Below are 63,900 nucleotides of genomic sequence, written 5' to 3' on the forward strand. Positions count from 1 at the left end.
TGTAATAAAGTACACTGAAAGTCTGGTAAAGCCCAGAGAGGTACAGTAACGCATATTCAAGAAAAAAAAAACCACTAGATTATAAATGCATAGTATACCATGGAGGGGAAAGAGATTTACTATGCAAATGTAATGTGGTAGGACTTGGGTAAGGGCTCTCACTGTGCAAGGCGGTTTGCTTTGTGTATGTCTTTCAATATCAAGTCTATTATCAGTGTTTATTGAGTTTATAGGCGGTGATGTTACACTCTGACGCTGTTAAGGTCAAATGAACAGTATCGCCTGTATGTTCCATTTTGAATCCGCGTTAAAGGTCTTCAGCCAGGCTTCTTCAATAGCGTTATACTTCACCGTGGCTTCTGTTTGCTTCCTCCACGTTGCTGCGCATAATAAACGACTTGTAGAAGTGAGAATTTATTACAAGCTGCTATTAAGCCTGACATCACAGATTGACTCACAAAAACCCAATCAAATAAAAAAAAAAAAAAACAGGAGAAAAGTGATTTAAATGTAAAACAAAAAAAAAACGGCTGATAAAAAAAAACAAAAACGTTTTGCTTTAAGGCTGAAATGACCTATACCTGTCAGCATAGTTTAATAATAAATAAAAATTAATGATAATATAAAAGCAACAAATGAAGTCTGACGTGCAGTCTCTGCTACACTGTGCATGCATTTTTATTCAAGCCATAAACCAAAGGCTTCTTTCTGCGTGACGCTGACGTGATGACGCTGTTTGTGAAAGGTATTATCAATCGCTCTGTTTTATTGATTGGATATTAGCGACAGGGTGCTCTAGTTTTTTATTTATAGGCAGTTTTGTGTGCGGCTCCGAAACCTTTCCGCTCTCTCGGTTTATGGCTTCCTACCTTTCCTTGAAAACGACCACAGAGTCATTACCTATCATTTTTTGTTGTTTTGGCTTCTTTGACTGTTCATGTAAAGGGGTAAACTTTAAAAAAAACGATTTATATGCAGGGATGGAAAACAAGACTCCCATTGCATAAGCGGTTCAATCCGTTCCTGGTTTTACTCTGAGTTTAATCAGACACACCTGAGCGTGTTACCTTTACACTGGGGCTAATCAAGCCCGCCTGAAAACCTGGAACGGACGACACTGCTATGCAATAAGAGTCTCATTTCCATCCTAAAAAAACTAAAAAAAATTAACTGTTGAGCATGTTAGAGAGACCTTTATCATTTTGCTGCATTCTATTCGTTTCCCAGCTGTTCTGCTCTGTACTGTACAGTGGGATGTTTCTGAATAAAAAGCGCTATATAAATGCAATAAATAAATAAATAAATACATTCGCTCGGTCAGGACTCCAAGACGGAGTGTGAGAAGTTTTGCGGCTGGTTCTGCATGAATGGGAAGTTTGTCCTTGCTGGGCTGCCATCCAAGCCCCAGCTGGCTCGCTCTTGTTCCAGGGCTGGGCGCTGGAGGCTGCAGCCGGAGCTGCACACAGAAGCAAAGTCAGGACTGGAGATCGGAGCTGGGAGTGCAATCACACAGCTCAGGGAAATAAATACGGGATCGCGCATCCTGAAAGCTTGGGAAAAGCAGAAGAAAAGAAAACAAAGAGAAGGTAGAGTTTATAAATAATACAGCCGTCTGCGCATTCATTTGGTAAATATGTATTTGTTAATACAGCATTTTTATTTCATGAAAATAAATAGTGTGTGCAACTGTTTCAATAAACGGATGTTATTTGTCGGTATATTTTGATTGCTTTTTTAATTTGAAACTACTTTGTTACGGCAAAAAAAAACCAAAACAAAAAAAAAAACCAAAAACAAACTTTTGTATAGTTTGGAATGTACGGTTGATTTAAACAAACAAACAAAACAAAAACATTAGAAAAGTGAAAAATCGGTTGTGCTTAAATTTGTGTTTTGTCCTGATTCGAAATTGTTGCTCAAAACAAAACAAAAACTAAACAAAAACAAAACAAAGGGAGAATGTCTCATGGGATGCGGGTTACAGTAAAGACCCGCACGTTGTGTTATTAGTGTAATTCACTGAACTGTACCCAGCATGTAGCGTGTGGCTTTATCAGCACGATATCACAGGCAGGGTTCACTCCGCTTCAACCAGAAGGATGTGTTCATCAATGCAGTGAAAGCAACACCGGCAGTACTGCGCGGTTAGTTACGCACACGTTTGAGAACAGCCTAACAAAGGTATGTGTGTATATATATATATATGGAGGTTGTGTGGTCCAGTGGTTAAAGAAAAGGGCTTGTAACCAGGAGGTCCCCGGTTCAAATCCCGGCTCAGCCACTGACTCATTGTGTGACAAGTCACTTAACCTCCTTGTGCTCCGTCTTTCTGGTGAGACGTTGTTGGAAGTGACTCTGCAGCTGATGCATAGTTCACACACCCTAGTCTCTGTAAGTCGCCTTGGATAAAGGCGTCTGCTAAATAAACAAATAATAATAATAAATAATACAGTATATTCAATGCATTTATAAATTGTGTACAGTTTAGTAATGCACAAAGTCTGTCTGTCTGTCTATCCATCTATATCTATGTGTCCTGTCTGTCTGTCTACAGTGTCTGTCTGTCTACAGAATCGAAGGTTGCCATTTGTATTTGGTTGTCGTACTGTCTAAAGAGATGAGGATAGAGACAGGTTGAGGGGTTCAGGTCTGGGTTGGATTGCTAACTGATCTAAGCAAATGAGATATATAATATATGTGTGTGTGTGTGTTGGTTGATTCAGGTTCCTCTCCGCTGGTTGATATGATGCTGAGACGGGTCCTGTGAGGTTCAGAGCCATGACTGAGCTGGAGATCGACCAGTCACACCTGCCCCGGGTCCAAGAGGGTAAGAGACAGGGAGAGAGGCAGGGTGCATCCCAACACACACACAGAGAGAGAGAGAGAGAGAGAGAGAGAGGCAGGGTGCATTCCCACACACAGAGAGAGAGATAGAGGCAGGGGGAGGCAGCGGATTACAGTAGCTCAGCGGTTAGAGAAAGAAAGCGCTGGGCTGCAGCGTGGACGGCAGTGGGTTTGAGTAACTGCACCCTGATCAGTTTTAGTTTTAACCGTTCGATTTGAGCGTGGAGTCTTGAGGATTTGAGGATCTCAGTAAAATCCAAAGGAATGGGCTTGCAGCCATTCTATCGAGTGCAATGTGTGCTTTGCAGTGATAACAGTAGCAGGTTATTTCGTCTGTCGGGGAGCGGTGTACTTGATCTATTTATAACGGAGTGTCTGGTATCGCTGTGACATTAAGGACTGCGCTGGGAAGACAGGCAAGCTGGTCAGAGTCTGGAGCCACTGCCTCCCCCTAGCCTACATCTGCAGAGCAAAGCTCCAGCCGATAATGCTGCTTTTCCTGCTGGCTCTGCTTCGAATGGGTTACTGAGTCAAAGAGCACCAGACCCCACTGTAATCCGTCTGGATCAGCCAAAGGTGTGGCGAGCTGCCTGAATTTCATTTGGATTTGTCATGGGTAGGCATTTGTCAATAGGTAGGAGTTTGCTACCTGCCCAGGTAACACCCATGAAAATAAGACTCTTACTGCATAGCAGTTTCACCCATTCCAGGTTTTAATCTAGCCGCAGCGGACCGGTAACAAGCTTATGTGTGTCTTATTAAGCTCGTAGTGAAACCTGGAATGGATCAGCCCGCTATGCAGTGGGAGTCTAATTGCCATCCCTGCAATTGAAGCATCTTGCGTACTTTAAATGGAAAAAGAAAAGCGCTCCCAGGGATAAGGGATTCAAACTAGGCTTCAATCTGGGGCAGTTTCTATTTTTTAACTTGGGGGTTAAGCTGTGACTTCAGCTTTGCTGCAGCTTCAAGGAAACCTCGGAGAAGCCTAGCTGTCTGAAGAGCACGGCAGCACAAAGCTGGACTGTGTGCGGACATGATCTGAACTCTCCCCTCGACAGAGAGTGGAGCCGCGCAGACTTCCTCTCTCTCCTCTTATCTTTTGTCCTGGTCTGCATTCCTCAGTAAGTCCCTGGAAACAGCTGAGCTCACTCCAGCCCTCGAGCACACTCTGGGGGAGGGGCAGGGAGCGGGGAGATTCTGGGGGAGGGGCAGGGAGCCGGGAGATTCTGGACTCTCTTTACTGGCTTGTTGTCCAGATTTAGCTCCGTATCTGACCCCTTGCTGAAGGGTATTTATATCTCTGTAATGAAGGGGGGAGAATAATCCTTAAAGCCAATTTCAATCTGGAGGGGGGGGGGAGCAACATTTTTGGATTCTTTTAAAGGAAAACTGTGTGCGTGTGTCTCTGTGTTTGTATCTGTGTGTGTGTGTGTGTGTTTGTGTCTGTGTGTGTCTCTCTGTGTGTGTCTCTGCGCATGCGTGTGTGTGTCTGGGTGTGTAAGTCGCTTCTCAGAAGTAATTCCTGTTTTGATCCAGTCGGTTTTGATCAGATTTGACAGTTTGTGTTGTAGTAACTGGACACCCAGTCCCCCGGGCATCCTGGCTGGGAATATTCAAGGGCAGAAGCCTGGGAACCTGTCTATTTTTGGGAAAACTCTTCAAACATTCCAGGATTGTAACCTCCGCCCCTCCCCCTCCTTTCCCAACCCAGTAATCAGGGGTTTGAATCAATTACAAGATTAATCTGTTAATCTCATGAACGTGCTTCAAGTGCCAGAATGGTTTTTGTTCCTCAAACTGAAACCAAACCGGGATGTCTGATTCCCTTTTGTAGGATTCAACACGTTTAAACTTCACTGTAGCGTGGAATATTTGTAAGCCAACCAAAAAGCCGTCACGGGAAGCCGTCCATTACAGAGCCACGGGCATGACTTAAAAAGAAAGATTTTATTGCTCTGCACAGGAGAGGAGTGAAACGCTTATTACAGCAGAGGGGATGGAGTTCATGTCCCCTCCCTCCCTCCCTCCTCTTTCTTTTCTTTTGAAGGGTTTTCAATTAGAAACAGCTTTGCTTCATTGGTTTCCCCTGGCTGCCCTGTGGTTAGCCCCGAGAGAGAGAGAGAGACGCTGGTGGTTTTTTTTGTGTTGGGATTGATTCCCTCTGTGAAGCAATGCATGCTCAGCAGACACCTTTCAGAGTGCCGGATTGACAAGAGAAAATCGCCCAGCCTGCTGTGGGGGAGAGTGGAAGGAAGGAAGGGTGCTCTGGAGCTGGGGTGTGTAAAAGTCCCAAGAGGAGAGGCTGGCTTGTTCAAAGAGCCCCCCTCCGAGTTGGGCTGCAGCCTCCACCGTTCGTCAGAGCATCTGGGAACCGCTGCCTCTGAACACCAGCCCCCCTCTGCCTGCCTGCCTGCCTGCCTCCGCTGGGACTCGTTCAGGAAAGCAGTGTTACTGCCCCTAACTGCAAAAAGAGACCTGATCTAGCCTTCCAGAACACCTGTCCGAGAAGCCGGAGGGAGGGGGCTAGTCTGATAGTCTAACACTGCAGGGATGGAAGAAAGACTCCAATTGCATTGCATTGTCCCCCGTTCCAGGTTTTACTGCCAGCTTGATTAGCTCCACACAGCGTATAGGTAACAAGCTCAGACAGGCGTGTCTTATTAAAATCCTAGTAAAACCAGGAATGGATCAGACTGCTATGCAACTGGAGTTATTTCCATCCCTGCACTTTTAACTAGGGAATTCGCATTCTAAACATCCTGTTTTCTATTGTTTGGGATTGCTGTCCTCTGCTTATTAAGAGTGTGTTTTATAGTAAAGCTTTGTGAGTGTCATTATTTGCGTCAGACAGATGTTTTAGACAGTGGGTTTGATTCATTCTGTCCCGATGAGCATTACGAGAGACAGGCATGTTAAGTGCAGATGAGCCTGGGGGTTTAATCCTCTTTGTGTTCACGCTAAAAGAAGCTTGGCAAAACTCTTCGGTGTTTCAGTTTCTCTCGCTGTCTTGCGTTTCTTGTAATAGTATGTCAGTTTTCTGCCAGAATAAATAAATAAATAAATCATGTTTTATAAAACCTATGATCTCTTTCCAACAGATCTAAAAAGAAAAGCTCTCTCCGAGACGAGTGAAAAAAATAAAGTGTGATAATTAAACTTTGAAACTGAACACAGTTATTGCAATTTCAGTAAGCAAACAAACACAAATGCAACGGACTGTTCATATACAAAGCCAGCTTGTAGAAGAATCCCCAGGCCTGGACTCTCTGTGTAAATCATTCCTGGTTTGCTGGAGTGCTGGTCAGGAGGTGACTGCAGAGCATGGAAAAGCTCCCAGATGGCAGCTGCTGTTGGTTTTAGTGTTTATAGGCTGTGGGGTTTGGGGAGCTTATATTTACAAAACCGCTCAACAATTAGAGCTGTGGGTGGTAGATGAACCAGCGGGGCCAGACCGACCCAGCACAGCGCCTCTCTGCACTGCAGCCAGCCCTGCACACTGAGAGAGGAATCAGCGGGGCCAGACCGACCCAGCACAGCGCCTCTCTGCACTGCAGCCAGCCCTGCACACTGAGAGAGGAATCAGCGGGGCCAGACCGACCCAGCGCAGCGCCTCTCTGCACTGCAGCCAGCCCTGCACACTGAGAGAGGAATCAGCAGGGCCAGACCGACCCAGCGCAGCGCCTCTCTGCACTGCAGCCAGCCCTGCACACTGAGAGAGGAATCAGTGGGGCCAGACCGACCCAGCACAGCGCCTCTCTGCACTGCAGCCAGCCCTGCACACTGAGAGAGGAATCAGCAGGGCCAGACCGACCCAGCACAGCGCCTCTCTGCACTGCAGCCAGCCCTGCACACTGATAGAGGAATCAGCGGGGCCAGACCGACCCAGCACAGCACCTCTCTGCACTGCCCTGCACACTGAGAGAGGAATCAGCAGGGCCAGACCGACCCAGCACAGCGCCTCTCTGCACTGCAGCCAGCCCTGCACACTGAGAGAGGAACCAGCGGGGCCAGACCGACCCAGCACAGCGCCTCTCTGCACTGCAGCCAGCCCTGCACACTGAGAGAGGAACCAGCGGGGCCAGACAGACCCAACGCAGCGCCTCTCTGCACTGCCCTGCACACTGACACACAGTAGCCAGGCTTGGAGTCCCTCTGAGAGGGCAGCTTAAAGACAAAAAGGACCACATGTTATTGTTTTTTTTCCCCTCGAAACTTAACAGAAAATCTGAACATCTTATATAGAAAGAAAAGTGAAATGAAAAAAAAATGTCGGTTTAAATGATTAAATTATTTCAGGACATTTGGGATAAAAACCCTTCTTCAACTGTGGAGAAAACTTGTTATTTTTGGCCTGGGTTTACTTTTACACAGCTGAAGACCCCCCCCCCCCCCCCCCCCCCCCAACGTCCTGAAATATAAATTATTTGTAATCATTTAAACCACTTTACATGTACACTGCAGTTATAACTCCTTTCAAATATATGAATATATATCTATTCCACTGCTCTCGGTTTCCGAGCCGGTGTTTCAGAGTATGGCCAGCCTGTCCCGGGACGGTGTTCACTCTGGCCACTCTTTGAGGCAGAGTCCCATTGGAATTTCCAGCAGGGTCCTCTCTGCCCTAGTTGGCAGAGATGTATGTGTGTGTCTCTGTGTGTGTCCCCATCAGATACAGTAATCTAGAATAAAATGCAATCCCAGTTGACACTTAAATTTGAACTACAGTGACCCCGACTCCCCTCCCCAGCGCAATGCAAACTGTGCTGTACAGAAACAGCTTGGCTTGCAACACCATGGAGTTGGTGTTCCCTGTGTTTGCTGACGCGTAGACGGGTACAGCACTTCAAAGATTGTGTGGAGAGTTGTTTTTTCGGGGGGTGCTAAAGGCACAATGTGTTTGAGTGCTGAGGAGTTTTTCTGCTTTTTGTTCAGATTGTTAAAAGCAGAAATGTTTGAAGTTAAAAGCCTGGATCAAGGTCTTCAGCGTGAGTTTCATCTTAATGAGCTCAGCATGTAGGTTTGATGACTAACGACCTCGTATAAAATGACAAGCTTTGACGCTCCTTTTCACCAGGCGCTGTGTACGGGGTGAGAGAACTGGGCCAGTGAGTTTCTTCTAGACTGTTTTTAAAAACATTTGATGAGCTTGCCATTTTTTTTGATCTTGTGCGTGTTCTGATCTGTCGTGAGCTTGTGATGTTGTTTTATTGTACAGTTCGAGGTGTCGCCTTCCTAACCTCGATCTCGCTGGTATTTCACTCTCACACACACACTGACACACACACACAGTTTCACCCATTCCAGGTTTTACTACCAGCTTGATTAGCCACGGTGTGTATAGGTTATACAAGCACAGGTGTGTTTTATTAAACTCCTAGTAAAACCAGGAATGGATCAATCTGCTCTGCAACGGGAGTCTTATTTCCATCCCTGTCGTGTTTATTGAAAATACCTCAAAGGGGAGGAAAACCACAGTGGTGATGAAGCGGCTAGCCTGGACTGCGTATCCCAGCCTGTCCAAGTTCATTCTACAGTGCAGAATCAGGGTGCCTCTTCCCGGGATGTCTACTGAAGGACCCCTCTGTGAGGGACTGGCCCTCTGCCTCCGATCCTGGCTGCTTGCTGTTTTGGTTGCGGAGGGCGGGGGGCGGGGGTGTTCTAATGCCCCCCCAGCTCTTCAGTAACCCGGAGTGGCTGCCAGTCGAAACACAGCCAGTGTTTCCGTGCCTGCTGCCCGGGATGGCTGTGGCTGGCGTGGCGAGGAGGGCAGGTCAGGAAGAGGTTCTGATTCACAGGAAGGCTGTCTGGGGATGAGGTGAGCAGCCTGTGCCCTGTCCTGGAGCCAGGCTGCAGGGGTGGAGGTTGTAAATCATTCAGAATATGCAGACAGCTGTACATTTATTTGATCCATAACTGTAAAACACTCGATGGGGGTGGACTTACAGATAAACTAACAGAGCCTTGGCACAGTGCATTCAATCGCACTTTCATTTGAAGACGTTGAGAAAGAACGAGGAGCTAAAATAAGAGGTTGAAGGGGGGGGGGGGTTTGCCTAGAAAACATACAAGAACTAGAGGGAGAGGGAGGACTTTGAAGACTTGATAGAATCTTAAAAGGTGTTGACAAAGGGGTAGGGGTAGCATTAGGGTAGGGGTAGCATTAGGGTAGGGGTTTGGGTTAGGGTAGGGGGTTGGGGTTAGGGTAGGGGTTTGGGGTTTGGGAAATCCGGTGGAGACAGACTTGGGACACAGGGTAACAGACACTTCTTTTACACAGAGAGTGGTGAGGGTATGGAATGGGTTGCCTAGTCGTGCTGTTGATGCTGAATCACTGGGATCCTCTAAGACCCGACTTGAGAGTCTCATCCACCTAACAGGATTATCAGTCGAGCCTGATTCGGCTCCTCTCATCTGTAGATTTTGTGTTGCGTGCCAGTGACAGCCGCACTGACTCCTGCGTCTCCTGTGTTTTGCAGTGTGCCAGGGCTTCGCGGTGCTGGAGGACGGGGCGTTGGCTCACAACCTGCAGGAACAAGAAAGTAAGTACCGGTGCATTGAAAACCCCGTCCTCTTCCTCGAGCGAACGAGCCGGGATCGCTGCTTTCTGATTTTCGGGTTCATCTGCAGCGTGCCCCCCCCCCCCCCCCCCTCGTTCAGAAGCACAGAGCCGATGAGGCGTGGGAAGTGTTTCCGTGCGGGGAGGGATATTCCCGGATGATCCTGAGCACAGTTTACTGAACAGGGAACAGCAGCATCCAGAACGCTGATCCAGTAATAGAAAGAGCAGCAGCACAGGAAGTCTTTGCTGACTGGTCTGAGCTCTGCTGCATATTGCTGTATTGTATAATATCACTGAGATCTCTCTCTCTGTTTTCCAGCTGATTCAGTTTGTTTTAAACAGACCGCGTCTGCCCCCTCGCTGCAGCGCTGTCTTGCTGTGTGTCACCAGTGATAGTCTGTGTGTGTGTCTGTGCCCCGCAGTTGAACAGTATTACGCCTCTAACGTCCAGAAGAACCAGCTGGTGCAGAGAGACGTCCGCATTGCCAAGAGACTGCAGGACGAAGAGGACCAGCGGCGACGGCTAACCGACTGCAGGAGACAGATGTAAGAGAGGCGCGGACCAGGCTGTGTCGCAGCTGTGTCGTCTACTGTATAGCAAACGCACAGCTGGACCCAGTTCATCAGAGCAGGCTGTGTCGCAGCTGTGTCGTCTACTGTATAGCAAACGCACAGCTGGACCCAGTTCATCAGAGCAGGCTGTGTCGGAGCTGTGTCTTCTACTGTATAGCAAACGCACAGCTGGACCCAGTTCATCAGATCAGGCTGTGTCGGAGCTGTGTCGTCTACTGTATAGCAAACGCACAGCTGGACCCAGTTTATCAGGGTCTGTGTGCCAAAGAACAATAAAAAAAAAACCTTTGGAAAAGAAGCTAGCGCCAAGAAGCAGCTTGGAAATGCTGACAGTCATTTAGGGGTCAGAAGTGTCTCCATTGTTTGTATTGTTTTATCGTTTAATTAATTTCCACAGTATGATGCAAGGAATACTGTACGCCCAAATGTGCAGACAGTAATGAGGCTGTAATTGTATTGAGGGTTTCTGGTGACCTATAAAACCATCACAATCCTACTGGTAGTCTTTCACTCCCCCAGCCTTTGTGCTGCTTTGCTTAGCTTGTGGTTTTTAATAGAGATCCTGGTTTAACAGGAACATCTCTTCCCGCGCCTCTCGTTGCAGTGAGGAGCAGGACTCGGAGTACGCGCAGACGATTCAGGAAGACATTCGGAGGCGCGCAGAGGAGGCTCGGAGGAGGGAGGAGCAGGACGAGGTAGGAGCTGCGGCATTTAGCAGCATATTAACCTGCTGTCTGCTGGAGTGGGTTTGCCATTAACAGAAACTCAGGAGAGGTTTAACAGACTTGAGCAGAGGTGGAAATAAGACTCCTATTGCATAGCAGTGCCACTCATTCCAGGTTTTACTACGAGCTGCCTTAGCCACAGTGTGCAGGTAACCAGCAGAGGTGTGTTTTATTAAACTCCTAGTAAAACCAGGAATGGATCAAGCTGCTGTGCAACGGGAGTCTTATTTTCCATCCCTGATGTGAATAAATAAATAAATGCAATTCTTAACAAAAACCACCCTGACACATCACCACACTCACCAAATAGTTAATGACGCGACTTAAAAAAAAACAAGCAAAGGCCGTTTGTCGTGTGTGTGTGTGTGTGTGTGTGTGTGTGTGGGTTACCACTCCGTGCCTGAGCCAAACCACCGGCTGGCACTGTGATGCAGACGGAGAGGCAGCTGCTGCTGGGATTGAAGCAGATTAACACATCAGCCTCTCTGTCCGCCCCCAGTCTGTCCAGGACAGCCCCTGCAATCCCCCCCGTCACACAGAGTACTGATCCGAGTTCCCTCCCAGCGCTCCTGCAGGTTGGCAAGCGCGTCCGTCTCCATGAGCGCCGTCTCTGGGCTCCTGAGCTCCAGCGTGCATCAGAGATCTCTTGTGAAAAAGCAATGGCTGTCTGACTTGGTTTCCTATAGTTTTACCTTTTCAATGTGTGTTGTTTTAAAATAAAAGGTTAGTGTTCTTTTTTTTTCCTTCATGCATCTGTCAGTATAAATAATTATTGTGATTCTGAACTGTAGATTTCAAGATATTTTCTTCAATACAGTCAAACAGGGGTATTCCGTTTCTCCTAAGCACAGGTCATAACTGAATCAATAAGTCAGTGGTGTAGTTAATATTGACTTAACCTTATGACTTTTTTTCCTTTAACCCAATCAATTGTACAAATCTCTTCTCAGCCCTTTTAAAGTGTCTGTCTCTGTCCAGATCCCCCTAAAGGGGCTAGCTTTTATGAGCCCCTCATAAACCAGCTGTATTTGCTAAGCAAAGCCTGTTTATATCTAGTGTACTATTTGGGAAGATGTTTATCAATAGGTTTGTAGCCCTGATATAAAACAGTGGTCTCCCCAAAAGGCAAACATCTTTCATGTTAGGGCTGGACATCAAAGGACTTGTTTTTACAACACTGTCCGGTTGGTCAGTCTTTTGCTCACAAAAGCCAGGATACAACCAGCTTCCCAGGGTCTAACCAGAATCCAGGAGACTAAAAGAGGTTAATCAGATCCCCAGTCTCATTAGAAGTTTAACCAGCACCTGTGCTCAATTTGTGAGTTGTATTCTAAGACCTAACAATTAATAAAATGTTCAAACAGTGTGATTTTAGTGTTTTGAAGTCACAGATGAAAGCATGAGTTGTATTGAGATCTGGCTGCCTGCGTGTGTGTGTGTGTGTGTGTGTGTGTGTGTGTGTGTGTGTGTGTCCGTGTGTCGGTGTGGGGTTGTGACCTGATTCTCTCAATACTCCCACCTCCCGCTCCCTCTGTTTGTGTTCCTCAAGCTGGTCTGTGTCTCTCTCCCCATGAACTTTGTGTATATATCAGTCTTAGCTGGACTGAAGCAGCTGGAAAGCTAGAGACAGCCTTCTAGGTGTGCCAGTCTAGTCTAGTGATTTAATGACTACAGTAATTGTCTGCAGTTTCTAGCTGGGAGAGCACAGCTGATCAGCCTCACCCTAACCTGGCACTCTGTAATTGAATCATTGCGTTGTTTAAATACCTCCCACCTGGATATTAAGATACCTTTGAGACGTGTCACAAGGGCGGATCTCTGCTGTAAAACTCTCTCTCTCGCGCTCTCGCTCTTTTAAAATGTGTCCTGTTGTCAAGACACTACTTCAGCTGAAAGAAGTATAAAACTCTGCAAAAACCCTCTTGCACTCTTTGTATGACAGGCCTGACACAACACAGACTGTGTGAGAAATTCCCCTCTCAGCAGACCCAGGACACTCAGAAACATACTGAAAAAGCAGGAATGAGATGACCTATCATTGTGGAAAGGTGGTATTGAATGATAGCTGAAGCTCGATCGAGCACCTTGTCATTTCTACAATGCTAACATCCTTCTGCACGAGGTCATTGCTGCTAAAGAACAGGGTCTCTAATCTGCATCTGTGTGTGTGTGGGGGGGGGATATCATTGCTTTAAAACCACGGGGGTTCAGTCACGCTGTCGCTGCCAGTCCCCTTTGTGCTGATGTCTGACGGCGGCTGTTGTAGGAGGTGGGAGAGGTGTTGTTTGCTGCAGAGAGAAGGCAGCGTGGGCTGGTTCTAGGTCAATCTGTCCTCAAACCAGGGGCTTTCCAAGGCTGACGTAAACACGGCGTTTTCTGTTCAAATCAGCTCGCAGCTCCCTCCTTTATGCACAAAAAACGGGTTTATGTTAAAAATGCAAGAATGTCTTTTTTTTTTTTATTTTCTGTTAGTGCTTCGGTCTGCACTTCAGTCTAACCCCAGACTCCCTGTAGGAATTGGAGGAATTACCCTTCTGAGCAGCTGCAACACCTTGGCAGACGTGTCTCATTGCAGCAGTCCCTGGCTCTGTACCCCTGTTGACCTGCGTTGCGGCACGCGCTGCACGCTGAACCAGAAAACCGCCTTCAATTCTCTCCTCTAAACCGTTTAACACCGTCAACCCCCCCCCCCAGCCTCCTACGCACCTTTCAGCTTGCATTTGGTTCCGATCCGATAAACTGCCGATGCTAACTGAAGAAATATGAACACGACTCGGAGGTCACGCTGTGTGCATGGGGCTGCTCTCCAGCTCCTGTTAAAAGATTTCTCAGTCAGCTCCAAAACCTGCTGCGCGCTGCTCTTTTAAACGAGCCAGCCAGCCTCTTCTGTTGTGAGTAATGAGCAGCTCTGAAACTCGAAGGGGGAAGCAGGTCACCAGCCAGCTTGGAGGGCAGCAGTGTGGATCGCTGGCTGACGTCCCGGGTACTCAAGGTCTGCTCCGACAGCGCTGGGAACTTTCCAAGCAGCCGCTGACTTGTATAACTTTGTAAAGATTATTTACGCCAGCACGGTTTTAGCAGCTCCCCACCTCTCTCCCTATATTGTGGCTGTTCTAGCCTGCGGCAGGGCACAGGAAAAAGGACCATTTGCTGTACGTTACAGTATATGCTCTTACGAGGACAAATAATTAGGAACACCTGGCATGTGTTGCACACACTTATCCTGGACTGACGGTTTGTTGTGTAAATGGCGTCCCTGTCTGCGATCTATATAGAAGCTGCATCTCCCTGCTGAAAGTCGCTTGCAGTTGCAATGAGACTGCAAGTCTGCTCGAGGGCTGCGAGGGTAGGGGCTGTGTCTGTTTAGTTATTTTGCTGGTCGGTTTGTTTTGTAAAAGCTTTGGTTAGCAGTCCTTTTAAAGGGGGCAGTGATGGTGTTGCTCCTGCTAACAGGAGGTGCTGAAATTTCATGATTAAAACTCTGTGGTCAGCAAACTTTTAAAAGGTTTGAAACTTTGGCTCGCACTCTTTTTAAAGGGGGGTGGTCAGCGATTTCATGTTTTTGGTGCCAATTAGAGGTAAGAGAGTCGTTTGTTAAACGCTGGCTCCACCCAGCCCAGTCTCGGGGCGTGCTCGTTTTACAAGGTGTCTGAGAAATCAAAGCATGCTGTCCTGGATCAGCAACTGGAGGAGAGGGATGACGGGACCCTGAGGCACCTGGCTGCCAACACCTCCCTTTCAATTTGAAAATGTTCCGTTTTAAGACTCTCGTCTCCACCGGCGCAGCAGGTTCCAGTCCTGGAGGAAGCTGTCTCTCTGTCTGGGTTTTTTTGAAGCTGGTCTGGGTTGACCCTGATACCTGTGTCTAATCCAAACCTTTTTATTTATTTTTTGGGGTTTTATTTTTTGTAATCGTAAAACCAGGAGTGGATCAAGCTGCTGTGCAATGGGAGTCTGATTTCCTTCCCAGAACAGAAGAAAAAAAATGATGCTATATTCACACTTTCTGTACTCTTGATTCATATTTTCCCTTTGCTGTTTAAATTTTTAAAAAATGTACCCCACTGATACCGGCACTGTGATGTTTTCATTTAAATGAAAGGGCCAAGTCATGGCTCCCCATCTGCACTGACCTCTAGTGGTGTTGATGTGTAAATGGAAGAGGATCATTTTTTGTCAGTTTAAAATAATAATAATAATAATAATAATAATTTAAAAGAACGCAGTACATGGTTAATGCTGTTATGCAGATATTCAGAATTTAGTGGAATGTTCTGAAATCTGCCTTTGGAACTCAGGAAGATTTCTAGCCAAAATGTTTGTTGTTTAATTTTGACTCCTGGCTCTCTTTAGACGCAGTGCAGCCCCCCCCCGTGTGTGTGTGTGTGTGTGTGTGTGTTATTGACTCCTGGCTCTCTTTAGACACAGTGCAGCCCCTGTGTGTGTGTTATTGACTCCTGGCTCTCTTTAGACACAGTGCAGCCCCTGTGTGTATGTGTGTGTGTGTGTTATTGACTCCTGGCTCTCTTTAGACACAGTGCAGCCCCCCGTGTGTGTGTGTGTGTTATTGACTCCTGGCTCTCTTTAGACACAGTGCAGCCCCTGTGTGTGTGTTATTGACTCCTGGCTCTCTTTAGACATGGTGCAGCCCCCGTGTGTGTGTGTGTGTGTTATTGACTCCTGGCTCTCTTTAGACACAGTGCAGCCCCTGTGTGTGTGTGTGTGTGTGTGTGTGTGTTATTGACTCCTGGCTCTCTTTAGACACAGTGCAGCCCCCGTGTGTGTGTGTGTGTGTTATTGACTCCTGGCTCTCTTTAGACACAGTGCAGCCCCTGTGTGTGTGTGTGTTATTGACTCCTGGCTCTCTTTAGACACAGTGCAGCCCCCGTGTGTGTGTGTGTGTTATTGACTCCTGGCTCTCTTTAGACACAGTGCAGCCCCTGTGTGTGTGTGTTATTGACTCCTGGCTCTCTTTAGACACAGTGCAGCCCCCGTGTGTGTTATTGACTCCTGGCTGTCTTGAAGGGGCTTTTTGTCATACGTCTTCTCACATGCGCTGACCCCCCCCCCCCACGTCCTGTCCTGTGAAGACACACTGTGGGCTACTTGTTTTTGGTTCTCTTATGACTTGGCCTGCAGTGTGTGGGCACGCCGCTTCGCAGAACCAGAGATTTGTTGGAAATTCTTTTTGATTTAGTGCTGCAGCTGTGACCCACAATCGCCTCAGTTTTAATTGATTTCTTTTGTTTTTTTTCTTGCTTACCGCTGCATCCTGTGAAACCCGCTGGATCTGACAGAAGGATTTTGAGATTAAACTATAAAAGTGTTTTTTTTTTGTTTTTTTTCACAGCGTATCGTCTACAGAGCCCAAACGTCACTAGGTGACCTCTCTTTGAACAGTGCGAGACCCCCTACACATAGCTTTCATATACCTCACACAGGGCACTGCATCAGCAGCTATCTAATAACTAGAATGCCGTGGGCATCTCTCTGGATGGAAACACCATTCAACCTGAGAGAGCAACTCTGAACACTTCAAAGACTGCGACAGCTCTTTGATGATCCTCGGAGGAGTGAAACTGAGCAGCAGAGAGTTTCGCTGGAAACTCTGAACCCCTCCCTCCACTCCCCCAGGCACATTACCAATACAACTGTCTGCGGCCGGAGGTTTGGGAGGAGGTGGGTGAGTGTGCTCCCCCCACGACAGCTTCCTGGCTGGGGATGAGCTGTCGGTTTGGTTTTCACTGGTTTGTGATGCGATTTGTAGAATTGCTGCCTGGTTTACTGTCAGAATGCGGTGGTCTCCCCTCTTAACCCCCCCCCCCCCCCCCCCCCCCCCCCAACACACATGTTTCCAGCTCGCCGTTCATGATTAGCACAGGCTGTTCACACTACAGGTGCATCAGCTTCTTCCTTCTTGTGCTCAATCTCAGGGCTGTGTTATTTCACAGGCTGCCAGCCATGTTCCGTGCATGCACGATATCCGAAAGCTGACCTTGTTCACAGACCAGGTTGTTTACGTTCAAAGGCTTTTTCAGCGCTACGGAAAACTGCTGTCCACTATATGGTTCTGTGAGCCAAAAGCGTGCCCATGTTTCCACTTGCAGCTACAGGAGGTTATATATATATATAAAATATTCAAACTGCTATGTATGTCAGTGTCCTGAAGAAACTGCCCCATAACCCTGTATGTAATTAAAGTAACACAGAGAAGGAAATGCTGTATATGTTTGTACACACAAACCCTACAGGGCTACAGAAATAAAACTGTGAATTATTTTGTTTAAAAATAGATTGATTTTCGTAATGTAAGAATTTAAATAAATGTGTCAAACAGGAAATTGCCAAGAAGTTACAGGAAGAGGAGGAGCTGGAGATTCGCAGGCGGAGACTTGACAGCGGTTGCCAAGGAAACCAGACCGGCCTTCTTAGCAACAGAGGTACTTTCAGCCTGAGTTTGTGTGGTCTTCAGAATAAAATGAGGCACAGAAGCATCAGAATAGAAGTACGAAGTCTGTCCCACAGGATCTGAACAGACACATTTCTGAGTGTTTCTGACTGTATCTTCCTCTTTTTTTTAGTTTTATGTTTTTCTTTTGGTTTTGGTTGGGACCGGTGCCAGGACAGCAGAGGGAAAGCCCTTTTCAACACCCGTCTCATTTGCATAAACACAAAACTGGAGAGTGAGATGTGAAGACGGGACTCTCCTGAGTTAGAATCGGTGTTGTATTTTATGTCAGTATTGACATTCCTAACTGCAGTTGACACAGATCCCTAACTCGAGAAATTCCTGTTTTACGCTGTCGGAGACACAAACACTGGCTCACACAGAGACAGACACAAACACAGAGATAGACACAGACACGCAGAGGTTACCTTAGCCCTTCTGCAGCCTTGGTTGCAGCAGCCTTGTGGAGTTCCTCGTCTCGGCCTCAGCTGTGCCGCTTGTCCCTGGAGGCCTGGTTCAGCTCTCTGGGTGTGTCTGGGTGCCTCTCTGGATGCGGACTCCATTCCTAGCGGTGATCAATCGAGTTGAGCCTAGCTCTGTCGCATTCCTTCAGTTTCTCCATGCCTGGTGTCTGTGGTAAAGAGGTCCAGCTGAACGGTACACAGTAATGCTAATGGGTGGGGGGGTTCCTGTGAACTTTGAACTGAGCGAAAAAGAAAAAAAACACAGCACCAAAAACACTGTGCTGTGTGCTGGCCTGCCAGCTGCCTGCCTGTAAGCAGCAGATCTCGCAGAAGCAGCTGCTGGTACCCACCCAAAGCTAAAGCATCTATAACTGTTGGACAAACTGTCCTTTTTTTAAAAGTCTACTGTAAGAGTGGATTTGGGACGTTTGTCAGTGCAGGAGGCTGTTTTTAACTTTGTCGGGGTGCGGCTCACCTGACAGGCTGTCGCTTTGCTTTCTGGACTGTCTGTCGCACATCTAGTGCTGTGCTTTCATTGCATGCCTCCTGCTGCTTCCCTGTCCTAATCCTGCACGCTTCCACTGAGGCACAGCTGAGTTCAGCCATAGGACGCGTCCGGAGCTGGCTAGCTTCCCTCCTCCCTGGTTAGACACCCGCAATATTTAATGGGATAGGACCGGCGCTCTTCAGGGCGTGTTGTCTAGGTGATCAAACCTCCAGAGCAAGGTATATCTTGCATTGTTCGTTAATTATATTAATGATCCTAGTACCGTGTGCTGTGTAGATGAACAGAGATTCTAGCTGGAATGTGTGCTGGGTGAGCACCCCACAGATTATTTGAGCAGAACTTGGAATAGACACAGTTTTACAGAGCGCTTCGATGATGTGACTTTCCCTGTTGGTTCTATAACCCTAGACTCAATGCCCAGGTGAATGGATGTGTTATTTATTGCAGCTCTATGAAACATACAGAGTAACGCTGCCTTGGTTCGTCTGTCGATGAAATCCAATGTTGACAAACTAACAAGCTCCGCCCCTCCCTCGCTAACCCCCCGCCCCCCCTGCTTTGTGTTTGCATGTCTGGCTTTCACAAAGAATGCGGCAGGCTGCAAACCCACCAGCGGCACCAGCCTTATCCTGTAGACTGGAGGCACAGCGAGGGAGGCTCAGCCAGCAGGGGGCGCCTCCTTCCACCCAGCGCTACCGCGAACCGGCAGAGGACCGCGCAGTTAGAGCCAGCCGACAACAGCGGCGTACCCGGGGACTGTCCTGTGCGCCAGGGAAGCAGCGCTCTGCAGTATGTTAAAAATAACCTCGACGCCGCCCCCCGTGGTCCTGCCGTGGTTTTACCGGAGGAGGACTGCAGCAGATCCCCGCGCGCTGGAAGAGTCCATCGCGGTGGAGATTTCAGGGAAGACGAGGGCTGGGTCCGCAGCGGTCGCCGTGGTGACTTCCAGGAAGTGGATTTCAGGGATGAGCGGGGTTACAGGGAAAGGGTAGGCTGGGTAAGCAGAGAGCTCAGGGAAGGAGAGGGAGGAGCTACTGGTTACCATAGAGATTTTAGAGAAAGGGAGGGAGGGACCACCAGCAGCAGCAGCCATAGAGATTTCAGAGAAAGGGAGGGAGGAGCCAGCAGCAGTAACCATAGAGATTTCAGAGAAAGGGAGGGAGGAGCCAGCAGCAGTAACCATAGAGATTTCAGAGAAAGGGAGGGAGGAGCCAGCAGCAGTAACCATAGAGATTTCAGAGAAAGGGAGGGAGGAGCCAGCAGCAGCAGCAGTAACCATAGAGATTTCAGAGAAAGGGAGGGAGGAGCCAGCAGCAGTAACCATAGAGATTTCAGAGAAAGGGAGGGAGGAGCCAGCAGCAGTAACCATAGAGATTTCAGAGAAAGGGAGGGAGGAGCCAGCAGCAGCAGCAGTAACCATGCAGATCACAGGAGAAGAGAGGGTGGGGTTATGGAGAATGGGGGAGGGGCTTGTACCAGTCACCGTGGGGACGTAAGGGTAGGCGGGGCTAACGTGAGTAGCTGCAGTCGCCACGACGATCGCAGGGAGAGGCGGAGGCAGAGCGAGCACAGGCGGAGTGAGAAGTTCTCTCCCTCCAGCTCTGAGGAAGAGGAGGAGGGAGGGAACGAGAGGAGGAGGAGGAGGACGAGGGAGCACAGGCCCCACAGACAGCACAGCCTCCCCGCCACACCGCTCTCCCCAGCAGCACGGGACTGGAGGAAGACCGCAGGTACACTGGGAGTGCTGGGAGAACCCCCTCTTCTGCCTGGCTTTATTACTCTTTCTTCTTGATCTTTTGGTGCTGTGTTTTTTTTTTCTACCTTACTGTTGTATGACATGATAGAGCCCCCTCCTAGCAAAACCACGCTGCTGTCAAGACCCGTCAGCCATCGGAGACACCAGCATGGTGGACTCCACTCTGATGAGACGCGGGGCTCCAGAGCCCAAGCACAGAGAGAGGGAGTGTGAAGACAGCAGCTGCAGATCTGGCTGCTTTATAAAACCCTCATCCCAGTGAAAACCTGCACCTCAGAATATGTGTGATCAGTGTGTGAATTGAGGACAGGGAGCAGATTCATTGTGTGTGTGTGTGTGTGTGTGTGTGTGTGTGTGTGTGAGTGAGAGAAGGTACTTGTGGAGTACTTGCTCCTCACAATGCCTGTGTCTCTGTGAATTCAGAGGGAGGGTCCTGTGCTGGAGCGGCGCCCCCTGCTGGTCTGCATGTTGAGGTGGCTCAGATGGGTTTGCAGGACCGGGAGCAGGTTCTGAGGGATGCGGAGCTGGCGAGGAGGCTGCAGGAGGAGGAAGAGGAGGAGGAGAGGCTGCTGAGGAAGGGACAGCGGCCCGAGAACGACATCTCACCCCCGGTAGGGTTAATAACGCCCTGTCCATCCCCATACAGGCACACATGCTTATTGATAGCTACTGTTTGAATCCCCTGCATACACGTGGATTAAAAAAATGCATCAATCGTCTTCTTTAGACTGATCCGCGGTTAACAGGAATCAAGGGAGACCATTCATGGTGTTAGAGCTTTGAACCTCATCTCACCATCTGAGGACAGAGCTTGTAACCGCAGTGCATCACACGGCACTGCAGGGTCAAACAGTCCCGCCCCCCCCCCCCCCCCCGAGGTAAACCTGTCTCACCAGGGCTGGTTCCTGTGTTTCAGAGCCCGGCGTCGACAGGCAGGCTGTGGGACCAGGCTGCGGAGGAGGACTTTCGAGCCGCCCAGGTGGCACAGGATGAGGTACCCAGCGACGAGACCCTCGGGGCAGGCACAGCTGCTCCAGGGACTGTGCACTCTGAGGGGCAAAAGCTTCCATTCCCTCCCCTCCCCTCCCATTCCAGTCCAGTCCAGTCCAGATCGTTTTTCCCAGCTGGTCTATAACTAGTTAAACCTTCTTGCATGTACTTGAGACCCTCATTGCATAGCAGTTTGATCCATTCCTGCTTTTTTTTTTTTTGCTGTGAGTTTATTACACACCTGAGCTTGTTGCCTATCCACTCTGTGACTCATCAAGCTTGTATTAAAACCTGCAGTGGGTGGCACTGCTGTGCAATAGGAGTCTCGCTTCTATCCCTGAGTGTACTGTATAGCTGTATCTTGGTAACGTGAGGGAACTAACGCGTGATGTGTGAGGAGATGCGGGTCTTTTTCCTGCACCCCGGCGTGGTGTTATTGATGCCCTTGGCTCCGTCTCTTCAGGAGATCGCGCGCTTCATGCAGCGGCAGGAGATGAAGGCGTCACGTGATCTGGAGGGTCAGGGGTCACGGATGGAGCATAGCGACCTCACAGACTCTTCAGAGAAGAGGAGGAGCCAGAACAGGAAGGTACTGCCCCGAAGCTGGTATCAGAATTTGGAAAGGGTAAACTGCTGTGCGATAGGTGCCTTATTCCCACCCCTGATTAAGTAAGATAGTGGTTTAAAATGCAGCTTCAAAATTGAAAATTGAAGGTAATATTTTTCTGTGACACCCCCCCCCCCCCCCCCCCCCCCCCCCCAGGCTGAGGCTTCCCCTGGTCAGCACGAGCGGCTGGATTCGGAGGGTCTGCCGTCACCGAGAGAGGAGGGGTCCCCAGATCGAAGAGCATCTCCCGCGCACAGGTGAGCAGCCCCCCCCGGGACTGCCAGACTCCGGGCACCGGCTCCTCTCTGGCGTAACAGCAGAAAACAAGCCAGTAAAACAAGGGGAGGGCATACTGACCCAGCAGCGTGGCTCACAGCCCAGGCTGTGGCAGTCTTCCGTGACGAAACAGCTCCAGCTCATCTGTTCTGTCTAGCTCTCTATCTATATAAAGTATTTAAAAATAACCATTTGTCTCTCCACACTGTAAATGCAGAAGTACCCAAATAACATTAACTGAAACGTCAGGCCTTCTTTTAAATACGCCCGGTGAGTAAGCCAGCTATTTATATCTATATCTATATCTATAGAGAGAGAGAGGGGAGCAAGCGCTCGTTGATAATGTCTCTCTTGCCTCTGAAGAGACGCCCACCCCTGCAGGCTCTGAGTACTGTAATGGGGTCGGAGTGGAAATTTCACTGACATCACAGTCCGGTCCTCCTCCTCAGCAGCTCTGTCTAACCCTAACCCTACCCGTAATGTTGTGGAAGCGCAGGCAGGGGTGCTGATGTCTGTCCCGGTTGCTTGCAGGCAGCAGCAGCAGCAGCATCTCCTCCCCAGGAACATCGCTGAGGAGCTAGACCCGACTTTCAGGGTGAAACGGCAGGAGGACGCAGCGGAGGAGCCGGCTCTCCCAACGCCTGGTAATAAACCCCCCCTCCCTGTGAACAGCGATCGTCCAGCACAGCTCTGTAACGTGTTTTAGAAGAGGCTGCTGCTTCTCAGTCTGGTGTGTGCTGCACTGCAGGGATGGAAACAAGACTCCCATTGCAGAGCACTTTGATCCTTTCCTGGTTTCGCTAGGAGTTTAATCAGACACCCTTGAGCTTGTTGACTATTCCCTGGGGCTAATCAAGCACATGTTAAAACCTGGAATGGGTGAAGCTGGTATAACTTTGCCGCTGGGTAGTTTGACCAGCATCTGAGACAATGCATGTGTTCAGTCTTCGTTGCATGAAGTACAGTGTCAGGTTTGGCCCTGTTTGTAATGTATAAACTGTGGCTGTGTCGAGATCAGCTGAACAGAGCTTACCATGTTTATATAGTTTTCTTTCTCTTTCTCTTTCTCTTTCCTCTCCACAGCGGCCGCTCGATCTCCCCCCGGCCCCCCCTGCCGTTTCCACGACTACACAGACGAGCGAGCCGAGCCCACCTTCATCCCCCCCACCAAGCGCCAGAGCGACAAGATTAGCCGCCCGAAAACCAAAGACAGGAAGGAGGGCTGCAAACAGCAGTGACCCCCTCCCCTCCCCCCTCTCCATCTCTCTCGCTCTCCATCTCTCCCCCAGTCTCTGTCTCTCTCTTTCTCATTCTCTCAACCTCTTTTCTCTGTCTCTCTCTCTCTCACATTCCCTCCAGCACTCCTACCATTCTCTCATTATTCCCAGCGTGGTTCACTTCATGACAATGCAGGGGTCACAGACCTGGCTCCTATCGTACTCAGAAGCGATTCCTGCCTTCACTGGGCAGCGTGTGTTACCCTGACGTGTCCCGGGCCAGGCCAGGGTGTGACCCATGCAGAACTGAACTGCGCTGTTGAATTGATAATGAGCTCTCAGTGTGTGTGTGCGCGTGTGTGTGTGTGATACCAATGCAGAACTGAACTGCGCTGTTGAATTGATAATGAGCTCTCAGTGTGTGTGTGTGTGTGTGTGTGTGTGTGTGTGTCCCGGGCCAGGCCACACACAGTATACATTTTATATATGACACAGTCTGCCTAGCATATCAGAAGATTTGTTTAAACTTCACAGTGTTGCCAGTATAGATACACTGATCTGTATGTACACAAGTATATCATTACCTATTCCCTGCACCAGGGCAGAGTAGAGCTGGGGCTAAGCAGTATTGCATCTAGATTAGATTTTTTTTAACCCAATGCAGGGTTACAATGTATTTTTTTAAATTTACGATTTGGAGGACCCTGGTTGGTTAATTCCTTGCTTTGGTGCATTTTGTTTTGTTTTAGAACTCTGTGTAAATAAAAGCCTTGAATAAACGGGGCAGGGGAATCCTTGGTTCCAGTTTTAGTTTCCCAGTTGGAATTAAAGCGATTCCCTGAATCTTACCTGTTCTGCACCTCCGTTAGCTACATAGGCCAGCAAGGAAGTGCGACGCTATCTGAAAGAGTGATTTGCAAACAGATTTCTTCAACTTACTGCAGTACCAGATGGCGTGTTTTTAAAATTAAAAAATATGTGTTTCTTTCAAAAGCCACACATTTGAGCCCTGGAGAACAGGCAGAATTGCATGACCGGTAAGATTAACCCTCTGCTCTGCCTTTAGATAACCCAGCAGCAGCATTATGACACACATTTTATTTTTGAAATTTGTATCACTGTATTATTCTGTATCAAAATAAACAGTGTTGTAACGAGAAGACTTTTTTCTCTTGGATATGATATTTTTTATGTTTCTATTAAGTGGTGATAACTTAGGACAGAAGGAAGAAGACTCTTCACACAGAGAGTGGTGAGGGGATGGAATGGGTTACCTAGTCATGTTGTTGAAGGAGACTCTTCTTCACACAGAGAGTGCTGAGGGGATGGAATGGGTTACCTAGTCATGTTGTTGAAGGAGACTCTTCTTCACACAGAGAGTGCTGAGGGGATGGAATGGGTTACCTAGTCATGTTGTTGGAGACTCTTCACACAGAGAGTGGTGAGGGGATGGAATGGGTTACCTAGTCATGTTGCTGAAGGAGACTCTTCTTCACACAGAGTGGTGAGGGGATGGAATGGGTTACCTAGTCATGTTGTTGAAGGAGACTCTTTTTCACACAGAGAGTGGTGAGGGGATGGAATGGGTTACCTAGTCATGTTGTTGAAGGAGACTCTTCTTCACACAGAGAGTGGGGAGGGGATGGAATGGGTTACCTAGTCATGTTGCTGAAGGAGACTCTTCTTCACACAGAGAGTGGTGGGGGGATGGAATGGGTTACCTAGTCATGTTGTTGAAGGAGACTCTTCTTCACACAGAGAGTGGTGAGGGGATGGAATGGGTTACCTAGTCATGTTGTTGAGTAATTGGTGTTTTGAAAGTGTTGATATTTACAGGACATGGTCTGTTTGCTCACAAGTGAAAACTCACACAAACACCTTACAAAAAATAAATATATATATTAAAAGAAAATACAATTTATTTATCAGTTTACATTTTTTTTATCACATTTTGTATCTAGAAGAAATATGCATGTAAAAAACAATGTGTACAGCTGAACCAGTGCTTCGTTGCATGGTTAAAATGACTTCACAGCTTGGTTTCCAGTAAGTGCACAATACTAGTGAGGTATCTGAGAGAGAGAGTGCAGCTCGGCAGTCAGCCTTCATTTACCCTGGTACCAGCGCTAGAGACATTCATTCACACAACGCCTTGGCACAGGCCTGAAATATCAGGTAATACAAATAAGAACGTCCTGCATTACTAGGGAGCGATGCTTAAAAAAAACATAAATACATATTCATACATACCCCCACCCCCTTAAAAACATACGCCCTGATATATACACTCAAAATATCCAAACGTGTTTGTACAGTATATATAAAAATAAGGATCAGGTAAATACATGAAGTGTTAACAGAAAATCAAATTGTTAGAAATCAGGTTCCTGCTCAGAAGCCACAGTAACAGTGCAGTTCAAAACACTACTGTCCATCGTAATTTACTTTTGAGATGTTTTATTGAATCTATATTCTGGTGCTTCTTGGAACCTGATTCATCCTGCACTGGAGGTACATGGCCCCACTTTCTGTGAATGGGGAAGCGTCTCCTTGTAGTCTTACACAGCCTTTCACAGCCCCGTCTCTCATTGCGCAAGGCTGCTCTCTTTCGCAATGCTCCCGCTTATCTAGCAGGGCAGATGGAATTGGGAAGTTGTGGTAGCTCGGGGGATGGGGGATTCCCATCTTCGCACCTCTGACTCACGCTGCTGACTGCATGATCCACGTGGCGGGGGTTCCCTTTCACGTTTGGGGGGGGGGGTCCGTCCCAGTCAGCATCGACCCTGTGTGATGCTTCTCAACACTGGATGTGACAGGCGATGACCCAGTGGAACGCACGCCTTGGGGTATTTCACAGGTAAGAAATGAAACCTTCGATTCTGTTTGCTGCCTGGTTTCGGTGTAACAGACATGGTCGTGGTTTTTAAACACCCTCAAATCAGGATGGGAACGTTTCAAATAAAAGGGAATAATAATGTACTAAACAGAAATGTATTCATGTCTAAGGAAGTCTAGCCAGTGAGCACAGTCGCTGGGATGGAAATAAGATTCCCGTTGCATAGCAGTTTGATCCAATCCTGGTTTTACTATGAGTTTAATAAGACGCACCTGTGCTTGTTACCTATACCCTGGGGCTAATCAAGCACATGTTAAAACCTGGAATGGGTGAAGCTGGTATAACTTTGCCGCTGGGTAGTTTGACCAGCAGCTACGACAATGCATGTGTTCAGTCTTCGTTGCATGAAGTACAGTGTCAGGTTTGGCCCTGTTTGTAATGTATAAACTGTGGCTGTGTCGAGATCAGCTGATTGCATTAAGCTTGCAACGGGTGAAACTGCTATGCAATAGGATTCTTATTGCCATCCCTCATTCAATCATACTGATAAAGCACACAGACACTCGCATGCAGGTCTGTACTCTGTGTCCTGTTGCAGCATGAGCCCTGCTATCATCAAACACTGTTCAGGCTGAAGAATTTATAAAGAAGTTCTTACAGTGTGCACTAGCACACATTTACAACATCAGTCTTAGAAATAACATGTTGACCTGTTGCAGAGATTATACACACACACACACACACACCTCTATCCCAGCTGTGCTATTTCAGCTTCACCTCACAACAGAAACTCATCACCTCGTTTTTTTTCTGTCAAACTGTTTTTTTCAATCACACACACCCCCCTGCAGTATAAATAAACAGAGCAATCCGCGACGGCTGATTCTGGACCCTGTGTTGTTCGCGTCGATGCTGTTTAGCTAAATAAGTGTTGTGCTCTGTGACTCTGCAGGGAGTCTCTCCGTCTGCGTGCTCTCACACCTCCATGAGCTTGCTGTCCAGATCCTCCGATTCCTCCCCGCCTCCCTGCTCCTCCTCCGGGTAGCGGCAGCTGCAGGCATCCTCCTCTGCCTGGGCCACCTGAATCACTCGAGTCCTGGACTCTGAACAGAGCGAGAGGAATCGGACAGCATTACACAGAGGAAGCAGGATTCCGTGCACTTCACCTACAGCAGGGGTGTGTGTTCAGAAACGAGCCTGGGGGGCTGTTCCACTGCAGGTTTAACAGGTACAATGATTAACTACTGCAGGTTCAATTGGGTTAAACCATTTAGAAAAGGGTTTGGAACAAAGACCAGGAGTGGAAGGGCCCCTCTGACCTGTAAGCTTACTCGCACAGTGCAACGGTAATATGCTGAAGCCTTTTCTTTTTTTTTTTTTAATACCAGAAAAGCAAGCATGGAAAAACGAAGCAACCACAGAGAACCCAACCGAACGCACACGACGGCGCAGGGAATTGAATTGTGCGTGGTTTCGGGATGTTGCAGTTACTTTAGAAACATCTGAAAAATCTGTAATAATTATAATCTCCAGAAAGGGACTCGGAACGGGTACACAGGGTCGGTTAAACGCTTACCTGGCGCTCCGACTTTCTCCTTTTTCTTCCTGGTCACTTTGACCACGTACAGCCCAAACATGGCAGCCACGGCCAGGGACATGGAGCTAACAGCAGCAATGACCACAGAGATGTTCGGGTCTGCATCTGCACACGATCGAGAGAGCAACAGTAAGAGCTTGTTACCGACACACTTATCAAGCTGCTGTTAGGAAAGGGCGTCTCCCTGCCACCCCTGTTAAATATGTGGTAGTATTTGAACAGAGTGAGAGCGTGGGTTACAGTACAGTACCTGGGGGGATGGGCTCACACTCAATATCCTTTTCTGCCGTGCCGTTGTTGCACACGACCTCTCCCGGGGGGCATCTGAAAGAGAAGCACAGAGAAATCTGATCAACATTGCGAACGACTGATTAATCAATGAACCCCTTTCTTAGTCCAGTCTGCCAAATTTCAAATTGATCTAACCAGGACGGGACCCTTGAGAGATACATCTCATTTCCAAAGGGGGGGGGGTCCTGGTGAGAAATAACATTTATAAATTCAATAGCAAATCCAGACCAATCAGATGTGATGTCACTTACTCTGTTCTCCAGGGTTTACACTTCCCATTCTTCTCAGTGTTGAACTTGCCTGCAGGGCACGGCTGGCAGTCTCCTGCGCGCAAAGAAGACACACAAAACGAAATGTTTCACACCTGAATCCAAGCTTACACTGCTTCAGCTATTACAAATGCACCTTCACTGCAGCGGCTCTGTCCTGTCAAGCAGTGCCTGTGCTGATACACACTGGAAGTCCAAAAGTAACACTTTTAATACTGTAGTGCAGGACTTCGTGTACTTTTACTGGGCTTACAATGTGAAGCCTTACAGAGTGTTCTAAGTATTTAAAATGCATGAGTGTGAATCTGCTGGGCTCTCTAGATGGCCACCACAAGTCACGCTAACAAGTGATCTTAAGTGGCACTGCAGACAGACAGTGGCACTGCAACGGCAATGCAGACAGACAGTGGCACTGCAACGGCACTGCAGACAGACAGTGGCACTGCAGATGTTGTGCGCTAAGAGGAAAGTGCAAGTTGAAAAGGACGTGTACTGTGCTGCGTCTGGACTGCCTGTCCTCTTTACCTGTGTCTGTGGGCTCCTGTCCTTGTTGGCACACCTTGGCACATCTTTCACAGTTCTCACTTACACACCTGTAGCCCTCGATACAAGTGCACTTTGCATCCGTTACATTCGTACAGGGCTTGTCTTCCTTCAGTATACCTTTGAAGATGGAGAGAAATAAAAAATGTCCACGTTTACACAATACACTTCGGCCCTAGTCTAGTTTGAATCTATTACAATGTTTTTGTTATCGAATAATCAAATCTCCCTGCAATAAATTAATCCTATTAAAAAAAAATTAAAAATAAAATACAGCACTTCCCTTAAATCCTAGTTCAGCATGACGAATGCATTAACCTTGACAGCTATCTTTTGCATTTTCAATCCTGATATATTTCTCTCAAGGCTGTTATTTATGTAGTTATTTGACCAGGTTGGGAATAAAATGGTCAAAAAGATGGCAGAGAATGTTAAAAAAGACTGGGGGGGTGTGTTACCTTGGCAGGTCCTGCAGGGGGTGCACTGTTTCTTGGTGGGATCTGTGTTGAAGGAGCCCTGCATGCAGGGACTGCACAGCTGACTCTGCTCTTTCCCACACTTCTTGACCATGTAGGCGCCTGCGAGGAACGACAGCGCTCGTGAGGGATTTAAAGAGACAGTAATACACCCTCTCTCCCTGTGAACGGTGATCAAGTACAGTTTTGGAACGGGTTTTATAAGGGGCTGCTGCTTCTGCGTCTGGTGTGTGTAGGGATGGAAACAAGACTCCCATTGCAGAGCACTTTGATCCATTCCTGTTTTTTTCAATACGATGTGCCTGAGCTTGTTACCTATACACTGTGTCTAACCAAGCATGGGAACTGCTGTGCAATAGGAGTCTGATTTCCATCCCTTTATTCTATTTATTTACATGGTAGCAGGTCACTAGATCAACACTGTTTTAAATCCTTAAGTGGACTTGCGATTCAAACCAAAATCCATGATGCCTTAGAAGAGTTACCTGCATGTCCATTTTTATTTAATGCATTAAAATGAAATGCAAATAAAATAAAAATACATTGTGCTTGTTTTAATGCTGCCTGCTATCATCCCTCTGTCAAAATACCTGACTTGCAACAGGGAGGTGCAGCTTGGATCTAATGCAGGGAGGTGCAGCTTGGATCTAATGCAGGGAGGTGCAGCTTGGATCTAATGCAGGGAGGTGCAGCTTGGATCTAATGCAGGGAGGTGCAGCTTGGATCTAATGCAGGGAGGTGCAGCTTGGATCCAATGCAGGGAGGTGCAGCTTGGATCTAATGCAGGGAGGTGCAGCTTGGATCTAATGCAGGGAAGTGCAGCTTGGATCTAATGCAGGGAGGTGCAGCTTGGATCTAATGCAGGGAGGTGCAGTTGGATCTAATGCAGGGAGGTGCAGCTTGGATCTAATGCAGGGAGGTGCAGCTTGGATCTAATGCAGGGAAGTGCAGCTTCGATCTAATGCAGGGAGGTGCAGCTTGGATCTAATGCAGGGAGGTGCAGCTTCGATCTAATGCAGGGAGGTGCAGCTTGGATCTAATGCAGGGAAGTGCAGCTTGGATCTAATGCAGGGAGGTGCAGCTTGGATCTAATGCAGGGAGGTGCAGCTTGGATCTAATGCAGGGAGGTGCAGCTTGGATCTAATGCAGGGAAGTGCAGCTTCGATCTAATGCAGGGAGGTGCAGCTTGGATCTAATGCAGGGAGGTGCAGCTTCGATCTAATGCAGGGAGATGCAGCTTGGATCTAATGCAGGGAGATGCAGCTTGGATCTAATGCAGGGAGATGCAGCTTGGATCTAATGCAGGGAGATGCAGCTTGGATCTAATGCAGCGCCCATCTTGGGGGATTGCATGTACAGAACACATGAAGTCAGGTGAGGGGAGGCTCATTCACAGCAGGTCTGTGTCACACAGTAAAACCCCTGGAAGCTGTGTTTCGAATGCCTGGGGCTTTGGTGCTTTTGCTCTGTCACCTAAAAGGCTTCGTGACTCACTATCAGCTGTTTCAGAGGCACACAAACAAAGTTTCCAAGAATGTGTTATTTGTATCAGGCTGATCTTTTAAACTTCCCCATAAGCAGACATGGCTAACTGACTCACAAATCACTATCAAACCACTGCTCTTTCCCCTTGTAAAATCTTACTGCTGTATAACCTGGTAAAAGACAAGCCTGCTGTAACACAGTGAAAGCATCGTAAAGCACAGAGAAGCATTATAAAGGTTGCCCACAGTAAAAACACACGGTGAAGGCATTGGAAAGAATAGCGAGGTATGGTAAAGCATATTAATAACTACGGCAAACCAGTGTAAACTATGGGAAATGCATGGAGGGGAAAACTGCAAATATACCGTGCACAAATACTGTGGTAAAATACTGTGCACAAATACCGTGGTCAAATACTGCAGTAAACTATTATAAGGGAAGCATTGTGGGTTGAAAAGCATTTCTCTAAAGCCTATTTGTATTATTAAAACAAGGAACAATGTAATTTTAGCTGTGCACTTCTTTGTTTTAATATCTGCTGGTGATGCAGCTTCTCTGCATTTAAACTGCAGTGTTTTCAGCAGCATGGCTTTGAATCCGTGCATCCGGCGCCACCATCAGGCGAGTCTCGAGAACTACACCAAGAGATAACGGAGCAATTCAAACGTTTCTGTAACATTACCCTTAGTTCTCCCTGCCGATTATTCATTGGACAAATCAACCGAACCTGTATCCAGACTGACTGCTCTGCTTCCTTCTGCTTTGCTGGAGATGGGGAGCTCTTACACAAACACATTTAAAACTTCCTTTGGAGAAAATTCTTACAAATTGTGCAGCACGTTTCCACTGGAAAACCTAAAAAGCTGCTTTTGCTCCAGAGTACAGCAAGCTTGGGAGCACAAGAACTCCGTCCCTGTATGTCTTAAACAAGTAAATGGCTGAACTTACCTGATTCACAACCGTTACAGCACACCTCCCCGTTTTTACCATCTTCCCATTGCTTGCAGAGCTGCAGGCTGCTGGCACTAGCGAATAGAAAGATGATAACAAATCCAAGACGCAGGTTTTCCATCCTCGGTGTGTCTCTCAGAAGTCTGTGGCAGTATCCCGGATTAAACCCAAGAGGATCTTTAACCCAAGTGGTCTTCGGCAGGGTCGACTGTATGTCGTGTAACTGCAGCTGTTCCTGGCTTGTGTTTGTGTGACGCTGTCCACTCCACCAGCCTGACCTATAATGAGAAATGCCATCCATCAGCCCCCACACCTTTCATGACATGCTCTGTGATCTACCAGTTCCCAGCAGAGCTCTGGGGTTTCCCACTGAACAAGACCATGCTACTCGCTGCCACTAACAACCCACCTGCACTGTCCTGAGCGTTTCATTTGTGATTGTATATGTTTGATATGCTGCACTGTACTGCTGATGGAAACTCTCAGATCTCCAGTACAGCACTGAGTTCTCTATACTAGACTGTATTGAATTAGCTGGCTCTCAGATCCACAGCACTGAGTTCTCTATACTAGACTGTATTGAATTAGCTGGCTCTCAGATCCACAGTACAGCACTGAGTTCTCTACACTAGACTGTATTGAATTAGCTGGCTCTCTGATCCCCAGTACAGCACTGAGTTCTCTACACTAGACTGTATTGAATTAGCTGGCTCTCTGATCCCCAGTACAGCACTGAGTTCTCTATACTAGACTGTATTGAATTAGCTGGCTCTCCGATCCCCAGTACAGCACTGAGTTCTCTATACTAGACTGTATTGAATTAGCTGGCTCTCAGATCCCCAGTACAGCACTGAGTTCTCTATACTAGACTGTATTGAATTAGCTGGCTCTCAGATCCACAGCACTGAGTTCTCTATACTAGACTGTATTGAATTAGCTGACTCTCAGATCCCCAGTACAGCACTGTTCTCTATACTAGACTGTATTGAATTAGCTGGCTCTCAGATCCCCAGTACAGCACTGAGTTCTGTATACTAGACTGTATTGAATTAGCTGGCTCTCAGATCCACAGCACTGTGTTCTCTATACTAGACTGTATTGAATTAGCTGGCTCTCAGATCTCCAGTACAGCACTGAGTTCTCTATACTAGACTGTATTGAATTAGCTGGTTCTCAGATATCCAGTACAGCACTGAGTTCTCTATACTAGACTGTATTGAATTAGCTGGCTCGCAGATCCCCAGTACAGCACTGAGTTCCAGTGTTGATATCTATATCTATCTATATCATGTAGTAGTTGTCGAATCCCTCTCTGTTCTACAGTCCTGTCTACTGCTGGCACAGCAAAGAGGAGCTCTATGGAGCCGTGGAAGATTAACCCTTGGTGTCCTGGGCACACCAATACCAGCACAGCGACCATACCAGCTCTCCTATAGAGGCTGTGCAGCTTTTCATTAAGATGCGGAGGTCTGTGCATGCAGTCAGCATTTCACTGAAGAAGACCCTTTAAAAATTCTAACTGTAGATATATTTTAAAAATACATTAATAATAATTAAAAATATCAATAATAATAATAATAATAATAATAATAATAATAATACATGCATCCAAAGGGTTGTTCAAATAATAAATAAAATAAAATAAATGAACAACTTAATCCCAAAATCAAATTTAAATTACAAAGGTAAATACTTACAGTTCTTTCCTAGTTTAGTTCTTCAGCAGTTGTGCGTGCAGATCAAAAGGAAGTTTCGTTTCTATAAAACGAAATTAACAGATAATGTGGCTTGAGAAGTGGAGGGGAAAACAACTTTTAAAAAATGACGAGCGAGCCCAGCTGAGTTGATATTGCACCCTTGCCCTTCACGGTAGTGAAGAGAATTTTACACAACGCTGTACTTTTACAGAGAATCAGACAGGAGGCGAGAATGTCAGGGTTGGCAGGTGGGCGGTGCTAATATATGTAACAAAAAAAAACAAATTCGGAAACTCCAGAACGACTTCTGTCACATAATAAGCAAATTAAATCGACCGCGATTAATACAGTACAGTATTAAGGCAAATAATAGCACGAAAAGTCCCTGTTTCTGGTATTATTAGTATTATCACTTAAATGTAACGCGTTGTAATCCACTAAGACTTCCTTACTGGAACTACAATATTCCCCTAAATAAAATGGTGCAAGTGCGTATTAAAGGTGGTTTTTTTTTTTAACTCTTATATATTCATTAAAGGTAAAACTGTTTTAATTGGTATTCTAATTATGTTGTATTATGTAACGTAAACAAACCGCTCAATCAACAACGCCTGCCGCAGAGTGCGCATTCACTCACTCTATGGAAGAATGCGGTAAACGCACTCAGGAATAATATTTTAGGGTACACGTTTAACAGAATTGTTGGGCTCTGCATCTCAACTCACCGTGTAACGTGTCCACCTCAAAAACATGCAGCCCTGGGCATACAGACCGTGTGTGTGCACCAACAGCGCAAGATTAAATACAACGAACACTTTGAATGGGTAATTCGTATCGGCTGCAACGAGTGAACAAACCCACAGACGGAAAAGTCTGATAACCTGAAAACGGATTTGCGCAAAAAGACGCCCGCAAAGCGATATTAAAAGGCAGTGTCGTTTGCAATCTCGCAAAAGGTTATCGAGGGAGAAATGGCCTCGTACCAGGTCAAAGTACGTTTTTCACTCAATGTTAGAAGCTTTGCAAGACCAAAACAGGAAGTTTGTAGACTCGAGCCCTGCTGGGAAAACATCTTATCGGCCGGGTTTAAAGATTAGAAAACACTTAAAACAAGACCTCATTTCATTTACTATGATGACTCGGTGTTTCAATATAATGCTGGCACCGTGTTCAGAGCTCATGAAGTGCTTAAAAAACAACTGGATGATTATCGTCATCATTATTATTATTATTATTATTATTATTATTATTATTATTATTATTATTATTATTATTATTATTATTATTAATGTATTTATTGTGTTTGGCATTATCCAAGGCATTATGTTACAATGAGAATGGAATTCATTATGAGGTGTAGGGTGATGACAGCACTGCAAAGCTGAGAGAGGAGTGTGTGGACTAGCGCTCATTATTATGAAGGTGCTGGTAATGACAGAGCTGAGAGAGGAGTGTGTAGACTAGCGCTCATTATTATGAAGGTGCTGGTAATGACAGAGCTGAGAGAGGAGTGTGTAGACTAGCGCTCATTATTATGAAGGTGCTGGTAATGACAGAGCTGAGAGAGGAGTGTGTAGACTAGCGCTCATTATTATGAAGGTGCTGGTAATGACAGAGCTGAGAGAGGAGTGTGTAGACTAGCGCTCATTATTATGAAGGTGCTGGTAATGACAGAGCTGAGAGAGGAGTGTGTAGACTAGCTCTCATTATTATGAAGGTGCTGGTAATGACAGAGCTGAGAGAGGAGTGTGTAGACTAGCGCTCATTATTATGAAGGTGCTGGTAATGACAGAGCTGAGAGAGGAGTGTGTAGACTAGCGCTCATTATTATGAAGGTGCTGGTAATGACAGAGCTGAGAGAGGAGTGTTTAGACTAGCGCTCATTATTATGAAGGTGCTGGTAATGACAGAGCTGAGAGAGGAGTGTGTAGACTAGCGCTCATTATTATGAAGGTGCTGGTAATGACAGAGCTGAGAGAGGAGTGTGTAGACTAGCGCTCATTATTATGAAGGTGCTGGTAATGACAGAGCTGAGAGAGGAGTGTGTAGACTAGCGCTCATTATTATGAAGGTGCTGGTAATGACAGAGCTGAGAGAGGAGTGTGTAGACTAGCGCTCATTATTATGAAGGTGCTGGTAATGACAGAGCTGAGAGAGGAGTGTGTAGACTAGCGCTCATTATTATGAAGGTGCTGGTAATGACAGAGCTGAGAGAGGAGTGTGTAGACTAGCGCTCATTATTATGAAGGTGCTGGTAATGACAGAGCTGAGAGAGGAGTGTGTAGACTAGCGCTCATTATTATGAAGGTGCTGGTAATGACAGAGCTGAGAGAGGAGTGTGTAGACTAGCGCTCATTATTATGAAGGTGCTGGTAATGACAGAGCTGAGAGAGGAGTGTGTAGACTAGCGCTCATTATTATGAAGGTGCTGGTAATGACAGAGCTGAGAGAGGAGTGTGTAGACTAGCGCTCATTATTATGAAGGTGCTGGTAATGACAGAGCTGAGAGAGGAGTGTGTAGACTAGCGCTCATTATTATGAAGGTGCTGGTAATGACAGAGCTGAGAGAGGAGTGTGTGGACTAGCGCTCATTATTATGAAGGTGCTGGTAATGACAGAGCTGAGAGAGGAGTGTGTAGACTAGCGCTCATTATTATGAAGGTGCTGGTAATGACAGAGCTGAGAGAGGAGTGTGTGGACTAGCGCTCATTATTATGAAGGTGCTGGTAATGACAGAGCTGAGAGAGGAGTGTGTGGACTAGCGCTCATTATTATGAAGGTGCTGGTAATGACAGAGCTGAGAGAGGAGTGTGTAGACTAGCGCTCATTATTATGAAGGTGCTGGTAATGACAGAGCTGAGAGAGGAGTGTGTAGACTAGCGCTCATTATTATGAAGGTGCTGGTAATGACAGAGCTGAGAGAGGAGTGTGTAGACTAGCGCTCATTATTATGAAGGTGCTGGTAATGACAGAGCTGAGAGAGGAGTGTGTGGACTAGCGCTCATTATTATGAAGGTGCTGGTAATGACAGAGCTGAGAGAGGAGTGTGTAGACTAGCGCTCATTATTATGAAGGTGCTGGTAATGACAGAGCTGAGAGAGGAGTGTGTAGACTAGCGCTCATTATTATGAAGGTGCTGGTAATGACAGAGCTGAGAGAGGAGTGTGTAGACTAGCGCTCATTATTATTATTATTATTATTATTATTATTATTATTATTATTATTATTATTATTATTATTATTATTATTATTCCGTTGCTGCTGTTCAGCTCATGTTCAGACCCTATATCTGTGGTCTGTGTCAGTAAAGGTTATGAATATGTCTGTCATTGGAGCGATGTTCTGTTAGAAATGGGCTTTCCTCATGCTCCCCAGCACGAGTCTCAGCCGTGACCTTTTCAGCAGGGTCTGGGGGAGTGTGTGCAATGCTAGCTGTGCATTATCATAAAAGGGACGAGAGGCGTTGGGGGGGCTGGGGGCTGGGGGCTGGGGGCTGGGGGCTGGGGGCAGGGTGCTTTTTCCAGTCCAGCCCCTCAGCCTTTCTCTGCTAACCACCAAGAAGCCAAATGTAGAGTAATACATGCTATACGTTCAAATGTATTCATGTAAAAAAAAAAAAAACACTGGGGCTATTTTTCAGAACTTTTTCTTGACCTTTGTGTAAATTCCACATTGTTGTAAGCAATGAAATAAACACAAACAAAAAACAAACAAACAAAAAAAGAAAAGTTAGGAATTCACTCGTTTTTTTTTTCTTTCTGAGAAATTAAACCCACAATTATGATTACATGTGTCTGTGTTGCAAACCCGCACACAACAGCATCAGCCAGCTCAGCTATGACAAGTTTGTAACTGCGTAAGCTAGCCAGTGTTTAAAAATCCACTTTCTGATGAGCTTTATTAACATTATTACTGGTCTCCCTTGTATTGTGCTGAGAGTCTTTTAGATTGATTGATTTTTTATGTTAATCCAGGGTTTGCAGATGTTTAGAAAACAACGCAGGAGATAACCTGCTGCATCCTGGTACCTTTGCTGTAAGATACAAGCAGATATCTTCCACATAAATGAAAGGGGGCTGGTGATAGTGTTGCCAGCTCTAAGAAGGTAGTGCTGGAGATACTGGAACATGCATGTGAGGCTTCTCTAAACATGTAACTAGTTCATCTCTGTCCTTCTCTCAAGTTGTGTAACTGAACGACAAGCCAGATGCACACGCACGCACACACACAGGACACACACACACACACACACACACACACACAGACACTGACACACACACACACACTGACACACACACACACACACACAGAGACACTGACACACACACACACACACACAGACACTGACACACACACACACACACTGACACACACAGACACTGACACACACACACACACACACACACACAGACACTGACACACACACACACACACACTGACACACACACACACACACAGCTCATTTCCAAAGACACGAAGACGGACTTCCTTAAACTTTAAACTCATTCAAGCCCCTGAGCCCTGGCACCCACACCCACTCCTTTCCAGGAACACCACACAACTCCAGATTGGGATAAACAGTGCGGTTTACAGGAACTCTGTGTACTGTAGCTAAGTTAATACGTCAGTGTGACCCTCCCTCACCCTGTAAGAGTGTCTCCTGAATTCTGAGGAGAAGACAGGGTCAGCCCGGAAGATTCACTTGCTATTAATCATATTTAGGTTAAAATGTTTTTTAAAAATGTCAATTCTGGAAGAATACCGTCTCTCCACAAAATGAGTGTTAATAACACAAGTGGAATTATAACGCCCGCAGTCTGTTTGAATAGGGCAAGGCAATAATGTGAGCCTGGTTTGTTTGATTGAATCCGCCTCTGTAACGATCAAAGGGCAGCCGAGCCTCATCTTTTTGACGATGATTCATAATGTTACACAGTACAGTAACAGCTCGATTTTTGTTTTTTTCTTCTTCAGGGGAAACCCTGGGTGACGCGACAGTGATTTAATGAACAAAAGCACCTGCAAATCCTCCGAGAACCTCCTGCCAGGCCCATGAATGTAAAACAGCGGCACACAGAGAAATTCCAGAGAAACTCCAGGTACACGCTGGCTTTGGGGGGGCAGAGAGTTATTTTTAAAATGTAAAATAACATCTAGAGGGCATTCTGTTGTGGTCACGCCTGCACACACACTTCTGTTTTATAAACATTTACCACAGTAAAGGCACAGTCAGGTGTGGTAAAGCACAGCGACAGCATGGTAAAGCACAGAGAGGTCTGGTAAAGCATAAGGAAGCATTGTAAAGCACAGAGAGGTCTGGTAAAGCACAGGGAAGCATTGTAAAGCACAGAGAGGTCTGAGAAAGCATAGGGAAGCATTGTAAAGCACAGAGAGGTCTGGTAAAGCATAGGGATGCATTGTAAAGCACAAAGAGGTCTGGTAAAGCATAGGGAAGCATTGTAAAGCACAGAGAGGTCTGGTAAAGCATAGGGAAACATTGTAAAGCACAGAGAGGTCTGGTAAAGCATAGGGAAGCATTAAAGCACAGAGAGGCGTGGTAAAGCACAGGTATGCATTGTAAAGAATAGCGAGAGATGGTAAAGCCTTTTAATAAACATGCACGCCTGGCTAAACGGTGGTAAATGCAGAGTACAGCAGCAGTGTGGAGCAGTGGTCAGAGCTCTGGACTCTTGACCGGAGGGTCGTGGGTTCAATCCCAGGTGGGGGACACTGCTGCTGTACCCTTGAGCAAGGTACTTTACCTAGATTGCTCCAGTAAAAAAAAAACCAACTGTATAAATGGGTAATTGTGTGTAAAAATAATGTGATATCTGTATATTGTGAAATAATGTATAATGTGATATCTTGTAACAATTGTAAGTCGCCCTGGATAAGGGCGTCCGCTAAGAAATAAATAATAAGAAGAATAAAGTAATAAGCATGCATGGGGGAAACCTGCACACACCTGCATACTGTGGTGAACTTTAGCAGCGAAGGCTGAACAGTGAAGTGCAGTCGCTGTGCTGCGCACGTCACAGCTGTTAAACACAGTGTTTAAACGGGCAGGACAGGAACAGCTGCAATGAGGTTACGTTACCTGAAAAGACCTCCTTGAGACGGCAGATTCCAGCTCTACCAGGGAAGTGCTGTTGATGGGAATCGCGTTTGCAAAACTGCCGGAGGCAAAAATCCGTTCAGCAAAAAAAAAAAAAAGCTGATCAACAAAGATCAGCAGGCATGATTATGACTTTCACCAGATTTCCAGAAAACCTGGCAGGCGTGGTCTGTCTTGTAGTCAGTTATCATGATAGTAACACCCAGCTTCCTCTCGAGAAACAACACCCACTGATTAACCTCAAGAAGCACAGACATTTACATAGCATTCAACAAACTATTCCAATGAAAAAGTGCATGCCTCAGCCCTCGAAGACCACCACTTTGCACATGCATGCTGTGTATATAGCATGTGTGTGTGTGTGTGCATTGTAATGAATCTCCTAGCAGGTGATGAGTTCATAGTACTGACATGACCCAGACTTGCCTCTTGCCTGCTCTTTAGTTGAATGTTGAGGCGTTCTCCTTTGAACTACATGGCTTGCTGTTTGCGTCCAGCCCTCCTCTATTCAATTCAATGAGTTGACTGAGATTCCAGTTCATTACAGTAGGCCTCTGTACATTACATTCCAAATCCGGACAGAACCCTTTCTAACCCAATCACTGCTAATCAGAGAGACACTCGGCACCTTCCATTAAAACATTTCTCTAGCAGAATAGGAGGGATAACTGGAGTCAAAACAGCAGAGCAGTAAACTCATCTGCAAGTATACTGGGGTTTCATCTTGACATTTTCTATTGATTGATTTAATCATCCCATCTATTAATCGATTTAAAAGCACCTGTTTGCTCGTGATGGGAAATTGTATTGCAAGACAATTACTGAAAATGTTTCATCGAAGCCCACAGGTGTGATTAATCGATTCATCATTAATCATTAACCCAATAAAACCCCTAATAATAATATTTATATCTAAGCCCATTTTTGCATGTATTGTTCTGTATGGCACTCTCTGGGATATCCCTTCTGGAATTGGGCTCTGATGACAAGGAGCACGAGAGAATGGGGAAGCCACAGCTATGAAACGGTGATGGGAGGGCATGCCCCTTCAGCGAGGGTGTCTCAGGACTCTGTATGCGCGCTCATATCGCTGGTATTTGAAGCGTGTGCTGAGTCGTGATTGGGTTAAGTGTGACCTGTTGTTTGCTTCATTCAGATCACTCAGTCCTCTGCTTCTCTGACCGCACGTATCTGTGGAAGGACGTGGTCGTGGGCTCCATGGCAGCAAGTTGCCAGTTGGAGGATGTGAGTGTTCTGTCGAAACCCAAGCTTGTTCTGCTTTACATTCTGTGTGGTTTGTAGAGAACGTCCAACCGGTATTTTTAGATGCAAAACAATCCAAACTAGTTATATATTAATTAATTTATTTACTTTTTACAATGTCCATCTTTGTAGAAAGTCAACCAGCGGCAAGCCAGTTAAAAAGGGAAGTCAAACGCTTCCTTCTGCAGCTCGGAGTCAATAACCTCCCCAGTACAACGGCCCAAACCAAAACCAGAGTTTCCCCACAAATGAGGGGTGCCACCTCCTGGGGTCCAATCAAACAGGGCATCTGAACAGGTCAGCACAACATTCTGAAGCAAATCAAATGGAAGAAGATTTTGCTGCACAGTATCATGTCTTAAAGAACAGAGAAGAGTTTACAAATATCAACAGTGAAGCTAGGTAAGCATGGATGGTCACCGTTACTAAGAACCAATTCATGAGGCATTCTTTAACATACAAGTTGAAAAGCTGACTGAAGTTTCTCTGCGCTGACCTACTGACCCGGGGGGGGGGGGTGGGGGGTGGGGGGGGGGGGGGGGGGGGGGGGGGCTCCTGGCTGCTGCAGTGAGACGCTCTCGAGACCTCCGGAGAGAGCAGGCATCGCTGCCGAGGCACAGCGCGTTACCGGCTCTGTGTAACCTTTCTCCCCCTCAGCAACGTCACACACTCTCCTCAGCTAACCTCAAACCACACCAGCACGCCTTCATACTTGCACTGCTATTGTGACAGATACACGCCGCTGGAGACACAGCAATGGGTGATGCCTGCAGCGTGTTATTGAAGTATTAAAAAAACTATTACGAAACAAGAACTCTGATGGAAAATAACAAAGGCGGAGATCGGATTGATATTTAGGTAAGTTGAAGTTAAAAGTAAAGCAAATTGAATGCAGGCTAAAGGAGGGGGATGTCGTTCTAAATGTCAGAAATGCCTGTCTGCCTGTCTATTGAATATGGGTGTGCATGGGCCTGAAACACAGAGCCCTGGTCCCTATCACAGTTCATTACTGATTGCCAGATTAAAGCTATAAAATGCATTGACAGCATGGCAAATATCACATAGAAGCATCAGAAAGCATGGGGGGGGGGGAACCACAGGAAAGCACAAGGAAACTGATATTGCAGACGTAATATGACCTAGCAAAATATGTAATAGAGGAGCAATGCTAAATACTACTATCTATCTATCTATCTATCTTGCATTTATATAGCTTCCTTCATGTGTTCACATCACAGAGCGCTTCATATAAAAAGAGCAATCAGATCGGACAGATGGGCTGGGGTCAGATCGTGCAATAATTAATACACCAGTAGGAGAATTTTATAGTGAATGCGGAAATTCACTGGGAGCCAGTGTAGAGACTTGCAGAGGGAGAAATGGCCATGTTTCCTATGGAGACTGCAGGAGGAGAAGCGGACTGCAGCCTCTGTTGAGTATCGAGGAGCAGGATTTCAGTCTTGTCCGAGTTGAGCTTCAGAAAGTTACTTGACATCCGTGACTGGACTTCACACAGGCAGTCGCTTGTCCTGGAAAGTCCAAGCTTTGGGTCTGCAGAACAAAGCCCTGAGGTACCCCCTGATCAGCAATGGTGGAGTCAGTCTTGATCAGTGCGCATTCTGAGATCATTTGTGACTCTCAGAAGAGCAGTTTCTGTGCTGTGACCCTTTCTGAAGCCAGACTGAGAGGCTTCGAAGAGGGTATTGTTATAAAGATGATGATGGAGTTGGCCGGCAGCTATCCTTTCGATAACCTTGGAAACAAATGGGAGATTGGATATAGGGCTGAAGTTGACTGGGTCATCTTGAGGAAGGCTTTTTCAGTATGCTGAAGCGAGCAAATCTCTCACAGCCTACAGTCTACAGCGGCTGGTCAAAACATTGAGAGAGGCGAGAGGATGGAGTGGGTTACCAAGTCGTGCTGTTGATGCTGAACAATTAGGATCCTTCAACGACGTTTTGAGATCAATCAGCTACCAGGGAAAGCATGGAGAAGCAGTGAGCAGGTGAGGATGCGAAGGGAGTGAAAACACATCCCAGACCCGTCACTGTCAGGTCGGTAGACCAGAGAGAGCACCGAGGTCACCTTCAAATTGCTTAACAAAATGTTTCTCCTAATGAAACACTTTACATTTGCTTCAGCATGCTTTTCATGAACTGTGCCTGCCAGCGCATTACCAGTATTTCACTAGGCTTTACTAGACTCCTACTGTGCTGTTTTCCTCTGCAGTCAACTAAACTGAAACTGAAATGTGAAGAGACAGTGTCGTAGAAACACACAGAGACAGAGAGACACCCACAAGCCTAAGAACACCTCCGCACTGTCAGAGCAGAGAAAATGCGTGTCATTTCCTGCTGCCATGCTGTGAGCCAGTAGCAGTTAGAGCACAGCGTGTGTGATTGCTCTAGACCGAGCGCACAGTCTCACTCGCTGCCCACAGACACCTCGGCTCACAGCGACAGAGCGTCACGCGCCGAGCCACTTGCTGGGGTGTTAGTCTCTGAAGCGCCGCTGCCTCACGAAGGCTCATTCAGTACAGTGTGCAGTGACGCAGCTCGCGAGGATGACACAGAGAGGAGGGGTGGAAAACCCTGCTGCACACAGCCCACATTTACATTTCAAACCATCGCACCAACCACTCTGCACCGCCCGCTGGGTTAGATGTGTGCGTCGCTCAGGGTAAAAGGAAGATGACAGCAGTCTTTTTAGAATGAACTTTGTATGCGTTTGCACTTTTTAAAATAGCTTGGTGAATTGTTTGCAGATTGGGGTGGGGGGTCATTTTAGAGTGTTGAGAACGCTGAGTCAGAACTGAAAATGAAGAAAGATTTTTTCAGATGGCTTATAATTTAAAAAAAAAAAAAACTGAGTCAACAACTAAACTGATAAAAGGAAAGTCAGCAGCCCTAATTATTAAAAACAATTGACAAAAACGGGACACTATACGAGCCAAAACACCCAGGGAGATCACATTGCTTTTCAGCTTTAAACATTGTTCTGAATGTGTCATCTCTGTATTGGTAGAGTTTCCAATCCGAAGCAGGCTGTGAAAGCACAGAAGTCAGTGGGAGTTGTACAGTATGTGTCATGTTTTGTGTGCAGTTTGCTCTGACAGGTTGCGGATTTGCCTACTCGTGGTATTATGAAGAACTCAATATGCAAAACTGTAATAATTGCTCCGTTCATGAATGCAGTCATTGCATTTGAATTCCCGGCACACAGAAGTGTGAAGTGTTAGCTCTCTCGCACACCTGTGAGTTTGCATGCCAGTGAACTCTTAATGATAGGGGTTTGTCACAGGAATTTTTATTTTATTCCTCGGACTGGTCTTTGAGCTTCAGCACGTGTGAGTTTACAGAGAGTCATTCAGTGCTAAGAGAAAGTAAAACTGGAACCCAGACAGGAATGTGAAACTGGATTCAAATAACTGCAGCGCGGTTCCAGTGGAACAGCGCTGAGGACTTTAAACCACTTTTCTCACTGTTTGTGGGGCTTTTTAGGAGGGGCCAAGGGAGGGAAGGAGCAGTTCAGTCTCCGTGCCTCAAGCTTGCCCTGGACTGGAGGGAGACCCCTTTCTCTTAGGGGGGTGAGGGAGCAGTTCAGTCTCCATGCCTCAAGCCTGCCCTGGACTGGAGGGAGCCCCCTTTCTCTTAGGGGAGGTGGGGGAGCAGTTCATGCCTCAAGCCTGCCCTGGACTGGAGGGAGCCCCCTTTCTCTTAGGGGGGTGAGGGAGGGAGGGAGCAGTTCAGTCTCAGTGCCTCCAGCCTGCCCTGGTCTGGAGGGAGCACCCTTTCTCTTAGGGGGGTGAGGGAGAGAGGGAGCAGTTCATGCCTCAAGCCTGCCCTGGACTGGAGGGAGCACGCTTTCTCTAGGGGGTGAGGCAGGAAGCAGTCCAGTTTCTGTAATTAAATAGCAGTTTTTTTAATCTTTGACAGATGTGATTTGTGGGAAACAGCACATCCTGAACAAGCAGCAGGGAATTCACACTGGGAAGCAGATTACACAACAGGTCCCACTTCCACAGGGGCTCAGCAGCACGACCTGAGGAAAAAGAAACAACTAAAGATACCTACAAACAAACAGCAAAAAGACAACGAGCGAAAGACCCGGCAAACTGACAGAACGGGACAACTCCATACGATGCAATGTCGCAATGTTACCGCGCCCTTGAAATAAAGCACAAACACGTCAATTCTTCATAGGCGCAAACACTCTCTAAAACGCCACAGCGAATTTAAAACATCGCACCGAGAGCTTTGTAGAGTTCACCAGGTCTTCGCAAAGTGCAGTATGAAACTAAAGGGAGATTCTGCACGGTTTATTTCACCATAAAAGTGTAGTCATTTTCCCGGCATGCCATGCATTACCATTTAACATAGCTACTATCTATTTCACAGTATTCCCTCCCCTCGTGCACGCTACAATATTTCACCGTGCCTGTGCTTTGCAGAAACGAAGCCTGTCCGCGCTGCGCGCTGTGCAGAAACGGCTCACGTGGATCCTGGCTTGTTTTCGCTTTTTAGTTGTATTGCTAGATGTTTTTGTTTTTGCTCCGTGAACAATAGGTACTTTGTTCCCTGTGTTTTAAACATGCTCATTATCCTGCCAAGGCTGTACAAGGCGCTGAGTGAGTGGGTGACGTCTCCTGGCTGCGGGGGAGGATGGGAATGGCGTTGTGCAAGCGAGGCTTCGTGCCAGTGTTTCAGAGCATCTTGTTTTTTGTGCAGAAGCTCCCGTGTCAGTACGTTTCCCATGTACCTGAGCTTCTTTCTGCGTCAGTGCAATGTTTGTGCCGGGAGGTGCAGATCGGGGGCTCCGCCTCATTACTATAGTTTCTAACTGCAGATACAGTGCTGGTAACACGTTCGTTTGGGATGCATTATAAACAGTTAGCAATGCATTTAAAAACGTGTTAATAGGATGTTAGCAAGAGTTATTAATGATAAGAAAGCAAGTCGCGGAGCAGCCCCCCCTTCCCGCCGAGACGTGGGGATTTGAGACAATATGTGAACACGCTGGAGTGAGATATCGCGCTTCTGATGCGGTCTTTAAACACATTTTAATAACAGCTAGCAGAATTCTTTTTTTTTTTTTGAGTACTGAAAAATTGACTTTCCCTTTTAAGAGTAAAAAAATGCAGGTACGCCATTTAACCACTGGGTGTCAGTATACATGTTAAAATCCCAAATAAAACAATAACACGAGGGTGTCATACATTTAACGAGATATATATATATATATATATATATATATATATATATATATATATATATATATATATATAAATCTAATAAATGTGCTTTTTGATTTATTTCATTTTTTTAGCAATCAAGACTTAAGTAAAACGAGTCACTGTCAGCTAAACATTTGAGAAATGTTTGCTTTATGTACAGTGTGTCGTGTTATTTACCCAACAAACATAACAGATTCACAGATTACGGATCTCTAGGACAGAAACCGTATCTCCGATCACAACCATTTGGTTTGATATTGTAATTATCTTATCGAAGCACCTGGCGAGTAAGAGGGTGACGTCATTCCAGAAAAAAACATTCGGCAACAACAGAAACAGAACACACAAGATTTGATAAGATTGGAGAGAGCTTGTTCGACGGCTTTACCCTCATGCTGGTGATGCCAGGGGAGAGTTTTTAAAAAATATATATATATCATTTATCTTAGATCAAAATCGTAAGTGTGGCCAGCATTGACTGCTCCGCTCGGATTCGCTTGAGCTGCACATGCATTCTGATGCAAACTACGCGCATCGGGGAAAGATAAAAGAGATCGCTGGCGTCACACTCTCCTTGTCTCTCATCTAGGTCCTCTTCTCTCCTCGGAACCAGCCTCAATCTGTATCAGAAGACCGATCCACACAGAGGAAACAAGCGGGTCTGTTTGAAGGGAGATTCTCGCTCAGATAAGAGGCATTCTGTCTAATCTCTCTCCAAATGAAGGGTGCTCAGGTGCGCTGACGTCAGAGAGTGCTGAGGATTCTGCACAGGCGGGACAGTGCACAGAACATGGGAGGGACGGGGAAGGTGCCATACTTCATATCTCACAGCAACACCCCGAACAAATCCAATCCACAATCATTCATCTCTCTGTCAAAGCCGCAGGAAACCCAGCGCCTGACCTCTGACCCGCGCAGATGACCTGGTCACTCCTTCCAACGTCACCTGACCTCAGTCTTGACCTGCAAGTCGCGCTGGCCGTTGTAAGTATGCGCTCTGCACAAGCCACACAGTGCAATCTGAGTTTACACATAATGAACGAGCACTGAACCATGCAGCAAACCCATTTCACACACACACACACGGGCGCGGATATAGCACCGCAGAACTGCTTGTTTTTTAGAAGTGTGACCTTGTTCGACTGCCCCACTGGTAAGCTCACAAGTTCACAAGTGAGGAAGGACGTGTATCAAAGTAGGTCAGGGAGGTGCTTTGTCTGCGGGAGACAGGCTTCTTCCCATGGCTGTGTGATTGCGACTATCAGTAGCTGCTTCCTGCTCTTCCGCTAACAGGAGCCTCGCAAGCCACAATCTGGACTGCAGCAAGGGAGCGGGGTGCTTATCGGGGTCACTGTGCTCCATGTATTGCATTTCAGTGTAGTAACGCAGTGTGGCCAGAAGAGGGGGCTGCAGACACACTTATTACAACGCCGATAAGAAGGTTGGTTGTGATTCACGTGCTCTCTCACTGTAGAAGCAACGTTAAGAACCATTCGGGTGTCGTCACAGATTGCAGGTCAGTATTTGCCCGGGTGTAGTTATGTTGTTTTGGGGTGTCATTGCAGTTATGGGCCTGATTCACGAAGCTTTTAACTCGTGAATTATTTAAATAATGTTTATTTTTTCTTTAATTCTGTTTAGATGGAATAATAAAGTTTGTTAGACTTTTCTTGACAGTATTAGTACAGCAAAACAAACCAGGTTTGAATAACTTCTGAATAGAGTGCCTCATTACACATATTATACTGTAATGTGAAAAAAACCCCCATGCATTTTCTTTCCTCTTTCTGTTTAGTGTAGCTTCCTTTACAGCGTCAGGGTGTCATATAGGAACTGTGCTTAAGAGCAGCTTTGAGAGAGAGAGAGAGCAGACCTTGTGAGTGTCCATGCTGATGAAGGGGGGCTGTGTGGGGGCTGGGTAATCTATGTTTGGGTAGCTGACAGGAAAAGGCAATCGACCCAGCTGTAAAATAAAGATACAGGACCTTGATGTGCTTCCCAGAACATACGGCCAGGGTCACCTCCCGCAAAGAGAACACAGACACAAACAGTCGCCAGCTTCTTTCATGTAGAGTTCATGTCACCAGCAGCCAATAACTCGACTAAAACGTTAAATAATGACTTGAAAATGAGATCCCTGACGGCCTTGCTTGGTAACTGGTGTAATAAATATGTAATAACACAGGTGTTGTCTGCTGTTACCATGTAATAATACCAGGTAACAAGAGTAACAAGTCCATTTTCATGTACATGGAAACAGCAGTAGACTCATTGATAATTTATTAAGTTGTTACATTACTGTGAAGTGTAGTGCTACCAAAGTGGCTAATGATTCCAAACCCAGTTTCTGTGAATTATGACAGATGTGTCTATCACCCAACCTGCAGTGTCAGCCCGGGCGCCTCAGTCAGGGTGAATGACCAGGCGTTTCTCTCCCTGGTAAAGCAGCACAGCATTGCCAAATCCTTTCTAGGGACACAGCAAACATTGGGAGATGCACAGAACTTTTAAATATATTTTTTCTTTATTGTGAAATACCCTAGCAAAAGCGTTAGCAAAGCGAAGAAAAGTGAAGTGAAAAAAGCTCTGAGAAATCCGGGTAAAGGAAATGCAAGTCACATCGCAGTGTGGCAAAGGCGTGTTGAGTTGTCGGAGGGGATCAGACAGGCCAGGCTCACGAGCAGAAACACTGGGGATCCTGGATTCAGAAGAAAACAGAACCTCTTTAGACCGACTTCGAATTCAATTTTAAATAACGAAACAGTGGCTCGTTCTTCGGTGCCATTAAAAATACTGTTTTGGAAAGGATTCGCATTTTAATGAGTTGCACGGTCCAACACGTCCTGTCTTACTTCCAGCTCGTCCCCGAGGAGTTTCTAAACTCCTAATCCCTGCCACTGGCTGGCCCCGTTCTCTCAGTAAAGCAGGGAGTCAGCACTTTCCATTGAGAGGCTTCTGAGAAATGGTACCCATCCTGCCTGGTCTTCCCACAGCCTCTCTGAGGCCCGCCTGGCTCCTGATCAGATCCGCACTAATCCTCGTTAATGAGCTTCGATGGAACACAGAGTCCATTGTGAAGCGAGCTGGGACCAGCGACCGGCGCTGCTCGCAAATTAGAAAGTCATTCTGAAGTGGGGGGGGGGAGGGGGGGGTGACAAACGACCTGCTGCTCCCCCTTGGGGAGGTGTAGCCCTGGAAGCAGAGCAAAGCAAAGCACAAATGAATCAAGCAGACAAATGTTAAATGTGGACGAAAACTCTGATTGCCTGCTCGCTTATATTTGACCTCAAAAGGTCACTGAGATGTAAAAGGCGAGGTAGGTGAGGCAGGTTGAATGCAGATCCAAGCTCACACTGCGCACATGCACCATGGTGAGCCTAAGGAAAGGTTGAATCAAATGTATCTTCTCTTAAACGATCCTCCTGTTGCAGTCAAACCTGTTCATCTGGGCTCTTGTCTCGCGGCGCACCTCTTCACTGTAACAAAAAAATAAATTCCAATTCCACCTTGTGAACTCAGTTCCCTTGTTCGTCTCCTGACGATCGGACTGGAACTCCTTTTAAACTTCGGTATTGGTGTGAAATATCAGAGGCCTCTGAACCCACGGACTGTAGACCTCTCGTTGTTCAGATGTATTATTTAAATGTATGATTCTGGTGACTTTGTAAAACGTTGAAATCAGACCTGTGACCTCAGTATAGCTCTCAAAGTCACGTCTAGCCAGGAAGTACATCTGGAACTCCAGAGTGTAACCGTGAACATGTCCCCCCCAGCCTGTGACCTCAGTATAGCTCTCAAAGTCACGTCTAGCCAGGAAGTACATCTGGAACTCCAGAGTGTAACCGTTAACATGTCCCCCCCGGCCTGTGACCTCAGTATAGCTCTCAAAGTCACGTCTAGCCAGGAAGTACATCTGGAACTCCAGAGTGTAACCGTGAACATGTCCCCCCCGGCCTGTGACCTCAGTATAGCTCTCAAAGTCATGTCTAGCCAGGAAGTACATCTGGAACTCCAGAGTGTAACCGTTAACATGTCCCCCCCGGCCTGTGACCTCAGTATAGCTCTCAAAGTCATGTCTAGCCAGGAAGTACATCTGGAACTCCAGAGTGTAACCGTTAACATGTCCCCCCCGGCCTGTGACCTCAGTATAGCTCTCAAAGTCACGTCTAGTCAGGAAGTACATCTGGAACTCCAGAGTGTAACCGTTAACATGTCCCCTCCAGCCTGTGTAATAGAGCAGCAGCAGGAAATACGACCTGGAACCAATGTGTTAGTTCTTACATCCACTAGAGGCAGAATACAAATATATCTTCACTGTTTGTGTTTTGTACTTTTCTGACTAAAATCTGCGCAAATGACGAATAGCTTTTAGTCCAAAGCCGTGTCGGAAAAGCGATTCATCATTCCAGCGAATAGATCCGAATTTCAGGGCAAGACTGACTAAACCTTTGAAATGGGCTTGAACTCCTTTGATTTAAATGAGACACACATATTCACTGAATTGACAGGTTATGATTGAGTAACTGACAGCCCCAGTATAGCTCCCTACCTTACAGCCACAGGACTGAAGTTAAACAAGACCGTGAGGATGATAAACTCAGAAAGAAATGATTAACCGTATTCTCAGAAGTGTTCCTGAAATTCTGTTAAAACCCCTGACTGTTTGACAACTTGACAAATCTTTCTCTGCCCGGAACTAATTGTGTTTGCCTTGTGAACAAACCTGGAGTTAGGAATTCACTCGTTTTTTTTTCTTTCTCAGAAATTAAAACCACAATTATGATTACATGCGTCTGTGTTGCAAACCCGCACACAACAGCATCAGCCAGCTCAGCTATGACAAGTTTGTAACTGCGTAAGCTAGCCAGTGTTTAAAAATCCACTTTCTGATGAGCTTTATTAACATTATTACTGGTCTCCCTTGTATTGTGCTGAGAGTCTTTTAGATTGATTGATTTTTTATGTTAATCCAGGGTTTGCAGATGTTTAGAAAACAACGCAGGAGATAACCTGCTGCATCCTGGTACCTTTGCTGTAAGATACAAGCAGATATCTTCCACATAAATAAAAGGGGGCTGGTGATAGTGTTGCTAGCTCTAAGAAGGTAGTGCTGGAGATACTGGAACATGCATGTGAGGCTTCTCTAAACATGTAACTAGTTCATCTCTGTCCTTCTCTCAACTTCTGTAACTGAACGACAAGCCAGACGCACACGCACGCACGCACACACACACACACACACACACACACACAGGACACAGGACACAGGACTCCATGTTCTCGGCAAATCCCAATATTTGCTGTGTCCACAGTCCACAGGAAACAAACACATTTGGCAATACTGTGCTGCTTTAACTGGGAGAGAAACGCCTGGTCATTCACACTGACTGATGCACCCGGGCTGACACTGCAGGTTAAGTTTGTGTGACATAAAAATCAATCTAGTATCTACTGTACACACACAGAGACACACACACACACACACACACACACAGAGACACACACACACACACACACACACACAGAGACACTGACACACACACACACACAGATACTGACACACACACACACACACACACAGACACTCACACACACACACTGACACACACACACACACACACTGACACACACACACACACACACTGACACACACACACAGGACACACACAGACACTGACACACACACACACACACACACACTCACATTTCAGCTTTTGCCTTCTTCAGAAAACCTTGTGCCGTTCTTAATCTTGCTGTTGTTGTTATATATCTCTATACAAAACAACATCAGTCTACCTGGCTATTTCCACCATGCTATCAGAAGAAGGCTGAAGCTGAAACGTTCTATCTAATTATTAAAGTTTAATCAATTATTTTTCATCTGCATTATATCTTTCTAACTCTCAGTAGTGATGCGTTCATTAAAATCGCCAGCAAAAGATGTGACAGTTTCAGTGTTTCAACAGACAGGACCAGCTTGGACAGATCCCCGTATTTTTCGACATGCCAAGCAATACCTCCGTTCACAAAGTGGGAGAAATCGAGGCACGAGTAATCACGAGTGGAAAGAGGAAGCAGCGCGTGACTGCAGTGCTCTGTGAGAGAGCAGACGGACGCAGACTGCCTCCACGTGCAGGATTCAGGTTGCATCTTTGTAAATGCAGATTGATTTGATGTTTTATTTTTTCCTATATAGTTTAAATGAAGACGTCGCTGCCTCGTTCTTCCCGAGGGTGACTCCTGTGTTACAAAGCCAGTGTTTGTTGCGCTTGGTGTTCCAGGAGACAGCGTTTCTGCATCTAATTACAACCTATTAACGTTTTGTACTTTGGAAGGAATGAAAATAATCTCTTAGCTATGCAAAGAGACGCGACAGGCGCCTGTCTGCTTTATGGAAGGTGTTATATACATTATAACTGCAGTGTCTCCTGTAATCTGGATTTCAAAAAGTATTGCTGTGTGTGTGTGCAGCTGAATACCGCTGGCATTAAATAAAGCCTTTAATTGAGCTGTCAAGTGGAGTGGATGGTGCCCTGGGATAGGGAAGCACTCAAGTGACACAAAGGAGTATGTGTCTCTGTGTGTGTGTGTGCCTGTGTGTGTGCGCCTGTGTGTGTGTGTGTATGTGTGTGTGTGTGTGCGAGTGCAGAGCAGAGGGAGGCTGTTAAGAGAGTACAAGAGCCTCCTTTTCTCCTCCTTCTCTCCTCATGCATCAGGGACCACAGTCTCTCTGCAGTGTGTTGGCTGATGCCAGCCTGTGTGAAACTTGGTGCATCACAGCTGCAGCAGGAATGGGTTCAGCAGGGTGGTGAGACTGAATGCCCGGCGATGAAGGGGTTAAGACTTTATCCAGCTTCATTGAGAAACCACGAGCTGCACCCTGACAGGGAAGTTATTCTTAGCAGCTTTAGCCTGGAGGTGCGAATGTGGGCGAGAGAGAGAGACACACACAGAGCGTACGTAATGTCATAATCCAAACCAAAAAACACGTGGTGTGTATTGTATTGAGGACCATTGCACTGCACTGCAGTGTATTGTATTCCAGTGTAATGTAATGTGCTCTGCTGTCTGAGTCATGCTGTCTCCGGCAGCCAGTCCACAGCTTGCCAGGCTCGGGGTCACGTGAGGTCATCGCAGTCATAGCCCCGGGGTCGTGTCGGAGAGGGTTGAGATGAAACCGCAGCTGCGATCTTTCTTCAGACAGCTAACGCCTGTGTGAGCCTGCCACTAATCACGCTTAGTGGAGAACAAAACCCTCAGATGATCAGCAGAGGAACCCCCTTCCATTTTCAAACCCCCGAGCCACCCTCGCATGCACCACAGTAGCACTCATCTGCTTCCAATTACACGACTCCTCCTTCCAGACGACTTCCAGTAAACGAGGGAATTCCTGGATCCCAGGAAGTCTCGTCACTAGCTCTCCAAACAGGGGCAGTGGGAGTATTGGGTTATTCGGTTGTAAAGTGGGGATGGGGGCTTCTGCTGACGTTTTAATAGTGTTTTAGTCACACAGCCCGAGACAGTGACATTGATAGAGATCATTTCAGGAGAAACGTGACTCATGTTCTGGTGTATTCAAAGAAACTTAGTTAACCCAGCTGGCTACATACACCCTATTCTGAATAGTGCAAAAGCAAAGGAACAATACCACAGAGGAATGAAATCTGATCAGCTGTCTCAGACCAGCAGATCACCTGCAAATGTTTCATGTTTCATCGTGTCCATAATTAAACGCACTAAAATAAAAAAAGGAAGTCATGATCATTTGAGAACACCCTGTAATAAAACTGATAAGTGTTCTCTAGAACCAGCGACGTCAGTGCATAGGAATGAGAACCTGATCCCAGTGAAAAGAGAGCCCTGCCACACTGCCTCTCCCCCACAAACAGCTCACTTCCTGAGAGACAGAGAGAGAGGGGCTGAGTCACAGACACACTCTCTCCTCCCCTCTCCGTCTGTACCTGTCTCTCTCTCTCTCTGTCTTCCTCCTCCACATTCTTCTGCTCTCGCTCTCCCTGTACCTCTCTGTCATTTCCTCTTCCCTCTTTCTCCCCATCAAAGTGTCTTTTTGTTTCCCAAGCTGAAATATGAGGAGGGTCAGACCTCGTGCTCTGAGGAGTGTGCCTCATATCAGATGTTTAGGCTTTGCTGCATATATCAGGGGGTTTGTAGCTGGTAGATGCAGATGCGCTGTCTTAAGTTTATTCAGATCTTACACCGAAGAAGGCACTAGACCAAATGGCTGTCTGCTTGACCTGTAATGTTTGACCTAAGGATTTATGATAAGCATTTAAAGTTATAGATACCATACCTCCGAGACTTTCTTATCTGCAGTATCTGCTCAGCACCAGAGGATGCAGGCTCTGATGGGGTGAAAAGGGAGGGAGAGGGGGGTAGAGACAGAGAATGGGAGGGAGAGGGTGAGAGAGCGAGAGGGAGAGGGAGAGAGATGGAGAGGGAGATGGAGAGGGAGAGGGAGAGAGGGAGGGAGAGGCGGGGGTGGGACAGAGTCGTGGCTCTGGGGGCGGTGGTTGACACTTGCGGTATGTGCACACTGACTCAGACGGGTATCTGGCTCATTCGTTCGCTGTGTTCATTCACAGGCCTCAGCTCTCAGCTCTTGAGAGGAAGCGGAGGTTGTTTAATCGAAGCTGGCAGGCAGAGAGAGGCTGAGCCGAGCGGGACCCAGACACCCGTCTGCTTTAGATAACAACTTCCTCAGGAGAGTGTGACTCAGCGAGAGCCCCGAAGCTCTGAAGAGCTGATGAAATCCATCCCCACTCTCTAGAGGGCTTACGACAGCAATACACTCAGCATGCCTCACAATGTGGGGGCTTTGCCCTTCCAAAAACAGGGCTGCTTTCCAAAAAGGGGGCCATCCGTTCCAGAAAGGGGGCTGCTGTACGGTTTGGATGGTTCAATTAAACAATTCAGAACAGGGTTTGGAACCAGGAGTGGAAGGGCCAGTTTTGTCCACCCCAGCTGCAGGGTTACCACGTGACTCCATGTTCACTAGGACAGTTTGGGACAGCCTTTTCACCTCACACCCCAGTGCATTCTGGTAAGTCCTGCTGTGAAAGGAACCTGAGCCAGGTAAAACGTACAAGAATGCATTGCGATGCGAGTTGAAAAGCCTGTACATGGAGGGGCAGGGTGAGCCTGCCCCTGCCCTAGGGGTATCTGCAGTGCTTCCAGGCAGTCCCATGGTATCTGCTGCAAGGGGAAGCTGCTCATGTTGAGCTCAACCCAGCAGGCACGCTTCAGAAACTCCACACAGTAGAAAGTACCCAACCAATGACAGTGCAGCTCACCTGATCACCCACCTATCAGGGAAGGGGGCGTGTCGCCGTGCTGGGTGATGGCACTTCTGTGTCCTGGAGCAGCGACATTTCAAAAAGACAGGACTCGCCTTGGGAGTGTGCCTCCTTCACGCACACACACAAAGAAAACAAGCACACTCTTAAAGACGCAGAGCTGCACAAAACAAGGCACACGGAAAAGCACAGAGTGCCGATCAAGAGACCAACTCGAGAACAACATTATACAATCCCTTCACCTGTAAATATATAACGTACTGCACTGTAGACACCAGGGACGGGGGGCTGGTGTTCTATGAGAGCAGGGTAGTTCGCACAGCACACAACAGGACAGGTTACCAAGGGGGCTGTTCGGAAGACGGGTTCGGGTAATCTTCAGCTCCTCTGCTGCAACGCTGCAGTACCCCAGATCAATCGGGACAGCCCTGCAGAGCATTGAAGTCCCCCGATCCGAACAGAGCGCAAAGACCACGCGCGAAACGAATACAGGAAGGGGTATTTTTTTTTTTGATCATGTATTTTATTTCCATTTTGAAAAAAAAAAGAACATCCACAATAAATGGAAACTGGACACATGACCCCCACCCCTCTCAGTGACTGTAAGCGCGGTATAAATCCTGAGAGAGATGGACCCCCCACCCCCAGCTGTGTTAAAACAATCTCCCCGACTCAGAACCAGGTACACTCCTAAGGTGGCTGACTCCCTTTGGTTCCCTTTGTCATGTGTGGAAATGACTCTAGCAGAGCGTGGGGGGTGCATCGGCTCTGCCTGGAACAGGAATGAAGGAGGGAGAGTGAATGAATGGCTCTTGTTGTTACGAGCAGTTTGAGACTCCCGACTCCCGACCTTCCATCAGGCTTCATATTAATTAGTGACGTCGCTCCGGTTAGCGTTTTGCCAGTCGTTTGCCAAGGTTATTATTATTATTATTATTATTATTATTATTATTATTATTATTATTATTATTATTATTTTTAAGATGAAAAGATTTTCTGAGGCTGATTTATAAAGCGTTTGCTCCAGTGTAAAGTCAAACATTTTCAATGTTTTTTTTTTTTTGGTTGTTTTTGATAGCCAGCGTGCGTAGCATACCATGGTAAAGCACACACAAACTATCTATTAAAAAGGGGGTACACCTAAATATTTCTTCACTGTATTCTAAAACTGGTAACACTTTACTCTAATCACTGTGCATTTACATAGTAGTTACTTAGTAAATGCAGGTGTGCTTACACACAGGCACAATGTTATGATGCACAGTTACAATGTACTCTGTGTGCAGATCTGTGTGCATGGTATATGTCAGTACACACTTGTGTCAGGGTCAGGGTCAGGGTTAGGGTCAGGGTCAGGGTCAGGGTTATATGCTGCACCAAGATTTGGAGATGAAGTACATTGTAACTATGCTTTGTAGTGATAGTACACATTAATTTACTAACGTGCATCTCTCCTTCTCAACTGCCTGCTCTCTTTGCTATCACCCCCCCTCCCCTCCCCTCATCTCCCTCCCCTCCTCCCCTCATCTCCCTCCCCTCCCCTCCCTCCCCTCATCAACCCCCTCACCTCTCCTCCCCCCTCATCTCCACCCCTCCCCTCATCTCCCTCCCCCCTTTCTGTCTGATTTATGGTGTCTGGTGCTGAATGAACTTTGACCTGCCATGCCAAAGGTGGCTATTCTTCAAAACCTCTAATCTGCATGTTTGAAATGTTCTGCATCCCCCAACACACACACCCACATTGAGACACACACACACATACTTGTCCTTCCCTGTGCTGGGTCGGTATAACTGTGGAAGTGGCCAGTTCAGAATAGCCGGCTTGCTGCTTATCTGCATCTGGCTTGTGTTTGTAAACTCCACTCGGGACGACACGCCCTCCAGAGTTCAGTGCTGAGGAATGTCTTGTCAGTCTGGTTTGAAACCTGTTTAAAAGGATTATGAAGGCCGCTGTGTGCTGAACACACACGCGCGCACACACACACACACACACACGGACATACAGACACACACAAGGATGTACTTTAAAAAAATAAAATAAATAATAATAATAATTAGCAGTCCAGGCCAGCATGTGTGTTATCCCAGTAACTAGACGAGAAAACTCCACTGAACTATTACTCCTGTAAAATACTATTATTATTATTATTATTATTATTATTATTATTATTATTATTATTATTATTATTATTATTATCATCAAGGATTCTATATTGACTATCTAAATATACAGAAATATCTAAAATATATACTGTATCAGAAATATAGTCAATGGCTTTTCTGTAAATTTTGTGTGTATGTATATATATATATATATATATTTTCATAAGGGACTGCGTGTGATAACAGACTGAAGGGCTGGACCTGGGACAGGAATAGGCTCATTCCTGGAGACTGAGGCGTCAGCCTAGCCTTCTACTGTAGCTGCTTGTAACAGGAGGTTCTCCTGGCTTCTCACTGACAGCAGAGATTAGAGACTGGGCCAGTTACATACACACAGGCCAAAGTGTGGACGTGGATCCGTACAGGTAACCCTGCCTCTCGCTTAGGGTATAAGAGGGGTCTCTCATGAGCACTCGGGTAACCCTGCCTCTCGCTTAGGGTATAAGAGGGGTCTCTCATGAGCACTCGGGTAACCCAGCCTCTCGCTTAGGGTATAAGAGGGGTCTCTCATGAGCACTCAGGTAACCCTGCCTCTCGCTTAGGGTATAAGAGGGGTCTCTCATGAGCACTCAGGTAACCCTGCCTCTCGCTTAGGGTATAAGAGGGGTCTCTCATGAGCACTCGGATAACCCGGCCTCTTGCTTAGGGTATAAAAGGGGTCTCTCATGAGCACTCGGGTAACCCGGCCTCTTGCTTAGGGTATAAGAGGGGTCTCTCATGAGCACTCAGGTAACCCAGCCTCTCGCTTAGGGTATAAGAGGGGTCTCTCATGAGCACTCAGGTAACCCAGCCTCTCGCTTAGGGTATAAAAGGGGTCTCTCACGAGCACTTTGGGTGGGCAAGAGTACAGAAACAAAGCGATTAGACACTCTTACATCATACGAGACAGGATGAACCGTACATGGTTACTTATTCTAAATCATTTAATACAAAACAAAGAGACATTAAAGCCGTCCGTGTGAACTTTGTTCTGCGTGTTCCAGCAATGGATTAGAACAGCTCTATAGTTCTGCAATCCACCGAAACCCACGCAGGCCTGATAAATCGCAACTTGCGCAAACAAGCCAGCAAAATACCATTCCATAGTGGGGTTGCTTGCTTTTTGGATCGGGAGTGCCATCTGTAAACTTGAAAGAGGATTTTAATGAACGCTCGGGCTGCTTTTGTTTTTTCACCTGCCCCGGTGTGCAGCAGAAGGGGGGGGGGGGACGTGCCGTCAAACTGGCAGCTGCTGATTTTGCCAATAACTACAGGAAGGCGTGGGGAGATTAGAGAGAGAGAGAGAGAGAGAGAGGAAGAGGGAGACACACTCTCAAAATGAGTGATAGTGTCTGCTTCTAGACAAAATAGAAAAGTGTGCAATAGGCGAAGTCTTGTATCATTTATTATTTTATGTCATGCTTCCTGTTGGAACTGTTTGAATGTGCAAGTTGGGCTCCTTCCCAGTAGCTGTAGTATTATCTACCACACACCACAAGAGGACCCAAGCAATGCTGCCTTCCCCTGGAACAATCCACAGCGATAAATGCATCCCAAAGTCAAACAAAGCTGCCATAAAGAGTGTTTCCTCATTGCCCTACTGGAGCGATCACAGTAATGGCAGGAACCGAACCTGCCTTAAGACTGATGGGTACAAACGGATATACGAACGGGTTCAAAGATAGACGGTGGGGAATTCTTTGCAGGTTTCTTTATTTGGGTACACGTGAGATATCGTAGGCTGCAAACCCTCTCATATCTGCAGCCATTTTTTGTTTAGTAAATTTCAAAGAAATTACACGGCATACATTTTAATCGGCTATTTAAAATTCCCCAAATTTTTTTTAATCGTGTTCAAACGTCAAGCTAAGCAGTGAGGAAATAAGCCAGAGCCAACCATTGACATGAATATGCATACCGGTAAGTGAGTGAGCCTTTGTGTTCCTTGTGCAATCATTATCCATGCAGTCGCTGTCAGTACAGGACTGCAGGAGTGATGGGGCTGGGTCACACTGGCGGCTGGCATCGATTGTTGTCTTACCTGCTGGTTTGCTGGCTGGCTTTGAATGCCAGTGCTGCGCTGTGCCAAAAGCCCCAGGGCTCAGACACACCATGCACCACCGCTCACAACATGGCACAGCCAGCTAGATTCTCAACGCAATTTAATCCCAATCCCCCTGAAACCCAACAATTTCTCAAAAAAAAAGTTAAAAGAGCATTATTATCAAGTTCCATCACCTAGCACGCCACGCTCGTTAGGTCAGGATTCACTGCGTTTCGTTATTCTCTATTCAAAGGTTGTGAACTGCAGCTGCTCATTATTTCTGCTGTGACCTGCCCCACAGCTCTGCTTCCTGCGAGAGCCTCTGTACTGTTGAAATGATCCCCCCTTGCAGTCACGAGGCTGCAGCGCGACCGGACACACTCTCTGCGGGAGGCCAGACTCAGTGCAAGCAGAGTCCTAATGAGACGCTCATTACAACAGATCTCGATTGCGTGAAGTTAAACTTCCACGGCACGCTCCGGTGAACTCTGGTCACTGAGTCACTGGAGTATATTACATCCTGACATTAATTCACCACAATTACAACCCTCTCTACCCTTTCAGGCACTTGTAACAAGACACAAGACGCCCTGACATTATCGTTTAGCAAGACTCTTGTGCAAGTCCGAGAATGTGTAATTTATATATATATTTTTGCAGATTTCCACGCTGGTTGGGCTGTTGGTTTTGCAGTGTGTGGATCGCGAGGAAAGTATGCAAAATCCAGTTATTAAGTTATCAAGTTATTATATGTAGGCCCCTCGTTATGAAAAAAGATGTTTTAAAATGAGTAAAAAGAGATCCCGCGAGGCTCTGAAGTCGAGAGCTTTCTATACTGTGATCGAGATGAAACAGGTGCCATTGTAGCTCTATGCTGGAGTCCCGTACAACACTATGGAGTCCTGATAGCCAGTGTGAGAAACACAGGGGCACTGTGGAACCAGCTTCCACCTGTTATATAAAGCTCAGCAGGTCTGGGATAGACTGTCCAGCACAGCCTCATACCGACAGACTGACTGGTGCCACTGCAGGTATAAACCTATCACAATGCCCTAATCACTGCCTGCTGTATATTTAACTGAAGCCACACATCAGTTTGCTCAGCTCTCCTCTGGCTCCACAGGGTTATCTTTGAGGCAGAGAACAAACAGAACTTGGACGGGAGTCTTATGTTCACACAAACACACACAGAGGTATTTATTTCCAAAGTGTTCAGGGTGGGACCAGTTTATTGAGTAGATGTGTCACAAGCTCAAAGCCAACGCGCACATAAGCCCTAGAGCAGTTAGTTCATTAGTGGGCTGACATAGAAGCAGATACTTCTCAGAATGTAAAAGAAGGATGATGGCAGGTTGCCCAACTATAGGAGCATCAGTATCCCATCAATGGTATGATAAGGTATGGATAATGGAAGCGGACTGCTGCACGGTGACATGCAAAGAGCATCTTTAAACCGTTGCCTCGAAAGCTGTGGCAAATGAGCGATCCCGAAGTTAATCAGCAAGCCCACGGGCCGCCGGCTCCCCCTGGAGCTGGGAATGATCCCAGGTGAGAATGTCACTGGCCATGCAGTCCAGAACAGTTCTGCAGTAGCGCGCCGGGTGGAACACAAAAGAGAATGAAAGGAGAGGCAGGGCGATAATTGCAGAATGAAACTGCGGTGCAGTTTGCAACTTCAAACCCCCCTCCCCACCTTTCTGTTCTGTCAGCAGCGGCGCACCGACCTGCTGCAGAGATGACTCCAGCTGGGATTCAGCACTGTTTCTTTGCAGTGAAATTCCACCATTCAGTGCAGTCGTGCGAATGGGCGTGTGGGCTATTGTTTAGCATGCAGCATAACCTATGTGATAGTAATATGTCAGGGCATATCGCAGTACAGCGAATGATAATGTTTATCATTTAGTACCAGCAATAAAAGATGCTGGTAATAAAAAGGAAATCGAGCACGAAATGGAAACAGAGCGATTAAACCCTGTTTGATTGCTTCTTTGTTCTGTGGCTGCAGTTGACGTGTTTGTGTGTGTTTTTTTTGATGCATCATGACTCGGTTCCAGTTGGCACTGGGCTAGCTCTGAACCGGTTTAAAGAATACCTTGCGAGCGTCAGACCAGAATGCACTGGACCGTAAGAGGGATCTCAGCAGCATGCTGAAAGAGATGCTAGAGTTCACTTCAGAACTGGTGTGTTGGGCCAGTAAAAAGGACCAAGTCATTTTCATCACTGGGGACCCACTATGAACTGGACTAAGACTAAGAAGACTAAGACTTCTAAAGGATTATAAACAATATTAAGATTTGTGACATAACAGAGAGAAACTGTAGAACAGGCCGTGTTTATTTTTAACAATCGAAGGGAAAAAAAAAGAGTTACACAACTGTAGCCTCCAGTCACAGTTACAGCCCGAGTGGAGACACTGTCGCCATGGGAACAAGAATAAACAAACACTGTGCAGTTTACAGAGAGGGATCTGGGCTGCGTGCTGCTGGCAGACGCTGGGAGCTGCACAGAAAATACAAACACTGGAGACCCATTCAAACAACAGGACTGCAAACTTTAAAATAGTGCCTTGTAAGGGTGTGGATGGGTCGATAGAGAGGCTCTTATGAAGGCGTTTTGCAGCCTTCCCCCATGCTTATCCCCGTGGTTGTGCTGTGCATTTTATCAGGGTTTGTCATTGCAGTGCCGCTACAGCGTCATCGAAGAGCACATTCTGAGGGTTTCCACTGCGCTTCTCCCTCCGCGATTAAAAGACATGTCCTGCCTGGAAACTGTGTGTAAACATGTCACCATCCAGCCCAGACAGCGGGTGGTTTGCTATGTCATATCTGAACATTCACAAAGCAGTCGGGGCTTGATCGATAAGACCATTACCCAGGGCCACTCTCGCTGTTGAGTATCCTAGCTTCCTTATTCACAGCCATGCACAAGGAAAGCATGGCAAAGCACGGGGAAACCTTTCTCTTTTCTTTCTTTCTTTCTTTCTTTCTTTCTTTCTTTCTTTCTTCCTCTTACATAAGTGTACCCAATGCACCACTAGATTACACTCAGTCGTACCTGAAAAGGCGGTTTTGCTTCTTAGCTGCTTGCCCTCTTAGTAGCTTCTAAGGCATCTCCCTGACATATTTTGCATTCACGTGCAGATTTCATTTGTTCTGAATAGGGCCCCTCCTTCGGGCTGGCTGAGATGGGTGGTGTGTAGGTCCATCTGTCTGCGTGTCTGTCCGGATCGCTGTGCTTTCAGCCCGGGTTGTGTGACTCACAGGGATCATTAGGTGACTACGATGTGATTGTCAAGCTGGATCACCGTCAGCAGAACACACACGACTGCACTGACGCCTTTGAATAACAGGGAGGGATGGAGTGAGTCAAACAGGTGCTTGTTATTGCAGGCAGGTCACCTGGCTGTGCCTGGTTCTGTTCTGAGGTCAGATAGGCTTCCCGGGGCTGCAGGTGATGAATTTGCAGCGCTGGTCTTGGGATAGCTCATTAGCTCATGACACTTGGACTGTCATGCTATAAAAACCACTATTTGTTTCCTTTTTCTAATGGCATTGTGCAAGCCCTCCTGGTCTCTCGGCTGGGTGATGTCATCAGTAGTGGCAGAGCCAGCAACACAGCAACCCCCCCCTTGCCCTGTGGAGTGAATGGGGGTTCAGGAGAGACGCCCACGCACTCAACACAGCTCGGGCTCCCATTGTCCAAGCGTCTCGGGGTGTCAGCCCAACTGTGTCCATCAGCCCAACCCACTCACCCCAAACACAGGCAAGAACGGCAGCTCTGAACACAGAGCCTGGAGCCCAGAGCCTTGCTAGCCGCGTTTTCAATTCAGGGACTCGAGTACATTATGCAGTAAATACAGAACGCTACATCTACCCAGGGTCATGTTAGTTGCTATGGGAAAAGACTATTGATGCGATTTCCGGAGTTTGAAACACTTGCTACTATGTGATACAGTACCAGATGTAAAATCATACATACAGCTGTTGTGAAGGGAAAGAGGGACAGAGAAAAAGGGGGAAGACCAAGAAAGAAAGAAAGAAAGGATGTGCCAGGGAGAGAGTAATAAGAGACGAGGAGGGAGTTTGAATGAGAAACGAGAGCGATATAAAAACAAGTGTAGAGAAAGAGAGAGAAAGGGGTATGCAGACAGTCTTTTTACTGTCAAGAGCAGGTGATAAATTGCCCTGGGTTTTGAAAGCGCTAATTCGAAATGCTCGCCCCGAATACCCCAGGCAGTGTGGTGTGCAGCCCGCTCCCCGAAGGTTCCTCTGTTGCCTGGGAACACAAGCGTCCCAGACTCAGCAGGCAACCTTCCGCCACCCATTCTGTGCAGGAGAAAGAGGTATTAATCCACGGCACCCCCGCGGCTTTCTCCAGACCTCCTAAGAGATTAGCACAGCAGCAGTGTCCACGGGAAGCCCCAGGCCATAATAAAAAGAAAGTAAAAAACTTGGCCGGGGGTGAATGCATGAATGAAAACATCTCTGCTCAGTGCTTGACCTGTGGGGACCTTCCACTTCCTGCTTGAGAAAGCAAACGCTGAATAATAGGCGTCCTTCACACTCGCCTGCCAACCCATCAAAACCCAGTCAAAAGAGATTCTTTTAGAGGAACAGCTTTTTAATGGTGATACCTTTTGTTCTGTTTTAAGGATCTGCCTGAACGGTAGGGTATATA

General features: G+C 46.8%; 2 protein-coding genes across 7 annotated transcripts; one reads left to right on the forward strand and one right to left on the reverse strand.

Annotated features, from left to right (window-relative positions):
• Window positions 1-557: 557 nt before the first annotated feature.
• LOC117963799 (trichohyalin-like) lies at window positions 558-24,127 on the forward strand. Of its 6 annotated transcripts, none has more exons than XM_058992970.1 (13): window positions 1,469-1,586; window positions 2,724-2,827; window positions 9,321-9,383; window positions 9,826-9,949; window positions 10,551-10,671; window positions 17,039-17,141; window positions 18,709-19,851; window positions 20,301-20,488; window positions 20,794-20,871; window positions 21,331-21,492; window positions 21,631-21,731; window positions 22,282-22,394; window positions 22,834-24,127. In XM_058992970.1, exons 2-13 carry the CDS (start codon window positions 2,779-2,781, stop codon window positions 22,986-22,988), a joined length of 2,400 nt encoding a protein of 799 aa, XP_058848953.1. In that variant the 5' UTR covers window positions 1,469-1,586; window positions 2,724-2,778; the 3' UTR covers window positions 22,989-24,127. The 6 variants fall into 6 exon arrangements, with proteins under 6 accessions (XP_058848952.1, XP_058848949.1, XP_058848951.1 ...); XM_058992971.1 differs by having other exon boundaries at window positions 1,503-1,627; XM_058992966.1 differs by lacking the exon at window positions 2,724-2,827 and having other exon boundaries at window positions 565-1,586.
• A 737-nt stretch (window positions 24,128-24,864) lies between these two features.
• LOC117963776 (tumor necrosis factor receptor superfamily member 9-like) lies at window positions 24,865-34,105 on the reverse strand. Its single transcript, XM_058992973.1, has 9 exons — window positions 33,838-34,105; window positions 33,113-33,173; window positions 31,413-31,693; window positions 28,962-29,081; window positions 28,486-28,623; window positions 27,943-28,015; window positions 27,651-27,724; window positions 27,380-27,505; window positions 24,865-26,906 (listed from the first exon to the last, which is right to left on the reverse strand). The coding sequence occupies exons 3-9, from the start codon at window positions 31,534-31,536 to the stop codon at window positions 26,779-26,781; spliced, it is 783 nt and encodes a 260-aa protein (XP_058848956.1). The 5' UTR covers window positions 31,537-31,693; window positions 33,113-33,173; window positions 33,838-34,105; the 3' UTR covers window positions 24,865-26,778.
• Between the last annotated feature and the right edge of the window lie 29,795 nt (window positions 34,106-63,900).

Source organism: Acipenser ruthenus, chromosome 20 (genome assembly GCF_902713425.1).
Source record: "Acipenser ruthenus chromosome 20, fAciRut3.2 maternal haplotype, whole genome shotgun sequence".
Classification (NCBI taxonomy): domain Eukaryota; kingdom Metazoa; phylum Chordata; class Actinopteri; order Acipenseriformes; family Acipenseridae; genus Acipenser; species Acipenser ruthenus.

Bases quoted from the DNA above. Each gene is read 5' to 3' on its own strand.
- LOC117963776 (XM_058992973.1), bottom strand. From the start codon at position 31,536: ATGGAAAACCTGCGTCTTGGATTTGTTATCATCTTTCTATTCGCTAGT. The intron at 28,016-28,485 runs GTAAAGAGGACA...CTTTGCGCGCAG, and splicing joins ACAGGAGCCCACAGACACAG to GAGACTGCCAGCCGTGCCCT. The intron at 27,725-27,942 runs GTAAGTGACATC...CTTCTCTTTCAG, and splicing joins TGTAAACCCTGGAGAACAGA to ATGCCCCCCGGGAGAGGTCG.
- LOC117963799 (XM_058992966.1), top strand. From the start codon at position 1,364: ATGAATGGGAAGTTTGTCCTTGCTGGGCTGCCATCCAAGCCCCAGCTG. The intron at 1,587-9,320 runs GTAGAGTTTATA...TGTGTTTTGCAG, and splicing joins GAAAAGAAAACAAAGAGAAG to TGTGCCAGGGCTTCGCGGTG. The intron at 22,395-22,833 runs GTAATAAACCCC...TCCTCTCCACAG, and splicing joins GCCGGCTCTCCCAACGCCTG to CGGCCGCTCGATCTCCCCCC.